Here is a 72,089-nt window from a genome sequence, read left to right on the forward strand (position 1 = left end):
ACATTCTCTGATTTCCGCCAGGTTTCACTTTAACCAAATCACCTTCCGCTATATTAGTTGAACTATTGTATTTACCTGACACATTTCGATCCACCCCCACCGCTTTCCCATGTAGCCAAGTGGGAATCAGTTTCGTACCCGCTGATCTCCCCCTCATGAGTTCAAAAGGTGTCTTAAACATGTTGTTATGTATTGTTGTCCGGTATGCCCACAGCATTTCTTTTATCTCTTTCTGCACTGAACGATTTGAGGCTAATGCAAGTTGCATGGTACCCTTAACCAGCCTATTCACCTTCTCGCACAGTCCGTTACCTTGTGGGTTGTAAAGTGATGTACGTAAATGCTTTAAACCCAAAAATGTAAAATAATCTTCCATCACTCCAGAAGTAAGCTGTGTGCCATTATCCGTTAAAATCATAGAAGGGATTCCTTCACGTCTAAAGATTTCATCAAGGACCTTAACAGTGGATTCTGCAGTGATGCTTTTTATGAAAGCAACCTCCACCCATCTAGAGGCCGAATCCACTAACACCAAAGCGAATTTCTCAGTATCCAACAAGTCATGAAATTGACCTATGAAGTCGATGCAAATTTCCTGCCATACACCTTCCTCAGATACAATCTGTCCCATAGAATTTTGACTTGTACGAACTTGTAACCTCTTCTCAGATTCTTTACAGGGCTGACATTGCTCAACCCAAGTCTTGACCTGTGCATCTATTCCCGGCCACCAGAAGTTAGCTTTAATGCGTTTACCAGTGAGGGTTTGGCCCAAATGGCCCTCATGCGCCAACGCAATAATACGGGGTCTAAGAGATGTAGGTGGTATATACTTTTCACCCCTTACTAAAATGAACTCGCCCTGCAATGAAATCTCATCCTGTAATTGTACGTAAGGCCTAAGACTAGGTGAGGCAGTACTTTGCCTGGATACACCTTCCCTACACATTTTAATTAAGCTTTCCATGACAAGATCTTTTTTCATTTCTTCCATCCACTCTTGCTTAGATATAGAACTAGGTAAATCGGGAAACAACCTTTACAACGCAACTTTTACAACGCACTACCATTACAACGAAATTTTTACAACGCAAAAACGTTTACAACGCATACCATTACAACGCATGTTTTTACAACGCAAGTACTTTTACAACGCATACCATTACAACGTAAGTATTGGTAAGTATATAATTATATTTAAAATGTTATATGTTTGGGTTTTTTTAAGGGGTATTTTTAGGGTTCAGGGTCAGTTTTCAGTTTTTGGGTAAAGGGGTATTTTTAGGGTTCAGGGTCAGTTTTCAGTTTTTGGATAAAGGGGTCTTTTTAGGGTTCAGGGTCAGTTTTCAGTTTTTGGGTAAAGGGGTATTTTTAGGGTTCAGGGACAGTTTGGGGTTTTTGGGGTACAGGGGTATTTTTAGGGTTCAGGGACAGTTTTGGGTTTTTGGGGTACAGGGGTATTTTTAGGGTTCAGGGTTATTTTGGGGTTTTTGGGGTACAGGGGTACAGGGAAAAAAAAAAAATTAATTAAATTAAATTAAATTAAATTATATTAATTACAATTAATTTAAAATAAAAAAAAATTATATACTTACCAATACTTACGTTGTAATGGTATGCGTTGTAAAGGTACTTGCGTTGTAAAAACATACGTTGTAATGGTATGCGTTGTAAAAGTTTTTGCGTTGTAAAAAATTCGTTGTAACGGTATGCGTTGTAAAAGTATGCGTTGTAACGTCATACATCCAGGTAAATCACTCTCCAATTCATCTAAGAATGCGACAACACTCTCAGTCACCATTTCCTTTGGCTCTACCTTTGTGTCTGGCAACCTTGATAAACAGTCTGCCACATTGTTGCACCATCCTGGTAAATACTCCACGTTGCATGTGAACTCCTGCACACTAACTGCAAGTCTCGCTAACCTTCCTGAGCAATTTCTAATTCCTCCCGGAGCTAAAACCTTTAATAGAGGCTTGTGGTCAGTTCTTAGTGTAAATGAAATTCCCCACAAATACAGCCTGAAGTAGCGTGTTGCCCATGCAGCTGCTAACGCCTCTCGCTCTATGACCGAGTAATTTCTCTCAGTCTCGGTCAGAGAACGCGACGCAAACGCAACAGTGTTTTGTTTTCCTGAACCTTTTTGTGTTAGAACCGCTCCAATTCCAATAGAGCTCGCATCTACAGTGAGAATGGTGTGCAATGACTGCATAAAACTAGACAGTATATTTGCATCCAAAATATTCTGTTTGATTAACTTGAATGCATTTCTTTGTTCAGTCCCCCAAATAAAACCTTTCCCTTTCCTCAAGATGTTCCTCAAAGGTTCTACTTTCTCCGCAAATTTTTTTACAAATTTTGCATAGTACTCTACCATGCCCATAAATGATCTCAACTTTTCTTTGTCATCAGGTTCAGACACATTACATATTGCACTAACAAGATCTTGTTTTGGCTGTATCCCACGCCCAGATACATGGTATCCCAAATAATGTACCTCCTCAACAGCAAATACACATTTCTCTCTTCGCAATGTTAAACCAGCCCTTGAAAGAGTGGTTAAAACTTTATCCAAAATCATATTATGATCATTTGAATTCAAGCCATAAATCAAGATGTCGTCTTGGAAGAAGACAACCCTTTCAATGTCCTTATGAACATCACTGATGATTCTCTGAAAAGCACTCGCTGCTGAACACAGTCCAAATGGGAGACTCTTGAATTGATAAGTTCCTTCCGGAGTGATGAGCGACGTGTACTCCTTGGAGTTTGGATGAAGTTTTATCTGGTGATATGCGCTTCGAAGGTCCAATTTAGAAAATATCTTTCCTCCACCCAAACTTAACACAATTTCGTTTATATTGGGAAGCGGAAAACTATCCATTATCACTGCCTTATTCAAACTTCGCATGTCCACACAGAAACGCAAAGACTTGTCCGGTTTCTGAGTGATCACTACTGGACTCAACCACTGTGTGGCCTCTACTGGTTCAATTATGTCATCTTCCAATAACTGTTTAATAATCTTCCTCACCTCATCTCTAGCAGATAAAGGTATCTTTCTCGCAGTATGTTTCACAGTTGCAACACTTTTCTTGGTCTTTATGATGTGTTTGGTAAGCCAAATCCTCTTGGATGCTATTGCATACATTTTCACCATCTACACACATCACCGGTGGATCAGCCCTCGGATCCACCCTAATATTTAGTTCGTACTGGTGTAACCACCCCAGTATCGCAGGACCATGTGGAGATACATAAACCTTCCCTTGTGTAATCCTCCCTTTGAACTTAATACAAGCTTCAAAGAAACCAAGTACACCAATGCTCACCCCTTGATAACCTCTCAGTGTAATGTCAGACGTGACTAATTTAGACTTTGTGCATGAACAATCATACAATTTTTTGGGAATAATTGTATATAGCGATCCGGTATCCACCATTAGGTTCAAAATACCCCCATTTACTTCAAAATCTGCCCTAGGCCGAGATAAGACAACTTCCTCCGTTATCTTTTGACTATCAGCACACGTAATCATCATTACCTCTGCTTCATCATCCGTGGCCTCACTTTCAACTATTGCAACCTTCTTAGACGTGGTAGTCCGACACATGCATGCAAAATGCCCTTTCCTCCCACATTTCAGACAATCCCTAGACAAGGCTGAACAATTCTTAGAGTCAGCTAGGTGAAAGGGGCTACCACATCTGTTGCAAGAACGTGTATTTTGTCTAAACTTGTTTGTTGCTCCACTTTTATTATAGGATGTTGTGGCTTTCCCCCCTTTATTCGCTTGTTTCCCTTGTATTAAACCAATACTTTCCGAAGAATAACCTTGCAAAGTTGCAATTTCTTGACCACTTGCATGCCCATGTTGTAATCTTTTTAATTTTTTCATGCATCTGTCACTTTCTTCTGCAACTTTAACAATGGTGATAGCCTCTGTTAAAGTGGGGTTCTTAGCAGCCCACAATTTTTCTTGTGTCTTTTTGCTAAGACACTGCACAATCAATTGATCGCGAATCATTTCATCTTGTATGTTTCCAAACTGGCATTTCACTGAAACTTCTCTTAACCTAGACACGAAGTCATCAATTGTTTCATTTTCTCTTTGAGGAGCAGTGTAAAATTTATGCCTGCGCATCACCACATTTTCTTGCTTAGCAAATCTAGTATACAACTTAAACAAGGCGTCTTTATATACATCATCAATATCTAGAGGTGGATTTGGTAAATATTTAAAGATTCTTTGTCCCTCCTTTCCTAAAGCACCCAGTAACAAGGCCTTCTTTCTAACAGCAGAGAACTTTGTGCCATCCAATGCTACAATATAATTTTCAAACGCTTCACACCAATCATCCCATTCCATGGATGGTTCACCTGGGACACTCAGAAAAGGAACAGGGGCTTGTATTGTATTGTTGACGTTCATTTTGGAACCTGAAAACAATAATTGACCCCTTATAGTAATATAAGCGCTTTGAATTATGTATATATTAGTAACAGTTTCAGAGGAGGATATTCAAACTAAGATATTTCAGTCTTCCAAAAGTGAGTGTATCACAGTTGTAGATTTGTAGTACACTTCATACACCAAATATTGAAGTGTGTGTGTCACTGTTATCACACTGTAGTTAAGTATGTGACACACTGCATATAGGAATTATTTAAAGTGTGTGTGTCACTGTAGTCAAAGCTTAATTCCAACGCCCTCGTAAACGCTCTTCTTCAAATAATGCCAGCAATGTTTTTTTTCGTGGTATGTCCTTTACCGCATTCCTTTAACGGTGGGCCCGCTCACAGTACATTTCCCTTTTAATGCATTTGTTTAACGGTGGCCCCGCTCACAGCACGTTTCCCCTTTAAAAATATTTCCCTTATAAATCTCCTCCGTTAGGGGTGCTGTTGTCCGCGTTGACGGGCTAATGATTCACAGTTAAATTAAGCTCCGTCACGCTTCGAGGACAGTCTGAAATCTCCCCGGTGAGTTTTAATTTACGAACATACCTCTCAGCAAGCCTTACTTCACTTTTGTCCCGTAAAACGATCTCTCTTCATGAGACCGCAGGCTGCTTATGCTGTCGTCGGGTTTTCTCTGTATTCCACGTTAATTGCTCCGCTTTCCGATGTGTTGCTCGTCTGTCTTCCTTCAAGCCGATGTCGCCATAAAATGTTGTAAAGGAAGCAGGCTGTACACAATGTTCATTTGGGCTTTGCTTTATTAAGAGTTAGCGTAGAGAAAACCCAACCAGCAAGACCGGGAATAAAAACGGGCATCTAACCGCCGTTAGCCCGAACGCTCAACCCGTGACAACACAGACAGGTCACGAGCTCAGCGCGAGACCCAGGCTAAGGCAGATAATAGCACAATGTGAATATAACAGTCTGCCATTAGTGCAGCTAGTATAGAGGGAACAAGCCTAGGGATCTGAGGGGCCCACTTCATACTGGTTATGACTGTCCTTTTATTACTCAACAGGGCAGAAAAGGCTACATTTCTTTCGTAGCATAAGGGACCATAGAACCCTTGCAATATTATTGGCACTGATTCCTTCTCAGGCTATGGACCAGATGTATGAACATTGGATTTACTAAAAGTAGTTGCAAAATGCACACTGACTTTTAACAAATCATGTGGCATTTTGCAAATTTACCTACGTACAAATAGGTTGGGTAACAAAATACTGAATCGTAGTGGATCGCAATCCTAGCCATCTAATAATATTAATGAGGTAGGTCGCAAACTGCGACCCACTACAATTCGCTGTCATCACAGCATTAGCGGCCTGCTGGGGTGGTAAGGCCACCATGTCTGTAATTGCTTTAAAATGAAGTGGAGGAGTTGGAAGGAGAATGGGGCTGAAGTAAGTTCCGGAGGTGACATGGAGACCTTGATGCCTGTGTGACTACAGGGGCATGTCCCCTTCCTTCCATGTTGACCACTACTTTACCAAAGTAGGGAATAAGGATAAAAAGTTACAATTAATCGGTGAGTAGGTCCTATATCTGTATGTTTTTGTGTTATATGTTGTTTGTCCCGTCGAGTCTAGATAGGTTGACAAACCACCTCAACCAACATACCTGGACACCTTTTGCAGTCCTGATGCAAGCCCTGGACCCAAAGGGCCTTGTGGAATAGGGCTGAAACATGTTGACTAAGTGGGTGTATGGCCATTGTATCGCCAAATCAATCCCCCACATTTGTTTTTTCTATACCTGAGCAACCAATATTAAAGAGATACCCGGGTTGTTCAAGCTATTTTTTATCTCTTTTTAGACCCTGGCTGAAAAAATATCCAAAGTGCTCCCTCGAATAGGGTAGAGTCCATCCATGATTTTAGGGACAAGAAAGAGACCCGATGATGAAGCACACCACTAATAGAGTGAAGGTCTAACAAACAAACCTTCGAATTTCCCGAAGTGGGGTTTACATCCTTTTTTACTCCTGGGCATGGGATACCCTTTTGAGTCACAGTTTAAAATAATTAATCTTCTTTTTTTTAAATGAAGGGAAACAGGACGCATTTTAAAAGATGAAAAGTTTTGTAAGACTAGGCAGCGGTCCTTGGTACATAGCTCACTCCTAAACAATATTTTTGACAACATTCATGATAATGGTTTACAACCACTGTAATGTATCTGGTAAAATGTTAATGTTTCGCAACTGGATTTCGGTCTGAAAACATTAACACATCCCATTGCAAATGACTATTTGCAAAGAATGACCTAAAATTCGGTATGTACTCAGGTACCCCAATTGCTAATCAATAGTATGTTGCTGATTTGCGAATTTAGATTGTGTACTTTCCAAAAGGTAATTTTGCTGTAGCAAAGGCTCCGATTATACAAATCAGAGTCTTTGCTACTACAAAGTCCCTTAGTACATCTGACCCTAAGATACTGCTAATGTCATTTTATCAGAAAAAATGTTCCCAAATGTGTTTTTCCAATCTAGGTCTCGGTGGTATGATGCAGCCAGGATATTTGTTGAATTCTGTAGCTGCCATAATGCAATGAATAATCCATGTTCGCAGATACATGGCCACAGACTATAACACAGTGCTGAGATTTTTCTTTGCGTACTTGGAGTGAAAATGCAGGTGTGTTAAAAAATGTTGACTAAAACTGTAAGCTGCTGTCACTCCACAACATTACAAGTAATATACATCACAAAAAAGGAACGTGCTAGATTTTATATAAAAATATAAAGAAATATTTATTATCAGCAATAGAGGAGCACATTTTGCAGTTTTCACCTTTAGAGAGAAAGAGATGGAAGAGTGGGATTATAATTGTCATAAGAAGGGCAGAAAACAGTCACGGGGAGAAAGACACAGGGAAGAAAGAGAGAGTGAGTTAGAAGGAAAAGTGAGGGAGAGAGAGCGGCCGTGAAAAAGATGGTGAGAGAAGACAGGAGAAACATAGGGAAGAGACAATGACACAGTGGAAGGGCAAAAGAATCAGCAGAAACTGCTAAACCTTGTCATTACTGCAATATGTGCTCCAACGGAGGCTGTACAGGGCTATAACTTATATACAACTGTACAAAGGATATTTACATAATTGTGTACAACAGATTCAATACAGACCAATATGCCAAAGAAAACAATAATGTACAACATTTGAAACCACCAGAGCGGCGGACAGTGGTGAAAATGAGACGGCTTGAATCACAGACATGGGAGCTGAGTAGGTCCATAGGCAGAGCACGTCCATCAGACCAAAGCTGTTGTGTTAACCTGGAATTTATGAGGGAAATCCACATTTTTGGTCAAATAAATGCATTTTTGAATCTTGTTAAAATAAATATTCTCACGAGATATGATTCATTAGAGTTCAGGGCAATGCACGACAAATAAAGCTTCAGCCCACTCTCCCATAAAAAGAATTCTGGGATTTGGTGCCCCTACAGTAGGTGTCAACTACTTAGGGGAATTCAGATCCCCTAACGTCAAAAGGCCGTTCCAAAAGTATCAACACCTCAAAAAAAACACTGCAAGACAATATAACAAGCCAGTCTCTGCTTGTTTCCCCAAACATTATTCTTTTGCAGTGCCTAGTTTAAGATGTATTCATTTGTTTGAATTTATGTTGAAAATCTTCTTTTGGATGCCATTATTAGGGCATTCATTAGTAATATTGTAATGGAATTGAATGCATGTTAAACAAAATCCCTTGCAGTCATCTTTACTCGATAGTTTCTGTTACCCAAGCCCACTGGGGATATTGGGTTGCCCAATAATTGTAAATGTAGTCTGCAGAGAGGCTGCAGTTATCGTATGACATCATGCCTATGCTCCCATGACAACCTGACCATTTGCAGTGGCAAATGACACTGGTAAGCCCGGTGGGACGGTGAGGCAGGGCGGGGGACCGCAGGAGGGGAAGTCGACAGACGATGGAATTCTGTATTATTTATTTATTTAAATATACTTATTCCGTCATCTGTCAACGATCTCCCCCACCCGGTCCCTGTCCCGCTCCCGCCTCACCGCCTTTACCTGTGTCGGCCGCCGCTGACCATTTGGGAGAGTAAACTCTCTTCAATACTGTGGACTAGGGAGCCCTGGTATATTTCTTGGCAGTGGAATGAAGCTCAGCTAGACAACTGGCCAAGTTGCCAAACCGTGTGGGTCATCAGACATCTCCCATTAAGGGATTGTAAGCAATGGCTCTGGAATGGCTCTGGACATGGGGGCGTTACGATCCTATTGGATTGGGGGCAGCTAGCAATTGTCTATGATTCTTACCAGGACCATCTCCCATGAAACCTGAATCACATCTGCCTCCAAATATTGAGCACTCCAATTGGACCAATGTTTATGCTTTAATCACCCAGCCACAAGTGCTGTAATGTTTTCCAAAACTCCAATAAAAACTTTGACTTTAGGTGTCTTTACAAAATAAATGGAGAAAAGTGGAATGTGATAGGTGATGAGAGGAATCAGGGAAATGGGACTGAGCAAAAGGGAAGATGGGACTAGCAATACCAGGACCGATTTATGTTGTCAATAGATGGTTACTTTTGGAAGGTGTACGGGAAAGAGAGAGAAGATGGAGCTCAGATGCCACATAGCAAAGATGAAATAAAACAATGGGGCAATTAGGAGGTTACGAGATATTAAGAAAAGTGAAGAGGGAAAATGGGGCTCAATCGAAAGAGTTGAGAGGAGTCTAGGATGAGACAGGGTGAAGAGGGAACAAGGGATGTGTGAAAGGTGTACATTGAACAGCGGGCAGGCTACTGTGAGAAGACTGATGGGAGGAATCATGTTAATGGGATGGTCGAGTGGGAAAAGAAGAGTGGGTTGAGACAGAATATCATACTGTGTGGCAGCCAGGGTGGAGAGGCTGTCACTATGTACAGAACAGGGAGGTTCAGTTAATGGAGATGGGCAGGAAATAGTGCTATGACTTTTGTATTTTGATGAAGTCATTGCTCATCCTCCGTTGATGAGTGGCCATGAAGATGTCATTCTCCCGGGGGCAATCGTGATGGCAGGAGCACGTCTTGATAAGCATCATCTTCCTCTTGAAGACCTCACCCTCTGGACACTTGAACTCAACATCAATGGTGGAGGTGGTGTGGGGCGTGCAGCAGCGTCCGTCAGCACAGCTTCCACAGAACTTGGGTCGGTAGAGTCTCACACTGGTGCAGCCTGTGAACTCGAAGCGGAAGCCTTTGGTGGGACGTGGGGTGCGGATGCACTTTTTGCCTTTCTGTTGAGGAATAGAAAAGAAGAAGAGAAAATGTAAATAATGTGGTCCTATTCACTCAAAGGCAAATGCTTGTTCCGTGGCAACTATCCTGTTCAATGCAGCTTGAGAAGCAACAGATAATGTTAAAATGAATGCAATTATCAATTCAATCTTAGAAACAATTCAGAAAATCTCAAGGGAGACTAGGGCCCCACTGGAAAATCTACTAGGAAGTATGTCACCCTTTACAAATTTACACATAGGCCTGTGGCCGCAGTGGACACTCTACTAGGCAGGCTGAATCCCCTAGAGGAAATGCATAAGGAAGTCCATGGCCTTACAGGACATATTCAGTTAAATCTATGACTACACCGGGAAACCTTTAAGGAAGTCTATGGTGCAACTTGGAAATCTACAAAGATGGTTGTGTCATCACTCAGGAATGTCCAATTGTATTCTACTCCAATGACAAATCAACAGAGGAGGCTATAGCCTCACTTAGAAATCTACGACCCCTCTGGGAAATCTACAAAGAAGGTTGTAACCCCACTTTGAAATGTAAAAGTAAGTCTGTGAACTCACAGAACACTCTACAAGGAATTTGGCAACTAAAAAGGGACATCTCCAAGGAAGTATGGGGCCCCATTCACCAAAGTACAAGGAGGTTGGAGGTCCCATTCTGAAATCTATGAAGAAGCCTAGGAAGCTGTTGAGAGCCTTTATAAAGAAGACTAGGGCACCACCGATGAGCTCCCTTAAGACGACTTAACGATGTCAAACAAAGCTAAATAAACGTAATATAATATTAATTTACATAATCCACGTATTTAGAGTTGAATTTTGGAGATGTTTGTAGACCCTTCCACCCAAAGAACATGTTAATTATTTTCTTTACTCTGTGCTGTTCTGAATGTAGCAACCTTTATCATACAAGTTTTATGGTGATCATAAATGGAAAGGCTAAAAAATGTGCTGATACAAAGAAATTGTTGCAAAAATGGAATCCACTTCCTACAGGGTTTACTAATGTGAATAGGAGCATATCATAAAAAGACAGCTCTGAGAACCTTTATAGTGATCACATTTACTTAGTTTTTAAAAGGTCAGATATCAAGATCTCACACGGACTCTCTGGGTGTTTATAACCATGTGATACTGTTTCCAAATCCAATCGCTCATTGACTTTATGCTTGTCTTTGACCTTGTACAGAGCTCCGCTGCCTCTTGGCTCTGTTCACACTATAGAAGTACCACATTCCTACATACATGCATATATGCACAAGAGAAGCTCTGTTGTGATTGAGAATAGGTGTTGATATCAACTGCCAAATAAGAAACTTAATGCTGATATCCAACATGTATTTATTTCTTAAATTGTACTTTATCTTGTACCTATGTGAAATTTGATAGTGGCCTGTTTTCAAAATATCATGGCAAATGTGCAAGACTCATTTAAAAAAAGAATAATAATATGACTATTTCTCACTCTAACCTGCAATCGAGTTGGTGATTGAAATGAAATTCTAAGCTGGGGCCTCTGTTTTAATACATTTAATTTGTGCACACACTGAAAGAGTGTTTTATATAAACATAGTTTGTGTGCTTCCATGTTTGTGTTTTAAGAACTGTGGTCAACAAAAAAAACAAAAGTACACAACATGTACATAACACACGCTACACAGGTAATGATCTCTTGTGGTCTTCTCAAACGTTTTGAGCCTCATTTTAAGAGGCTAGATGGATGAAAAATGTGTCTGGCATGCTGGGCTTCAGATTTGAGATCTAAAAGACTATCTTGTTGTTCATTTAGAAGCTTTAATTAGAGACCAGTGGCCATTGCAGAAGACGACAAAGAAGAGTGGCTTCTAGTGATGCTAAGATAAGGAACTTAAGAACGAAGCTAAGAGAAGACCTATGGTGAAGCATTCGAGGGAAGCTGCAGCCCCACAGGTTTACAGATGATATATGAAAAACATCCCAATAACTTAAGGGGTGTGGGGGAGGTGGCGAGAGAAAGTTCCAGCCAAAAAAACAGAAAGGAAACAAATAACAAGACAAAAACACCAATCAGAGACGGTGAAGTAAAGCCGAGATCAGGGGGAAAGAGTAGGATAAAGGGCACAAGTAAAAAGACAAATAAACAAGCATTTGCAATGCAACAGGTTTCACATTTATGTGAGTTTGAGCTATTGGCATTGTAAATGACAATGCCTTTTATTTATGTTTTCGTTTTTGAAACATAAGTTAATCACATTGTCATTTACAATGCCAATAGCTTAAACTCGTGTAAATGTATGACCTATTGCATTGCAAATGCTTGCTTGTCAATCTGCACCCTAGCCAAAGAAAGAACGCATTTCTACCCATTCATCAACCATAAGATAAAAACCCACTAATTCTTAGAGTCTTTCCTCAGCCTATAACCATCTTCCTGTGGCCACTCAATGTCAGTCCTGACCATGTGATGCTATTGAATAGGATGGATGGAGGGATGGATGGATGGACAGATGGATGGTTGGATAGATGGATGGATGGATGGATACAATAGATGGACGGACAGATGGACGGGTTATGAAGAGTGTATGTATGAATGATGCTACTGAACACGATGGATGGATGGATGGATGGATGGTCTATGAAGAGCATATGTATGAATGATGCTACTGAACACGATCGATGGACAGTGTATGAAGAGTGTATGTATGAATATTGCTACTGAACACGATGGATGGATGGATGGATGGACAGAGCAGATGATATAAGAGGGTAGAGATTTGTTGACAAAGTGGCAAATGCCGGAGAGAAAGAGAACAAAGGAGGGAAGCAGACAGCTGGTTGTAGAGACAGGTGATTCGAGAGTGTAGTACACTAAGGGGCAAATTAATGAATAGTCAGATGGGTGGATGTGGGGACAAGGAGGTGTGTATGTAACTAATCATCCTACATCAAGTGAAAGATGTGTAACTCAGAGGAGCCAGGGGTGTCTGGCAGCACCGCCCCAACCCCAAAGCAAGGTGCGTGGCGAGTGTGCCCAGAGCGTGTCCGCGTAGCACAAGGCGCCTGCAGTAAAACGGACCAGCGCAAACATGAAGCACATGCAGGGCAATAATGTCTGCCCCAACCCCCCTCCCCCACTCACAAGGAAAGAAAGCCCTTCAGCCTGCCTGTACACCGACAAACGACAGTAACATCCTGCTTTAGAAGACGCAAGGTACAAATACTAGCTTTGCCCCCGATTCACGCACTAATGAGGCAAAACATTAATTACTAGATCGATAGCAAACATGTTGGGGAAGTCATGTTTTTGAATGCCAAATCGAGTACGCGCGGGTATCAATTCGCGGAGCGTCAGATTGTGTGTGTTTGACGAATACCTCTCCAGTCCGTGCGCTGCCTTTGGGCTACATTTTTATTATTACTTTCCAGATGAGCACCACCGTGTACTGGCGATGTCCTCTGAAATGAATGCCTCTAATAATCACTGAATTCTCATGATGTACGATAACTTATTCATCGTAGCATATAGAATCTGCAGAAAAAAAAGACAGCTGAAAAAACAAAACAACATACGTATGGATCCAAGAACCTTGCATTTTCTGGCATTCAGTACTGTTGCATCAGAATAAAGAGTGCACATCTTTTAATTACGTCACAAGTTATATTTAATTGATACATCGCGCTTCGTCGCCTCCTGGGCTGTGCGTTTTGTGAGCTCTGCGTTCTGATGCTAAACAGCACAGTGACAATGTGTCTTGGCACGGACGCTCCCATAGCAGTGTCGATAAATCCTACAAGTTTTATTTATGCCGTATTCACCATGAGAATGGGGCTGCAATGGGGAGGCAAATCTTGGGGGGTTGTTTTCTCTGTTTCAGAAGCCAGCCCCCAAGATGTCCTAGAGCGTGCTGTGGACTGAAACTGCTTTAAGTGAACGCTTGGTCTATTTATACAGGAATTCGTCAAGTGCTTCACTGCATGAGATTGTATAATTTTTTAAAACCAGTCTGACCCCTTCCAGCCCTGGATCAGATCTGGAATGCAGGGTGGGAAGGGGAACAGACCACCCCATGAATTGGCAAGAGTGTAGGGAAAATAATGTTTTCGCATCGGGGCATAAAAGTGCTTTTTCACGAGAGGCTGGGGCTCTAGTCTCCTTTACACTATGTGGATTTATACACAGGCAGAACAGGAGTCCGTGCAATATGTCGCATGACATTACCTATTGCTATATTACCCCAGGAAATATGCAATTAGCACAGTATTCCAGGCATACTTAGGGGATTTTTTTTTTTTACCACTGGACTTGGTATCTCGAGTTGCAGAGAAAACATTTTCATTCCACTCGTCACATGTGAAAATCCCACTGAGAATCGAGTGCAAGCTGTCAATAGTTTATTACTAAAATGTTAAGATTCCTGTGTGAGCAGACAGAGGGAGGTTGAAATCCTGCTTCTGTCAGTTATACAGTAAGGCCGTGATATTTACTCTGTGCCTGCCCCGCCGTCTTTTAATCGACACCACCCTGATTCCGTATACCAGCTATCTGCCTTAGCGCCAGGGTCGGCTGCAGTGCTGGATGTGCCCGCTGCAAGCCTGGTAAAGTCCTTCCACACTCTCACTGCCCTTGGCACGGGCACCCGAGCGAACAGGAAGAGCCAGTCATGCAAACTCTCCAGGCATGCGGAAAAATGCTGATTGACAACGCCCCTGCCCGCCCCCACCCCCGGCATGGATGGCAATTAGCGCGCGACCTGTGCAGTCACAATACCAATTCAGACTAGGACTCTCGACCAGGTTTTAACAGTCACTGTGCCTTTCGGACTTCATGGCGCTACGCATCTTTCTTAAAAGTGTAGATGCCGTTCATGAACAAAACTCAATGTATGTTTTAACAAGCAGCACTGAAAGCGATAGTAAAAAATAAAACGGCCGCGAGTGGTGCGCGCGCGCGCCACCTCGAAGCATATGTATTTAATTATCGCGGCAGTGTAGCCACGATAATTGAAGACATATGGCCTTTGGTGCGTGTAACAGACACCAATAGGCCATAGGCGGAGCTTCGCGACCGCCTATGGCCTATTGCGTGTTCTGTTTAAAAACAACACACACGCAAAGGCCAATCAAAATGGACCTAGGAAATCACACGCATGAGCTGTGTGGAATTTCTAGGTCCATTTTGAAAACCCCTACAAAACGGCTGGCCTACGCGTGCACTGCTACGCAGTGCATCACGAGGGCTCGCCCTCAAAACAAACGAAGTATTGAATTAAAATATGTTTATAATTTATATTAAGGCAAAAGCAATTAAAACGTACAAAGCTGAAAGTAATTAGTAATTGTAAAACATACAAAGCTGAAAGTAATTAGTGTCCCGATATTATCAAATGGAACTGTCTTAGAGACAACTGAAGAGCATGAAGCAATGAGCGTCATTTACTACTAATTGGCTCGAAACGGTCTTGCTATCACAATAGGGCGCTCAAAGACTAAATTATGACAGTCTCTGTATTTACGGATGAAAGGGTTTACGTGTTTTCTCCTGCTTTCCCAAAGTCACCTTCCACTGACAACAATAATGCAACAACAACCTTCCATGTGAGCGTTTTAAAAGAAGACACCTCTAAAGTTCAAGGCATCCCCTGTTTCTGTGAAGCGCTCTGATATCTGCAAAGATCTTGTTCGCGCTATATAAAACTTTGAATACATAAATAAATAAGGTAGGATGCAGCCCGTCTGACAGTCTGTCGCCCTGACATATGATCGCGACTCTGAAATCAGGAGGCAATGTCACTTGCCACCGGTGACTGACTGCGTGGCCTCGAACACTTCGGCTCTCATTCGGGCTTTCTTGGTTCAGCTAAACATGGACGTAAATGTATTTCTGATTCTGGGATCAGATCTCAGAGACAATGAGCCTTGGAGCCGTGACTTTCCTCTGTGTACAGCCTGGAGGAAACTGTGTGGGGCATGTTCTCCATAATCTGACTTTTGCAAGTCGTTTATTGGGAAAAATCTGGTTTTATCATGTGGTTAAACTGCACCTGCGTGTTTACTTTTTTCCACCCTACTAAAATAGGAACAGAGAGGTAAAACCTCCCAGGATAATATACTATACAATGTAGCATTTTTTTCACCTGAGTGGTGTGGCTGCCTGCGCAAATCGCAGCACTCGGAATTGTGTCTTTTGTGCATTTTATAAAATGATAGAGGTTACCTATTTAACCCAATGCACTCTATTCTAGATATTGCTTGGACAATCTCCAGAGGTGAACTGCTTAATGTCTGTAAAACAAGACACGTTTCCAGAGGAGAGAGAACATGCAGGGCTTTAGGTCCTGCAGGTGCTCAGCACCGGCAGTTCTAAAAAGCACGTGCTGAGACGGGTCTCTATCGGGCTCTCCATTTTTTCCCTCACCATCAGGGTGAAAAAAAAGAATCTTAACTTTGCAGCAGTGCCGCCCTTCACTGTCTTTGATGTAACTTCAAAGAGACTAGTTATAGCTCTTTCACACTTTCATCATTTCAGAATGGGAGCATTTTCAATATGATATACAAGGAAGCCATAGTTGTTGCTTATTTATCTTATGCAACTAATACCCATTGACAAAGCCAATAGTCCTGGCTAGTTGTAGGTAAGATGTTACTTGTTGTATTATACATCTGGATGCAATGATAAGAAACAGCAAAATACCAGTGGGACGCACACTATGCTAAGCACAGATTTTTAGCTTACGTGTTTTTAAGCCATGCCCTTAATTACATAGGCCACGCCCCTTTGAGAGACCCCCAATTTTTTCATCCCACTAAAAGCCTTGAGAACATGCATTCTGCATTAGAGGATCAAAACTCTGCAATACTGAGCCGGATGGATGAAGGTGGAATTGCAAACCAGTCTGTGTTTTTAGCACACCAATTGGTTGTAATCCCACCTCCATTTTGCGTTGCACGCTGATGTACTAATCAGTTGTATTACAAAGTACTCATTCACTGGGAGCTACAAAACTCATCCTTCAATGATATCTATGTGGAAGGAGTCGTTTTGTGACTTTATGTTAATGGCTCTTGCCCTTCAGGGATGGAAGCTTTTGAAGTAGAGCATACCCTATACCTGATACCACATGCACGCATTTTATTAAAGCATCCAATGTTCCATAAAGAGACAAGGGATGCTTCAAACAATAGAGCCGGCCCTTAGTGAATGACATAGAGGGAGAGTATGTGGCGGTTCTTGGACCACTTTCTGCTCACCTGATGATAAATGTACACATTCTAAAGGTGGCAGCTTCCTCTTTGCAAATGAAATGACATCCTCTTTAGGGAGTTGGTACCATATCAATGATTTGCAATCTCTATTATGATTGCAAAGCATGGATACATCCCACGTTGGTTTGGTAGGAGGCTAAGAACGCCGATACCCTGACACGAGGACTCTCTGCTAGACAGCTATGATGCCAGATTCAGGACATATGGCTGATTGTGACCACTTTTAACTTACAATATTGACATTGGAGGATACGTGTATTTAACAGATGAGTGGACACGCATTAGGATTATATGAATATAAAGGAATCTGTCCAACGCAATTTTCAGAATTTTGATGCCTATTAATTTTTGCTATCTTGCCCTGATGAAGTCCATGGCTTACAGCCGCATGGACGAAACAGGTGTTGGCATGGTTTGTGGCTTGAGCTCATTTTGTTAAGAAGATGGATATCATGGAAAAGTATCATGCAAACGTGGACTACAAAACAAGAAGAATATACCCAGGATTGATATTTGGACTTCATTTGTTGCTTCTATTTGTGTGCTATTTGCTCGGCCTGCCAACTGTTTACTTGGTAGGAGGAGTGGCCTGTGCCACTTTCATGAGCCCTACTCTTACAGAAATACAATCATTCATAAAGGGAATTTTGCAAGTCGGGAAGTCAATTCTGACACGCTATGTGTTCTTCATATAATGGAAATTGCCCTTTTGTGGTTGCACAGACTGTGATTTAGCCAACTGTAGGCTTCAGAACTGCAAATGGGATCAGTACACAGGCCCAGATTTATCATAAACATGTCCCACTTTACTCCAATTCCATCTTCTGAAGACATTACTTATTCAGCAAGTCACGATCCACCACGTGCAGCAGATGAGTAACTAAGGGACGGATCAATACCTTGAGGCCATTAAGTTCACAAATGGGTTTGATGCTGCTCTTCTTTTTATTGTGAGCCCTACATAATACACCTAGAGCCTGCCATCCTCCGGCTTTGAATCATTTATTATCATGTGCATCAGCAATTTCTTTATTATAAGTGCAGTGGCAGCCGGTAATGTTCATGGGCGGTGCGGCTGGACACAGGCGTGTGCACACACACACATACTCACTCACCCACATTCATGTACACTCACTCACACCCACCCATCCATTCACAAACATGCACACATGCACCCGCCGTTCACAATCAAATAATCAAGCATGTACTCATTCATAGCACGCAAAAATACACATACCTTCATACATACACACATGCCCAGAACACTACAAAAACTTACTAGGCCACAGCGGTGAATCAGGAGGCAGGAGGGAAGCCTCAGTGGTTCTTGGAGACTTTGAGGAAGGGATTGTTGAAAGCTCCAGCTGCCTCCCCTCATTGGCTTATCTTGTCGTGAGTCAATCAATGTGCGCAGGACCTTTCCTCACTCGTCTTGCTGAACCCACCCCACTCTGTGACGAGGTGTCACTGATGAGCTGTCGGCCCTGGGCACTTCAGGGCTTAAAAATGAAGCGCCCAGATCAAAGTCTATAGGTAGAGGGTGCCTCGTGGTGGGGGGAGGACCTCACAAGGCTTACCTGGACTGAAAAGATCATACCTTCAGGGAAATCTTCAACCCAGCAAAGTTTGGCTCAGACAGCCAGGAGCCTGCATATTTAGCGCATTACAGCACCTGCCTGTCTCACCTGAACATGAATAGGGTCTGTCAGGCTTACCTTTGCTCAGAATAACAAGCACTCTTCAATTAACTGTGGAGAGGGCGGGGAACTCCTGGCCTTAACGACAGGCTGTGCCTGTGTAAGTGGCTGAAAAGCTTGCTAGCCATCCAACTATATTAGTTAGTCCTTCTATGGCCCACAAGAAACATTGGACAGGGTAAATATCAATAAAAGCGGTGTATTAGAAATTGGATTTCTCTAACAATCCACAATTTCCTTATGCTTATGCTAATATCAGCAGTGGAGCACACAGACCCATAGACATGCCCAGGACTTGGCCTAAGAAGGTTCTCTTTTTAACTTGCTGCCTCTTTTGACATTATTATATATGGTTGTTTTAATTCATTTTTGTCTCTACTGTTATACTCAGCTACCTGCCTATTGCACTTTACGGGGCTTGTTAGTCCCCGGGATTTACCTTTTGCCACACGCTCCTCCTGGTCAACGTTCTAGTCTCTGCACACCGTCCTGCCTCCACCCTACTTAACGGGGAGAGAACGGACGTGCAGCGAGCGCCTGAGAAGGTTCACTTTTTAACTTGCAGCCTCTTTTGACATTATTGCTGCTACATATTGTGTTTTAATTTGAAATTGCACTGAATGAATTGTTTTTAGGAATAAATATTTTTATTGAGCATGTCAACACAAAATAGGTACAGGACCGCTGAAGGAGGACGCTAGACCGCCCGACAAGTGACAAGTAAATCATTACAACTAGGGGGAGCACTGGACGGTGCAAAACAAGCAAGGGAGTGAATATACACAGCAAGCCGCCTACAACCCAGTTTGGGCCGGCCGCGTTTAAAACGAGACAATGCAAGTGCACTACCAGTCTTCACAGCCGGATCTAGCAAGCTGGTGGACTTAGGATGCGTAATTGTGTCACGCAGCCTGCCGTCTGCTCCACCGCCGACCTGCACGTCCCCCTCATCAAAGTGGTGGGGAGTCAGCCCGAAGCATGGCGCACCTCCGTCTTTTGACACACCTGATAGACAAAATACCCACCCCCAGCCCAACCATCCCAACCCAACTTGAAGCCCAACAAACCCACTCCCTCCTCCACCCAGACCCCCTACCCTCTCAACTCCCCACCCTCCACCCGGATCCCTCCCCGTGTGGTCCATGGTCACCCCCTCTCTCACTTCACAATAGCTCCCACCAACCTAACGGGTGGGTCCCTCCCCTGTCCTTCGCACATCAGTGTCAGTCAGTCTCAACAATCTAAGATACCTCGGGCATGTTACTTCTACAAATTCAGACGACAGAAGGGCTAGAAATGGCTTCCAGAGATCAGTGTATTTGGCCCCTTCTCCTGCTTTGTACAGGGAGAGCCTTTCCATGCCCAGGACCATCCATAAGCGATGGAGCCAACCTTGGCGCGTAGGAGGTTGCGCAGAGCGCCAGTGCGCGAGGATATTCTGTATTGCTGACCCCAGCGCAATGGCTATCAAGCGACCCCTCCGTGACTTTAATGGGTAAGTCAGTGCATTAGGCAACCCTAGAATGACATACCAGGGGAAGCGCGGGATTTCTGTGTCAAAGTGGGCGTCAACCTCATCCAGGACCTGTTGCCAGTAATCTTGTAGGAGCCTGCATTGCCAAAGTATGTGAGTTAATGTGCCTAATTGTCCGCAACCACTCCAGCATAATGGGTCCCTGCTACTATCCATTTCATATAGGCGCTCCGGAGTGTAGTACCAATAGGTCGTCACCTTCGTAAGGGTGTCTGTAAGCCCCATGTGATAGGCCGAGTGGCGCGCTCTATAGTATATTCCCTCCCATTCCTTATGCGTGAGAGTTCTCCCCAGCTCCCACTCCCAGCGCACCCTGCTCGCGCTGTAGGTGTATCTGTGCTTGTGCATTAGTGTTTTGTAGAGGTCCGAGATTAGCTGCTTGTCCGTCGTGCGGGAGATCAGCCAGCGTTCAAAGTCGGTCAGGCGCCTATCCGCTTCAGACCTAATCGTGGGATTAAGGGCCCAGTGTCTGACTTGAAAGTACCGGAGTCTCTCGGATTCAGGGAGACCATAGTCATGCCGGAACTGTGGGAAGGGTATCACTCCCTCAGGTCCATATACGTGGCAAAGAGCGCGACAGCCAGCTGGTTTCCAGCCTCCGAAGGCTGTCTTATCCATCCCTGGCTGGAAGTCGGGATTGTCGAGGATGGGAGTGAGCGGTGATGGTATGGTGGTAAGGCCGTGCGAAACCCCCACCCGGTCCCAGATCTCCAACGGAACTTGCGTGATGAACGACGCGTAGAGGTTGGGTGGTCTATGAGCCCGGTTCATGAAAGGGATATCCTGCAAGGTCCTCCCGGCAATTGCCTGATCTTGAAACAACCAATGCTTCCCAGATTCCCAGCGGACCCATTCCGCCAAATAGCGTAATTGCGTCGCTTGAAAGTATGTAGCTAGATTCGGGATCCCGATTCCTCCGTGTTCGGGAGCAACCATCGCTATCTGCGCTTTCAGGCGAGGCTTTCTCCCATTCCAAATAAATTGTGAGAGTTCTGACTGCATCAGTTTAATCCAGCCTTTGGGCGGATTGAGGGGTATAGTGCGAAAGATGTAGAGGATCTGGGGAAGAATCGTCATTTTGACCGCAACGTGGGTAGTGTTTCCACTGCCCCAATTCCTGTCTGATTTTCCGTCTCAATTGGGAGTAGTTAATATCGACTGTGGTCCGAAGAGAAGGGGCAAGTTGTATCCCGAGGTACGTGACCGCCTCCGTGGCCCACTGCAAGGGAAACGCGTCTTGCAATGTGGCGCGTGTGGCTGGTGCTAGGGACAGGTCCAGGGCCACCGACTTCGTCATGTTGACTTTGAAGCCCGACACTCGGCCAAACCTGACCAGATCGTCGAGGCAAGCCGGGAGAGAACTCCGGGGCTCGGCGAGGGACAACAAAACGTCGTCGGCATATAGACTTATGGTATGCACATCGCCCCCAAACTTGATCCCTTTGACCTCCGGGTCCGTGCGGATCAGCTGCGCCAACGGCTCCATGTAGAGAGCGAACAATAGGGGAGATAACGGGCATCCTTGTCTGGTGCCCCGTTCGATCTTGACTCGGGGCGAAGAGTAACCATTCACCTGGACCGACGCAGAAGGACATTTATAGCAGTTCATTACTCTGGTGCGAAACTTGGGTCCCATACCCGCCTTTATCAACACCTTCTCTAAATAGGGCCAGTGCACTCTATCGAATGCCTTCTCAGCGTCGATAGCCAGCATCATGTATTCGCCCTGCGTTCGGGAAGCTTTCTCCAGGAGATGGAGAGCTCTTTTGGTGTTGTCGGAGGTCTGTCGTTCTGGAATAAATCCAGACTGGTCCGGGTTAATTAGTCCTTCCATACATGGACCCAATCTGGCGGCGAGTATCCCCGTATAGAGTTTGAGATCAACGTTCAAGAGGGAGATGGGCCTATATGCTCCACACTCCGTATGATCCTTGCCAGGCTTAGGTATAACCGCAATGGAGGCCTCAAGGAGATCTCCAGAGATCGCTCCTTCCTCCGCAAACGAGGTGAAGAGTCGGGAGAGCAGCTGGGCCAGCTGAGCACTGAAGATTTTATAAAAGCTCGCTGGGAAGCCGTCAGGGCCAGGCGCTTTGCCCGTTTTGAGTCGGGAGATAGCTGAAATAACCTCCTCTGGGCGTATGTCTTTCTCCAGACAGTCGATTTGGTCTTGCGACAGGACCGGTAGCGGGACCGACGCTAAAATGTCTAGCTCCGCCTCCGGGTCTGTTGCGGCAGCCCCGTATAGCTCGGTGTAGTAATCACCAAAGGCCCCCACTATTGCCCGGTCCCCAGTGACCGGCAAACCATCTCTCCCCTTTAGTTCCTGGACCTCTCGTTTCTGGGTGATTGTACTTAACCTGTGCGCCAGGAGGCGTCCACATCTATCTCCCCCAGTGTAGTATGCGTGTTTGAGCCGTAGGGCCGCGTATTCTGCCCTGTCTAAATCTAATGCCGCCAGTTGCTGACGTGCCGCCTTCAATTGGCGCAATATTCTTGGGGCCGCAAGCCTCCTATGAATCTGTTCTAGTTCCCTAGTTTTCTGAGTGAGCTCGTCTCTCTTGGCTTGACGTTCTACGTTCTCCGCCGCCGTGATCGAAATGAACTCTCCCCTCAGGACCGCTTTCAGCGCCGCCCACTGAGTGGCCAGTGTGGTGTCGCCATTACCATTGTGGGACATGTAGTCTTTTATTGCCCCTTGGATTTTGGCAACTGCCTCCCCCTTATGTAGCAAGGATTCCTTTAGCCGCCACACCCTACTGGGGCGTGGTACCACCGGTCCGGAAAGGGTGATAGTGACCGGCGCGTGGTCGGAGAGAGAGGCCGTACCGATTTCAACACTGGAGATAAGTGACTGCGTAGATGTTGAGACAAGCAGATAATCTAGGCGCGCATATGTTTTGTGTGCAGCTGAATAGTAAGTGTAGTCCCTCTCCTCGGGGTGGAGCTCGCGCCAAGAATCTACCAACCCTAGCTCCCGCAGTCGGATCAAGCCTGCCGTTGACAGTGCCCCCACCTGACTAGTTCGCTGGCATGACCTATCTAGCAGATTATCAAAGACTAAATTCAGGTCTCCTCCCAACAAGAGATGGCGATCCATCGTGTCAGTGGCTTCCGCGAGGGCTTTATGCAAAAACTTTTCCTGACCCTCATTGGGCCCATAGATCGAGCCAATCGTGTAGTTCAGATCACCTATTGCAAACCTATAAACCAGCATTCTGCCTTTGATTTCAGCAATTCTACCCAAAACCTTGCCCCTGAACTTGCGCGCCACCAGAATTGCCACTCCTGTCCGTTTGTCAGGACAAGAGGAGAAGAACTGAAGGGGGAACTTACTGGACTTAAGCCGATGGCAGTCCTTAGTTAGTAAGTGTGTTTCCTGCAAGAGACAAATGTCTGCCTCTGACTGTTCTAGAAGCAGCAGGACAGCTTTGCGCTTTACTGGGTTGTTTAGGCCCCTCACGTTCAGAGTGAGCACCGCCACGTCATTCAGCCCCATTTATGGGAGTGATACCACCAAAGTGCCATGAAGTCGGGCCTGCGTCGTCCCTTCCGTGGATCCCTGAGCCACCCCTCAGAATCAGCAACCAACCCGACAGGGAAGTGAGCATTCCTATCTGAAAATGAACCTGACAATTGTCCACACTTGACAGTTCAGCATGGGAAAAAAGTGGGGAAATGTGTCCGGATCCATTGTGACCCCCTCCCCCCGCCGCGACCCGCTGTCTCCACTCCTCGTCCGCGTCTAGGGAATCTGCAGGGCGTCGAGTTTGATTTTCATCCATTGCCTGTTGCCGCCAATTCCGTCGCCGCTGTCTCCACCGCCGATCGCTGACCTTCCTCGATCACTTCTGGCGAGGGGCGTTTCGGCCTACGCCTCCTCCGTTGCTGCCGCCATTGACCTTCTGCCTCGGATCTAGGGGCCCCCTCGGCACGTGGGCCTTCATCCTCCTTTGGCTCGTCGATGCCCAAGAGACGGCACGCTTCCCTGAGCGACCTGAGCTGGTACAGTTTGTTGTCCCACTTGAACACCAGGCGGAAAGGATGGCCCCAGCTATACGAGATGTTGCGGCGTCTCAGCTCCGTGGTGACCGGTTTGAAGGACCTACGCTTTTCCAAGGTGAGGGCCGCCAGGTCCTGATACAAAGCCGGGGAGTGTTCGCCGAAGGAGATGGCCCCCATTTGTCGAGCTTTACTGAGAATCTCTTCTTTGGTGCGGAAGTCTTGAATGCAGACCAGTATGCCTGCCGGCAATGCCGTGGAAGCTCTTGGGGGGCCCGTGCGATGGGCCCTATCGATGCGCAGGGCAGAGTCCGCTGGCCTGCCTAGAATGTGATTGAATAGGCCCTGTGTGAAGTGGAAAAGGTCCGCCGTGTCAGGGGAGTGCTTCACTCCACGGATTCTGATGTTATGCCGTCGAGAGCGGTTCTCCAAATCCTCCACGTGGGATTGCAAGTCCACTTGTTGATCATGTATGCGTATGATCTCCTGTTGTAGCGCTTCAATCTCCACGTCCCGGCTATCGCCTTTAGTCTCCAATTCTGCCACTCTCTCACCTATGGCGTTAGTGTCCCGACAAAGCTCTCTGATCTCCGCTTTCAGCTCCGTTTTAAGGGCTTGAATGTCCTCTCGCAGGCCGCTGAAGAGGGACTCCAGAAAAGTTTTAGTAATTGCCTCATCCGTGATCGGTGTCCTAGGGGCAGGGGAGACGCCCGCCATTTTGCTGGTGCCCGCCTTCTGTCCGGGCGAGTTGAGATCTGCCCGCTTCCCCGCTGCCGCAGTAGTGAGGAGGTCTTTTATGGATCTGTCTTTACGCACCCTTGCCGTGGACATGACCCTGTGGCCCCGTGACGTGCACCGGACAGCCCCGTTCGCCCCAGCTGCTCTAATCCATGACGTCGCGTGGGGTTCCGAATCGCCCCCCTGGCGCGGCTCTGCCAGCTCGAGAAGCCCCTCCGTGGAGCTCACCGCTGTTTTCTCCCTCTCCCTGGGATCGCTGAGTGTGGCTTCAGGCACCCTAGCCGGTCGCCGCTCCGCTGTCCACTCCCTCGCCTCCAGCGCCTGGGCATAGCCTCGACCAAAGGGGCCTTAATCGCCTCCCAAGAGGCAAGGGTGGAGCGCCGCTGGGCCGCCGTGCAGGACCCTTACTCCGCCATTCCAGCTCGTTCTCTTTCAACAGCACCACAGGGCCAGCCCTTCTTCCACCCCCGCAGCAGGCCCGATGAGCAGAGTCAAAATGGCGGACCCCTAACTGTCGCGCGGGACTCAACCGGCCTCCTCCTGAATCCCGCGGGAGACCAGGTTTCTTCCCCGATCATGCAGCCACGGTGCTCGTGTCTCTGGGACCCAGATGCTGGGGCAGTGTCTCGTCGCCGTGCCTCCCAAAGCTACCGGGTGCTCTGCTGTGCAGCGCTCGGCGGGGAACCCTCCGCTCTTCACCTCTGTCCCCCGTCGGCTGGGCTCTGCTCTCGGGTGCCGGGCCAGCGGACCCCCGCTCACGTGGCCTCACTCCGATCCGCCCGGTCTTCCTTCCCAGTCTTCAGGGTCGGCGGCAGCAGGCCCGCAGTAGCCCCGGGGTAGCGTGCCCCGGGAGCCTCGCGCGGAACCGCGCGGGTCAGGCCCGCCACCAAGCTCCAAGCTCTGACCTCACTTAGCAGCGAGCCGTCCGCCGAGCACCAGAGTCGGATGCGCTCCGCCGCTCTCCTCGGACTCGCTCCGCCTCCGCCGGGCCCCCTTAGGCCTCACCACGCCGCACCAGTCTGGGTCAGTCACAGCGTGTCCCGGCTTCTGCTGCGGTCCGCCCGGGTCTCCACCAGCACCAGGTGCATCAGGGCAACACTCAGACCTGAAATGAGCCCAAGAGCGGACGAGGAGATGCTGTGATAGCGGCCGGCGGCGGGAGCTCCGAGAAGCACGTCCGTTCACACCGCCATCTTGGCCACGCCCCCGAATGAATTGTTTTAAAAAATATATATGGTTGTTTTAATTCATTTTTGTCTCTACTGAGTTGGTTATACACAGCTACCTGCCTATTGTACTTTACGGGGCTTGTTAGTCCCCGGGTGGCCATTTTCCTTTTGCCACACGCTCATCCCGGTCAGCTTTCTAGTCGCTGCATGTCGTCCTGCCTCCACCCTACTTAATTGCCTCAGAACGGACGTGATGCAGACGCTTGCAGAGGGCGTGCCAAAGGCAAGCCCGTCAGTGCCCGTCCGCGCCCGACCGGGCCCAGGGGCCACGACCCCTGGTCCAAACAGTAGGAAGATTATATGATATTCCTCAAAGCTGCCTCACGAGCACAGTGATATGCTGTTCCATGAATGTATTCTAGTCCATCCTGATGAAGGTGACATTTCTTGCCCAGGTTGTAACATTACTTTTCGAACAGAGTTATGTAAGGAACATAGCACCTCTACTAATAGTACCTTCACCAACTTACAGGAAAACCATCTTTTTAAAGGCAGCATCACACCTACCAAAGAATTCACCTTTTTAGCATTAACTGTCACTCACTCCCGAAACATAAAGCAGATATTTTCGAATTTTTTATTAGTGAACAGACAGACGCTATTTTTCCTACAGAACCATGGCTGCATATGAGCTCTAGGCCTGATATAGCTGCAGCTTTGCCACTTAACTACACCATAGTCAGGAAAGACAGGGATCTCAAGCTAGGTGGAGGCATTGCTATAATTTACAAAAAGTCTTACACATGTAAATTTGAAGGTTTGCCTTTTATGGGCTGCGAAGCTGCCTTATTTAGGTTTGCCTTAACTCGCCAATTTACCTTCTCAGACATACTGGTTTATCGTCCTCCTGGGCCATCTGGTCTATGGGCTTTAGCTTTTCCAGAGTAAGTTACCCCCTTCCTCCTCAATTTCGCCAATTTCTCCATTCTGGGGACCTCAACCTTCACTTGGAGGACCCGAGTGTGCTATTAGCACCACTTTCATTTCTGACTTGGCAGGAATGAATATTCTACTCTGCAACTCCGGTCCGACCTATATAGCGGGTCACCTATTGGACCCCATTTTCTCCAGCTTACCAAACATCATATGCTCCTCAGCCTTGCCATTGCGCTTTCAGACAATTTTGCGTCCGACTTCCGGTTCGAGACTTTGATGAGCCCGTCTATAGCTCTATCTGGCACCAAAAAGCTAATTAGAAACTGGAGAAAACTGGACATTGAAGCTTTTAATAAGCTCTTATCTACCAATGTTCCCACCTTTAAACAAATGTCTGTCACTGCCCTGGGTGCCATCCAGAACTGGATTCTGAAAGCCATTGATGCTTTTCTTCCACCCTCAATCAAGAGGGTGAACAATCACTGCCACCCCGGCTCCTTGGTTTACAGAGAGGTTAAAAACTAAGAAAACTAAATGCAAGATTTTGGAGTGACGCTGGAGAAAGGACTATGCATCTGACACCAAACTTGCCTATAAAACAGCCAAACAAGACTATCATTTGCTCTACAGGTCGGCCCGTGCTGAATATGTTTCTTCTATGATTGTCGTAGCACAGAACCGCTCCAAGATTTTGTTTAAGATGGTCAAGGAATTGTCTGGCTCAGAAACTCAACCCATTCCCCCTAGTCTGAATGCATTGCAATGTGAGGATCTGGCTAAATTCTTTCTTAATAAAGTAGAAAAAATATACTCTGTATTGAATGATGATAAGCCGGTTAACACCATCCAACAAGCATCTACACTACCACAAGAAGTCAGAACTAATGATGACAGAGATAGTAAGGCCTCAGTATCCGCTAATAAACTGGAATCCTGGTCGCCATTAGATATGAACTCCTCAAGTAGCACATAGGTAGCATTAAATTAGGCTCCCCCTGCGATCCTCTTCCTATCTCAGTGCTGCAGCAGCTTGAGCTGCCTTTACTTACGATAATCATGAAGCTCCTTAATGTCTGCTTACAGGAGGCAATTGTCCCCCCAGAATGGAAACATGCAATGGTCCTTCCATTGCTGAAGAAGGCCAATGCCAATGCTGACCCTGCCCAGCCCTCTAATTATCAGAAATGTCACTACTCCCAGCGTTCTCCAAAATTCTAGAAAAACACTTCAATGGGCAGCTATCCCATTTTGTTGAAACACAACATTTCCCACACTCTTCTCAATCTGGCTTGAGAGCCGGGTTCTCGACTGAAACCACCCTTCTGGGAGTCACAGAAAAGTTACGACACCACTTGGACGCTGGAGATACAGTTGCTCTTATATTACTGGACTTGAGTGCAGCTTTCGACACAGTGTCTCACACCGTGTTACTGAAGGCTCTACATTCTTTGGGTGTAGTTGGCCCACACTCAACTGGCTTACTTCTTTTCTCACTGACCGTACGTTCCAGGTTTTCTCCCCTACAGCCAGCTCCAAAACTCAGTCCTCTCCCTATGGGGTACCTCAGGGCTCGATCCTTAGTCCTCTGTTGTTTAATATTTACGTTAGACCTCTTGCAAAGATTGCTGAAGAGGCTGGGCTGTTCCTGTTTTCCTACCCAGACGACAACCAGATTATTTTCTCTCTCTCCGCTGAAAGAGAGTTTGAGTCATCTGTTCTCCGACTGGGGTTGCGTAATATCGCATCATGGATGCAAACCAATTTTCTTAAACTTAATGGTGAAAAAACAGAGGTTCTGATTTTGGGGGAAAACAAAGATCTCTGGGGCCCCCATCCCTGGCCTGCGGAAATAGGTGCTCTGCCTCAGCCCTCTCACCCAGTCCGCAATCTTGGCTTTATTATTGATGACCAATTATCAATGCATCTACAAGCCGTGAAGGTGGCCGTGACCTGTTTTACTATCTTGAAATGGCTTAGGAAAATTGTCTGGATGCTGCCTAGTTCTACCCAAAAAAACGAAATCCAGGCTCTTGTTACCTCTAGACTGGACTACGGCAACATTCTTTACCATGAAGCTAATAAGGATGTGATACGCAGGCTCCAGGTGATGCAGAACTCTGCTGCCAGACTGCTCTGTAAGATTCCCAGAGCGGCCTCCATTTCAGGCTCCCTGAGGGACTTTCATTGGCTCAGGGCTGAGAACTGGATCAAGTTTAAAGCTTTGATTTATATGTTTAAGATCAAATCCGGAATGGCCCCTCAGTATCTGCATGCCTTAGTACATCCTTACCGGCCATCACGCACTCTCTGATCCACTACTCAGGCGCAATTTTGGGTGCCAAGGATTAGACTATCTCTCATGGTGGGGTCGTTCTTTTGCCTGTTTAGGCCCTTCTTTTTGGAATTCTCTTCCCATGCTGCTCCGCAACAAGACTGCTTATAGGAATTTTCGTAAATATGTAAAAACGTGGTTGTTTGATCAATAATCTTAGCTTGCTTTGTTCCTCTCAGGCCGGTGCCGGGAAACCCTTTTTGGGTAGCTGTTGCGCCTAGCAAATCTAAAATAACATAATATAACATAACAGGACAGTGCTTCCTCAAAAAGGATCTTACCTTAAGTTGGTTCTCTAGAGCGGTGCCGCAGGGTCGCACCAGGCAGAGGCGGGTCTCCTTCTCCAAGCGGCAGTACCGGTTGGCGTTGGTGACGCGGGTCGAGATACCTATGCCACAGCTCTTGGAACACGTGCTCCACTCTATTGTCTGCACAATGCAGTTTCCTTGGAGGCCGCTCATCTTCGGCCTGTGTGCAGGCACTGGTCTGTAGACTGGAACATGACAAGAACAGAGGGAAAAGTAAATTAATGCCTCCTGGAACCTCCTGTTTTTTTGAAGATCCTCAAAAGGAACCCAGTCAACTAGGCATGCAACTAGAAGCTGTTTTAACCTTAGGGTGCAAAAAGAGTCAGCAAGAACCAACCCGCAGGGAAATAGGATGTGGTCTAATGGCTAGGGAGGTCGACCTCAAATCTGGGGAAACGACGTTCAGCATCCTGTGATTCTGGGCAAATCACTTAATCTCCCCGTGCCTAACAAAAATTAATGTATTATGTAATGCAACTGGTGCTCATGTAAAGCGCTTTGATATCTCATACCTTCGGGTCAAGTTTGCGCTAAAACTCAGAAAATAAAATAAAAAAAATCCCTGTAAAACCAGTAGGGGTGGAGAAGAAGCATTCCAGCCAGATGTGTATTTATTAACCCATCCACCCATTCTTATTGGTCTGCGACGTGACCTAAAACTCTCCTTGCTCCTTCACAAGCATTCTTGATGTTTTCAGGCTAATTTACCTTAGTATCAAATCCCACACATACTATTAAAGGATCATTGAACAAGCGTCAAGGAGCTGCATGCAAACTGCAAGCCACTTGCAATTACTCAGACGCATTCCATTGCATTGTTTTTTTGCCCACCATGGCACATCAGACAAGAATCAGCTATGTGAATATCATCTCAGATCCTGCTTTAATACGAACGGTGCAGGCTGAAATGCCAGGCCAGGTCACCTCAGTACCAAAACACAAGCAACCCCAGACTGGATTCGGGCGATTTGGCCACCGCCAGTAGGACACAGATTGGCTCCACTGGCACAGTGAGCACAGGTTCCATGGCTGGGCTTACCCGTCACAGGTAGGGCATCACAATGAATAATGCAAACGAGTGATGAATGTAATGCCTGAGTTATTCTCATCTTCTGGACTCTTTGAATTTAGTGCCTGCCAGTATGGGCAATTCCTACACTTAGTAACCCACATGTCTTATGCAATGTTCCCTGTACATTGATTTGCGTGCTTGTATGATTTATTGTCTCTGTATAATGTGCGTGTGTGTGCTGTAAAGTGCTCTGACACTCTAAATTGGGATGAGGAGCTCTATTAAGAATTAAATTAAAAATATAAATGAATACGTGCTGTTTAAATTATTTGTGTAGTTACTCGTGCAGCTACGTCTGACAATGTTGCAGTGCATACATATCGCTTACATATAGGTGTTTGACAAAAAAAGTTTTAAAAAACTGCCTCCAAATCATAGTTTCTCCTAAGAACTTGTGAAGGGATAATACGCTATGTGTCTCTGTTTCCCTCAATTGCATTAGCATCTAGGTGTTAGGCTCTACACAGCTACCAGCAAGGTTAAAATTCAATCAAAAGAGGGGCTGGTGGCCCTTGAAATCAGGTCTTTGTTTTATACCTAGCTGATAGTGAAAATAAAGAAAACTCACAATCTGCAGGTTCCTGCTCCAAAAGGAAAGCAGACTGTGGCAGGCGCTGCTAAATGTGTCTCATTGCTGGCAAGTTACACCAAGACAAATTCATTATATTTCTCTGGGGTCAGCCCTGATCGGGTTAAATAATAGCTGCCGGATTCGGGGCTGCTTATAACAGATTTGAGATTGGTTGAATTTTGCTAGTCTAATTCTGAAGTTGCCTAGTTCTCCAACAGTTGCCTTGCAATTCCATGGTATTTCCAAGCAGGCCTGTAGTACCACCAGCTGACAGGATTAGGCGGAAGGATGAGGTTGTGTATCTAGAACAAGTATTGGCAAAGCCAATAGGTCTCACCTTTCTGACCTATTGGCTTTGGAAATGTTTTTTAGCTGAGCAGTGCGGCAAACTATATATATTTTTTTAATCCTTTGACACAGTCATCCACACCATTTTGTAGGCCCCCACACCACGCATTTCTGTGCCTTCTGATGTGGGAAGGAACAACAAAGAGAGAAAAGGAGGACACAAGTAAAAGAGAAGACATGGAGGGCACAGGGAAGCAATTGTAAGAACCACACGGGTGAGTGCAGTGGGGATGGTGGGGGGCGTAAGTACATGGGAGAGAAGCACATGAGGGATGCTGCTCAAAAACACATGAATTCCATTGGAGTACTTAACACAAAAGGAAACAGTAGTGATTAAAAAGCAAGCATTGGAAGCAAAGATGGCAGCCAGTCAAAGAGATGCTAAGCAGGCAATGCTCCATGGGAGGGGCAAACACAAAATATTGACACGCTGGGACAAGAATAAGAAGAAGGCAAATGAGAGTGACAGGAGAGGCGACTAATGGTACGCAACTGGTAGACTCCAAGCTCCTCTATGTTCTTGGTAAGCCACAATATGTTTCGCAACAGACATCACATGTACTGTCTAGCAGGCCTGACCTACAAAACAGGCAATACATCAACAAACATGCCCCACAAAATGTCTGCTATTAGAGTCAATCATGAGGAAGTTCCACAGGGTTGCATTTGACCCCTCCCGCCCCCAGTCCCTCACCTGCCAGGCCTCTGTTGAAGGGATTCTGGGTGCCTTTAGGCTCACACGACCACTCTTCACAGCACTTGTCAGCGATTTTCACTCGACGGGGGGAAGGGCAATCAGGAGAGGGGAGGCGCAGGTCATCAATGCAGAGTGGGACGCACCCGACTGCGCCATCCAGACACGTGCACTGGTACTTGCAGCTGGGTTGGAAGGTCTCACCGCTTCGGTAGATCACACCACCCAGATCACAGGTGGCACCTTCATGGGCTGCAGAGAGGGCAGGACAGTGAGTCAGGTATACACGCACAGTCAAGAGAGACAACTGTAGCTTCTCTCCTTCCCACCCCACCCTAAAACCTATTGTTAGATGGCTGCGTTGTTTGCTGTGTACTACGAAAAGGAGTGGATGCAGTGTCAGTGGAGGAGATAGGCCTTTTGCCGCCTGTTGCGGCCTTGCGTTTGCTGCCCGTGGCGGCTGAAGGTAAGAGCGGGGAGGTGCTGGCGATTCCTGCCTTTGCCACACTGTGACGTCTGCAGGTAAAATGGGAGGTAGGAGGCCACCGCCCCGAAAACTTGTGCCGCCCGCGGCGGACCTCACCCCCATCCAAATTTGCTACGCCAATGTGCAATGTGTATCAGTACAGACACCTAGAAGCCAGTAGAGGCTGGTCTCAGTGAAATGTGGTGGGGCAGGGCAAGGGGCCTGTAACAAAACAGACAATAAAAATAAAACAATTTACCTGCCAGTCTTCTACTTGCCCCTCTCCTGCTCCTCTGGGCACAGGCAGAAGCTCCCAGACTCCCCTATGGCCAATCCAGATGCTACTCTCATACCCATGAGAGCAATGTCTGAATTAGGTGGAGCAAACTTGTTTTGGGCTCCTTCGGGGGCTAGGAACCTTTGCCAGCTGGTCTCTCCACCCAGAAACACAGCTGGGTTGGAGAGATGTCAATGCGCATGACAATTTGGCCGTCCTAAGACGGCCGAACAAACCGTCTTGCACACTGACAGAAGTGCCCCCCACTTCTCCCCTTTCTGCTGCAGTGCTGCGGCCCCGCCCCCCAAGACTCGGCTACAGGATGAAAAATAAAATGAGCATAATTTTATTTTGTGTTTGCCTCTGTGGGCAGGGGCGACGTTCCTCCACCATAGCTGAGAAGCCGCCAATGCTAGAAGCGTGATATTGGAATGACAACCAGGGCGCTGAGCCTAGGGGTGCAGCAAGTGCAGCAGGAAGCCCAGACCAGGTAGGTGTTGAGAAAGATAATGGAAAACAATGAGGCCATTACATCAGTTTTCTTTTCACAGCATTAGCTGTTTGTTCAAAACCAGTGCAAGGTGAAAGGTTGCTTACATAACCCCAGAGAACAACTACAAACAAACCATTGCACATCTTGTTTTTATGTATATCTATGTTTACATTTTGTGGCTTCAAATGGAAGGCATTGCTAACTTTTGTCACTCTTGTGATCAGGTCTTGGGAGGGTGAAGTAAGTAGGCATATAAAAGGCATGAATGTTAAAAATAGCTCCTTTTCAAAGTTTAAAAAATATTTGAAATGAGCCTCATTTGACAATTTTAATTGTGGAATGTGATGGGAGGCAGGTTTCAAAATAGTGTGCGCAAACATCCCAACACACATTTATTGGCTAAACCCAACTTGCTTTATAAATGGCCTCTTTTGAATAACTCATTTTGAAACAAAATTGAAAACCTTTATCCAGATAGTTAAGAATATTGCACCATAGTATGCCATTGAACTACTTTTTTGCAAAGATATTTTAGACTACCATCTCATCCACTTCCTTTTCTCCCACAAATACAAGCGTCCTTTTACTCATTTGCTGCACTCGCTCGTTCAGTAACACCAGGATTTTTTACAACCCTATCATTTTAGTGAGCTTTATCCCGTAGACAGCACCCATACTCACAAATTGCTCTAGGACCACTGGGAAAAAAATACCAGCTTTGAAAATTCTGCTCCTATTGTAGCATGACGCTGGCACAAAATATCAATTTTAAACATTCTGTACCCCTGGATGCCTAGAGTAGGCCCCAAAATACCTGAAGTTCACATATTTTTCATGAACAGCATAAGTGCTTCCCATGCTATTGAGACTCGGCATACCATAGACCAGTGATACTCAAAGTACGGCCTGGGAGCTACTTGCGGCCTTCTTGACCTTTTCATGCGACCCCCCTCTGGTGAACAGCAGCACAGGCTGCTGTTAAATGCTGAGCACTTATAGTCAGAAAAAAATGTTAAATAAATAAACAAGCATTATTTGCAAGTTAACTTGCGTTTTGAAGTAACTAAGTTGGTGTCCTACACCATTTAACTTTAGGAACACCTTTATTTCTGAAGACATCTTGCAACAAATTTGTAAAAATAAGATTATGTTTCTTCTAAATTCCAAAAAGTGTACTTCATTAACATGCAGAAGCCTTTTACCATACCACTGCACTGATTTTTTTTTTTAAGTGATTGTTTTGAAACATGAATTTAGAAACATTCATGCTTCCCCAACACTCCCTGACAACAATGCCAATAGTGAATCTAAGACGCAAGTCATCTGTCACGTGCACCCTGTCGGTGGACGAGGTTGCATATATATCTGGACGACATTATAATCAAATACAGGAGAAGGTTTTGTACAGCGAACATTCTGAACTCGAGTATTTCGAGGTCCTCTTCTATGCCATAATGAAGAAAAAGGAGGCATTGTGAAAAAAAGTGCCTTTGATCGCACAGTTTAGTCAAGGAGAAAGTGGGGATTGATCTCAGGTTTTCTGGTTTCACATTGTGCATTTCATCCAATAGATTTACATGCTCCGCTTCCTCAATGACCACCTTGCACCATCCCTGACCCACCTGGACCCCTACCGCCACCCTGCTGGCATCAGTGTATCCCTCAGTCACACCACAGACCATACTTTGTGGCCCCTTGGGAAATGTTTGCGAGTACCCATGCCATAGATGGAACTTACTCTATCACCCAGACACACTCAACTATGTCTTCTTTGCTCTCGCCAGTGTGCGCCGCCTTCTCACCATTGCCAGGCTTCTCCACCATGCAAGTGGTTCCTTCCTTGTCCCTCATCAAGTCCTTACTTGCCCTCTCACCTCTCCCTTTCTTGTTCACTCATCCGCACCTTCCTTCCCCCATACACCAGACTTTCTACCTGTGCCCCAGGCCCTCTCCCCTATGTCTTCCTTGCCTGCTCACCTAGACCACTTTAGTCTTAACTCGCCGTGCTGCATGCCACTGTTCACTCTCCTCTGTCCCTCACAGTCACAGACTCTCCACTCATGGGCGTCTGCAAGGGGGATGCGGGGGGCTAGGGGACCTCTTCCCCCACCCCCTTCCCCGATCCTAAATCTTTCACTTGCTCTTTTAAAAATAAAAATTAAGATCGCGTTGCCGGTTTTATATGAAAAAATTCTGCAGACGCTCATGTCTCCACTGCCTGTTCACCCATGTCCCTTTCAGTCGCAGGCTCTTGACTTGATGTGTCTCTCACGCTCACAGGCTCCTCACTACCTGTTCACCCTTCTCCCTTGCACTCACAGGCTCTTCACGACCTCTGTCCCTCGCAGCCTCAGGCTCCCCACTGCCTGCTCTCCTGAGTCCTATTGCTGCTTTTCTATCTTCGGTTCCCAGCTCAAGGAAGCCAAGCCTGCTCGCCGATGTCCCCCTCATGCTTACCAACACATTGGTGTCCCCCTAATCTTTCCTCCACTGTCCTAATCTACTATTATTACGGCACACTTGATTACGCCCCCGGGCCCGCCCTTCTCACTTGTGCCTTAAAAGTCTGCTCTGGACCGACTGACATCCAACACACTCACCACCAAGCGGGTCTGCTCACCAATAACATGTATTTGTAAGCACACTTTAACCACGTCGGGTATCTTGGCGCTAAATAACAGGGGCCTCATTTATGAGGCCGTGCGTCACTTTTACGCCGCCGGTGCGTCACTTTTTGTGACGCACCAGCAGCGTAAAAAATGTGCCTTGTTGCACCATATTTACAAAGTGACACATCTAGGTAGATGCGTCACTTTCTAAACCCCTGCCCTACATTATACCTGCGCCAGGTATAATGTATGCAGGGGGGCGTTCTGACGCAAGAAAAGGTCCTAGAAGTGAGGCAGTGAAATCTATAAGATTTCACTGCGCCACTTCTAGGACGAAAATGCGTCAATTTCTTACACCTGCCTCACAGCAGGGGTAAGACTGACGCAGGCCCTCAAGCCCCATGTGAAAGGACACATTGCTGGAGTTGAGTCACTTTTGGACACACCCCAGCAATGCGTCACTTTTGCGCCATACAGATACGTAAAAAATACTGACGTATCTGTAACTCCTTGCGCAATGATGCGTCATACTGTAAATATGATGCATCATTGGTGTCGCAAGGAGGGTGCAATGAAAAGTGACGCATCGCTGTTTTCACGCAGCGATGCGTCACTTTTCATAAATGAGGCCCCAGATGTTTATTGTTATCCAACTCAATGGTCCTCATTCTGTCGACCTCACAATGGGGCAACACTCGCTCACTGCACCTCACACGTCCGTCTCTCTGATCCTTCTCCCTTAATGCCCCAGGCCCACTCCCTTCTGTGCGCGCGCCTGCCCTCTTACCTACACAGATCCCGCTGGCACCGTCGGCATCCGAGGAGTCGCAGTACAGACCCTTGTGATGGTCGCACGGGGCCTGGCGGGAGCAGCGGTCTCCGAGCTGCCCCGCACACACTTTGCAGCAGCCGCACGCGTCCGGCAAAAGGCTGGTGCCCGCCGGGCAACGGAGAGGCCGGATTGGGCACTTGCATGGGTATGAGCACCCTTGGGCTTCCACCTGGAGGGGCAGAGAAAGATGAGACAAGATAAAAACGAGCACCGCGTGACCACGACCCCAACACTGAATCACTTATAAAGGCACCCCGAGAGCACCGCCATATTCAAAGGGAGTCCAGTACAGAACTGCAACATGCAGGGCCTGACTGGGAACCAAAACATGCCTTGGCAAAGTGCTCAGCGCCCCCCCCCCCCTCCCCCCACACCCCCGGAGGTTGAGGGTGCAGCCGAGCTGTTGCCACGGCCGGTTTCGGCCAATTTCGTTACAGCGGTCGATATTGCATGTGCTGCAAAAACGGCCCTGTGACAAAATCGGCCCCCAACCAGTGGCGGCCCACCGGGAAAATGATCGGTGCCTGCTACAGCCAGTCCGGCCCTGGCAACATGGCAGCCATCCTGAGAGGACGTTCTCAGGGCACTGCGCTTCCAGGCTGGTGTTTTAGGTGTGTGTAAATTCATAAGAAGAAACACCTAGTGATTCCTCTCAGTGTGTCTTCTTCTGGTTTTATATGTTTACTGATGTTTGATTTGTTCCAGGGGTGTCTTTTCCATGTGGGCGGAGGAGCGTCGCCCCACTGCTTTCTCGCAGTGCGAGAGGCAAAAACATTTTCATGTTTCTGCTTCTCGCACTGCGAGAAAGCAAAAAGCAGGCTTTGGTTGGGGGCGGGTGGGTTGGTGTATTTGCTGGAGGGCATGGGAGGAGTGGCTTGCTCACTGTTGTGACACAGACCGACGATGCAGGACGGCCCGGCAAAGGTAAGTTTTTCATTATCATTCCGCAAATCTTTTTTTGCCATCATTTTAAATCTAATAAACTTCATGGTTGTTAATTTCATTTCTTAGTTTTCTGATCTCGTGGTTGCTTTGTTGCCTAATACATGCACCTCTGACTGCCTTTTCTGTTGCCTGATTCGTGCATTTTCTCACTCTGCAGAGCTAGAGTCCTCTGTTATGGCTTTCGTTGTGTTTTCGCACTGAGGGGCCTATTTACAAGCTGGGTTCCATCGCTCTTACACCCCGCAACGTGGTGCAAGAGCAACGCAAACCTTGAGTCAGATGTATGTAGCCACGCAAGGCCACTTTGTGGTTCCATAAATCTGAAGTAAGGTAACACAGCACAAATAGCTGCATTGAAAGCGACCCATGGGCACTGTGTGGATGTTCCCACACAACTCCCATGGTTTTGATGCATCCCCAGATTTACCAGAACTGGCAAATGTGTGAATCTGCCAAAAAGATACACCTTCCCAGGAGAGGTGTAACAATATTTTTCCTAGTTACTTCCTCTTGATATGTGTGATGCATTCTGCAGCACACATAGAAAGCGGAATGTGCCACTCAGGATTGTTTTGTGCAGGAATGTGCCCCTTCCTGCATTTTATACTTGTTTTATGATCTTTTAACTGCTCTGTATTGTTTTTGTCTTTCATGGCCATAAAAGGCCGAATAAAGATGACATTGATTGAGCGCATATGAAAGACATTATGAGGCACAGTGTGCCTGTAGAAGCATGCATAGGAGAGGCAGGTTGGCCGTTACACTGAGTAATGTAGATAGATGCAAGCAATGTACAGAAAATTTGATTAGCACAGTCTACCTTGAGCCAATTGCACACACTGACACCTGAAAGAAAGCCATATATACTGCAATGTTAGTCTTTAAATGAAGTATGCGTGTTGTACATTCACTGCAATAACAGTGACATGTTTCATAAGCACATGAAGAAAGCATTTTTGTACATTTTTAGGAACACCTGACCTATGCAGACACCGCTAAACACGGATTTCCCCAGATTAGGACAACACTAGAAATGCTCCATCCGAATACACAAAACATAAAAAGCTGAAAATAGGACACTATAGTCGAGGGGGTGCCCTTTGGCTTCAAGGACAACTTTCAGCTGTGAGACCATGGATTTAACTCAGTGGTGTAGCTAGACCAGGGGTCTCCAACCTTTTCTGTAGTGAGAGCTAATTCTGCTCAAGGAAAGTCCTGCCGAGCTACTAGCCTATTTTATCACTGTAAAATGCTGATGATATGTATTAACATTACACTATGACCACCCTAAGAACGATTTATCAGTAGTCACCACCCACACATTCCAGATGAAGTTATCAGCAGAATGATAGGAAAATGTTTTTCAATATTAAATGCTTGTAATCAAGTACAATTCAAATCATCACATGCTGTGTGCCACAAAGGGTACTACCACAGCAGTAAGTCTCCCCAACTCAAATTGAATTACCATTCAGCTAACAACTTTAAATGAGTTTTAGAATTGTAATATTTTGTCTTCATTAGCATATTAGTTTTTAAAAATACACATTTTTTATATCAAAATCACTTTCCAATTTGAGCAATCAAACTCAATTTTCCAAAAGAAAAAACCTTTTCAGAAAAAGCATAATTTGTTTCTTTAAAAATCAATTCAGTTTTCATTCTTAGAGAATACACAGTCCCTAAACATCAGCTTTTCGTTTTCAGCTAGTACTGCCATGTAAAAATGCCTCTGATGAACAAATTCCGCTTCAAATACTCAGGAATTGGAATCATAGGCCATGCTTGCTCACCATAACACTATTAATGCATCTGTTTTGCTAATAATGCCCACCATTAAACAGGGGCTACCGCTGTGCCACACCTGGATGCACAACATATATCAGTGATGGACATTATTATGGGAGAATCGTTTGCCACTTTGTTAGGAATGGCTAAAAGCAAGCCAGTCATGCTCTAAATATGTCAGTGATGGCAGCAAGTATGTAATTACTAGACTTGTATGCCCAAAATAGTCAAGGATGAAAATATTATAGCAATGGCACAATTATACCACAAACTGACACAATTGCGTCAGAGATAATACTCTTATGATGGGGACCAGCATACATATTTGGCAGCCCTTGAAACTATGAGTAGCTTTACGGAACCAACACTATTTATTAATGTCGAACACCCACCCAAAAATGAATGTGATGCTTCTAATTTTCTCTGCCCTGGATGCATAATCTCTTCCCTCAGCTCTTTGGTTGATCATGATCCCAACCAACACATTTTCACTCTAGTTCTTGCAGTCACACACAGCCTGGTTACTGCTGCCACTATTTTTTGATGTCATACACGGTGTGAATGATAGAACAGGGCATATAACATGGCCAATCTCCTTCTTAGGTAGATTTAAAGTGGATAAGGATGGTTCATGTGACAGACCCATAGGCCAACACCGTAGCCTCCACATGCTGCAACACCCTCTGCATACTTCGCAAGACCTTTAAATGGATCCCCCTCGAATCCAGAAAGACCGTCACCCATGCACTCACTACAAGAATGCCCTCTATGCTGGAATCAACAAATCTCTGCTCCACAAACTCCAGACCGTCCAGAACGCTGCAGCCAGACTCGTCCACAGCATCCCACGACAAGACCACATCACATCACCCAGAACCAACAAGACCTTCAGTGGCTTCCCTTAAAAAAAAGGTGCCCTTCAAGCTGGTCACACACACTTACAAAGCCCTCCACAACACCGGTCCCCAATACCTCAATGAAAGAATCTCCTTCTACACCTCCAAGAGAAACCTCAGCTCTGCTGACCAGGCCTTGGCCTAAATCATCTGCATCCATAGAGCGAGAACAGGAGGAAGATCCTTCTCCTACATCGCAGCCAAGACCTGGAACAAACTCCCCCTCAGCATCAGACTTAGCCCCACACAGAAAGCATTCAGCAAGAGCCACAAGACCTGGCTTTTCGAATGACCGGAGCTGCCCAAATGCCCCCCCCCCCAGCACTTTGAGACCCTCATGGGTGAGTAGTGCTCTCTATAAATCCCTGATTGATTGATAGGCTAACAGAGTGTGCGTTTGAGTGTTATGAAGAGGACCTGCCATTGGTTTGGCTGTCTGTAACTCTTACGGGTAATGAAACGGGCAGTGCTGCCTTCTTTAATATACACAGAATCACTGAGATCAGATTGGTTTGGCTTCACCTCTGAGAGCTACTTTGAGGGTGCTGGTGAGCTACCAGTAGCTCCTGAGCTACTGGTTGGCGACGACTGAGCTAGACCTTGTGCCGCCCGTGGCGGTCCCTGCATTTTCTTCCCGAGGCTGCAGCGGGTAAGAGCGGTGGAGGAGAGGTGCTTGTGGGTGATTCCTGTGTTTGCTGCCCCGCGACGGCCGCAGGTAAGAGCGGGAGTGAGGCCGCCACCCCCAAAAACTTGTGCCACCCCAAGCAGAGACCGGCCCTCCTGCCCTTGCTACCCCCCACGATTCAACTACAACTTGTGATGGCAAAGCAAGGCTTCCTAGTCCAATTTATTTTTTATCGACTGCACATGAGGATGGATTTCTTTAGCTCTTATCGCACCACTACAGTAGGAAGGGATTGGCTCGCTAATTCAATACCAAATGGTAAAATTATGTCAAGTTGGGGAATACTCCTCAGGAAGTTGGAGAAGGAAATGCATGACTGAGTCGACACATCTCTGGTAGTGATGGACCAAGAAAGAAAAACATCTTTTCAAGTTGTCATGGTCTGAGAAGCTGTGCCAGCTCCAGTGCTTGATCTGCGGTAGTTGCAGTTTCTGGACACCATTGTTCATTTTGGGGATCTAGAACTTAGTTTTCATCACCTGAATTTGGGCACGTATTATAGGGAAAACAGCGTTAAAAGGAGGAATATGGAAGTGAAAGAAAAACACTAAAAAAGTGAGGAAGAAGGGGTGAATAAGAACCTACAACCGTGATATAGAGAGACAAGACCAGTAGGGTGAAAGAAAAAAGAATCATGAGATGGAACCAAGAATTGGCGGCCTTGGTGGTGGGTAGCTTTGCCATTTAGCAGCAAGGCAGCAGCTTGTAAAAAAATCTTTAGGCCTCTGCCATTATTTTTTGTGCAGGCAGGTTGCATGTTCTCAAGCACTGTTAGTTGTCAAAATCTAAGTGAAGATGCTGACTGTATCAAATGTCACCAAGAGGTCCAACAAATATTGAACCCTGTACCCCAGAACAAAGGACAAAGTCACCAAGCACCATCTGAGCAGCCATCTCATTGTTGCAGTCTGGAGAGTGATAACAGGGGCACGTGGAAGAATCTCATCAGGGCCAGAAAGCACTATATAAATGCAAACCCTTCCCTCTTCTATACCTCCATAATTCATTTTTCAATCCAAATACCAAAATCAAATGTCCAGAGCTCAAATTAATTTCATATCTCCCTATACTGATTCACCACTAATCCTCTTCGGGTTCCGCTGTAGCATGCTACTCACCGGAAAAAGCGCTTTGAGGCCTCGTCATGGGTAAATAAGCGCTATATAAATGCAATTACAATTACAATTGTGCGAGCACAGCAAGTGAATCCACAACAGAGCAAGCTCCAAGCTGATAGTTACAGGTAAAAAACGTCTGTGGGCAAAAAAGCAAACAGAAATTGCAGCTCTCTTATATAAAGAACTGTGGAGAAAGTAGGTGGCACACTGGAAGCAGTGCAGTGAGCAAAGCATTGATTGGCAACAGAATTAGTATCAGGGAAACATTTAAGGGTGGAGCAAGGAAGAGTGAGGGACAAAGGGGTACAAGTGACAGAGAGGGAAGGACTGGCAACAGAGCCCTGAGCTGGGAATAGATCAAGGATGGAGCAAAGTGTTTTGAAAATAATAAAGAAAAGATGTTAGACACAAAGGGCCTGATTCCGAATTTGGCAGTGTGGGGGCAGACAGCCGAGCTGGAGGCCCGCTCCTGAACCCCCAAACCCATGGTCAGACACTGATTACGAGTGTTTCTCATGTCTGGTGGGTTTTTGGGGCGTTCCCACAACAGTGCCTCTGAAAATGGGTACCGCAATGGGAACACCAAAAACAGTTCCTTGCCTTGCAGCAGCTGAGGTGCATGTACACAGGGTGGCACATGTTGTGCCCCCACTCCCCCCCCACATGCACTCCAGGGCCCTGAGGCAACAGGGGTCCTTGTGGGGTCCTTGTAGGGCCCTCTTTGTTTCCTCTTGGCCATGTTTTTCATGGAGGAAGAACTGCCATGAAAACCATGGGAGAGAGGAAACTCGTAATATGCTTGGCATATTACTGCCTCAAGACTGCCGCATCGCCCCCAGGAAATGGCGGTTCCCTGGTGGCGGTGGTGCTCCGACCGCCATAGTTGTATTAAGGCAGTCAAAGCACTTATGCGGCAGAGGCTGGACCACCACCGCCGCGCCCTCTGCCAGTCTAGTGTTCCTCGGACCGCCAGACTCGTAATTAGACCCTAAATTGTGAAAATGCCAATTTTGAATCTGTGCACTGTAACCTAAGAGGGGATAAAGCCCAGATTGCCTTTATTTGCCACCCAAGCCAGAAGAAAGTTTAATGTGCTGTGTGAATATGTGGACAATTTTAGATGCTGCCCATGCCTGGAGAAACTTTACACTGCTATGTATGGTTAGAAAAGTGCAGGTTCAAAGAGTGGCCTTGTGGGAAGTGTTGGACTTGAGGCTCATGGGGGTGTTCTGGACCTGCCACGCTGAACTTGTTGCAGTGCTTCAGCAAGAGGGGAAACAGAGATGAAGGAGAAACAGAGTTGCTGCACCTATTTACTAGAGTGAAGAATGACATTGGTGAATTTGAGAATGACCTATGTGAACTTGGGGCATCTGTTCAATGGGACAAATCTGGCCTTGTGGTGCCTTTGAAGGGTTCTCCTCACTTATTAATCTGAAATCTGAGAAAAGGACCTTTGTTGTTTGTAAGGCTGTCTACTTTACCCAGGGCTTCAAGTGGGGCATTCAGAGGCTCGGACTCGGCAGTAAATAAAAACTGACTTTGAAACGGTTCCCCATTAGGTTCTATATGAATCTCCTGAACTTTACTGGTAAAACAGTGATTCATTTTTCAGCAATGGCTGTAAAAAGCCAAGTGAGCGATGCAGTCCCTGTTTGCATTTCAAGTTGTACTTCAGCTTATATTCCCTGAGGGCACTGGCTTTTTTCCAGATGCTGTGTTTTAGAAGGTTTTTGTATGTAATACATGACTTGCATCACCTAGCGGTATCTGCGTGAGGTCAGCTTGTGGGTGCTTGTTTACGAAGGGGCAATATTGAGAACTCTGAAGTTGAGGCAGAAGGAAATGAGAGTTTCTCACAGTGCCTGTCAATGGATCACATAGATGTGCAGACTACATGCACATCCAATCATTGGCCTCTCTGTAGAGTGCACAGAGCGACAGCCGATTATGTGATAATTGTGGGAAATTTGAGATATACAGATGGAAGACTTCAGAAAGATGTGTCGAGAAAAGAGGCGCAAGGGGTGTGAAGGAGAGAAAGGGAGTGTCCAAGACATTTTGAAGGCCGTATCCCCTTCCACAGACCTCAGTAATACATGGATTTCAAGTTGGTCTGGCTCTGCTCTGTCCTGAAGGTGGCAGTCTTCGCTCAGTAATTGATCAACGACCACAGAAAGAAACATTTTGTGCTGCACCTGAAGAGGCTACAACTACACCCTCGGAAGCAGCCTATCAGGCAAAGTACACAATTAGCATAATTATAACCAAGGAATTGCTCCCACATGCACACTGTGCGATCTTGTGCAAACGCCTTAATGTTTTAACTCACACAACTCAAATGAAAAGAAACACGACTTCACAACATCTGGCCAGTGGCCACAGGATGAAACCACTATGGGACGGGATGAGGCCGCCCTGGGCGCTCACCTGCATGACGGGGGAGTGGGGAGGAGGGGTGTTTAGCAAAAACTTACGATTTAAAAGCACCTACTGCAGAGTTCCACGTGCACCCAGATTTCAGGCAGCAATAAACATGTCAAGATAACTGATAAAGTTGCACAGAGGGTTAATATGCTTGCTGCAAACGACAGATCTGTATTTCATGCGGACAGCTGAGTGAATTAGTAAAGCAGCCTTTACCAGTGCTTTAAAACAAATGAAATGTAAGGAGAGACTAGGGTCACTTTTGTGTGGTTAATGGTGAGGGAATCCGAGGAGGTGGTCATTGGGCCTAATCATGGCTAGAGCGACCGACCTCGAAGCTGGGGAGCCGGGTTTGAGTCTCAGTAGGGACACTCAACATCCTGTGATTCTGGGCCAATCACTTAGGGGCTTATTTACAAGGCCCTTGCGCCACTTTTGCGTCATTTTTAACATGGGAAAGGTGAAGCAAAATTGGTGCAAGGGCCATGTAAATCTGCCCCTTAATCTCCCCAGTGCCTAACAAAATGAATGTGTCTCTCTGTAAGGCAATTGGTGCTAATGTAAAGCGCTCTGATACCTTCGGGTGGAGCTCGCGCTATATAAATCTCCCCCAACAAAAAATACGAAGGGGGTACCAAAAAAGATTGCCGCACCTGGCACCACCTGCGCTAAAGCCTGCCCTGACCACCGAAGGCCTGTGAGGCAGGACTCAGAAGCTTTTTGCTATTTTTGTGTAGCCCTGACAAAGATCTCATGAAAATACGTTTTGTGTAACTGTGGCTTATTTTCCCATCTGATAAAAGGCACCACAAGTCACAACCTTTCCCGCATGGAACAGAACTAGGCCAACGACCTTTCGGAAAGAAATACACATGCAGAATGCAGAAACATCACATGCCCGCCAGGAGGCAGTGGAACTGGTAATGGGGGCCTGACAGAGAATGCTTGAATGATACAGACCCCCCAGGATATAGCGGCATGGATTAGCAAATTTAGCGGCACAAAAATTGATATTTAGCGGCACAAATATGGAAATTAGCTGCAATTTTGCAGCATTTTATTTGGCAGTTTTTCCTACAAGAAACACAGATGTCTTAGTGGGCACTTTTGTAAAAATCGCGGTATTTTTACAAAAGAGCCAATTTTGCGGCAAATCGCAAAATCCTGGAGGGTCTGATGTCATGCCAGGTGAGCGTTGTGGGGGAGGGAAATCCTTTAAAGAGTCATTTTTTTCTGGATTTCCCTTCTCTTCTTGAAACGCAAGAGCAGCAACATTGTGGTGTCACCAGGGCTTTAAGCGGAAGCTTTTTCAATATTATATGTAACAAGCCATAGTTGCAAATTATTTATCTTATGCAACTAATAACCATTGACAAAGCCAATAGTCCTGACTTGTTGAAGGTATGATGTTACTTGTTGTATCACATATCTGGATGCAATGACAGAAACAGCAAAATACAAGTTGGGCGGCACACTATGCTAAGCACAGATTTTTAGCGTAAGTGTATTAAAGCCACGCCCTTAATTACATCGGCCACGCCCCTTTGAGAGACCCCCGTATTTTCATCCAACTTACAGCCCTGCTAATACTCATATTATATCACAGCACAACAAGGTTTTTTTTCCTCACAGAAGGATGTTTCCCACATGGAGAAAAAAGTTAAAAAGTCCAATTAATCTGAAGGCATCTTCACAAGCACGATTTTTCACTACATATATATAGATAGAATTGCTTTGGCATGGGTGTAATTGGGAATACACTACACTTTTCCACCAGTTCTCTTGGAAAAGTCAGTGAATTAAAAAAAAAAATCTTTACCCGCAGATTAAATCTAGGGGGACCCAGATGTATTATTTAAAGAAAAAGAAACAACCATGTTCATGAAAAGGGTCCAAAGTCACAGGCAGCACGGATGCAGCAATGGACATCTGGATTTCGTTGGCACTTTTGTCAAAATCGCCGCATTTTTGCTAAAGTGCCGATTTTGCGGCAAGCCGCGAAAACGCGAAATCCTGGAGGGTCAGCATGGGTCCTCAACGCCAAGCTCTCATCTGCCCGATTTAGAGGTGGGCAGACTGCTAAATTTATAGCGACATAGTATGTATTTCATCTGCGTACACCTGTATCCAATGTACTGGGGATTAGGGGCCATTGGAGATAAACTACCCAACCGTCCACCCTATTTAGAGTTAGCTTTTTTTTTTTTTTTTTTAAAGAAATGATTCCCCAAACCAATGAAAAAAGTCCAATGGTGTGGCCGGTCATTTGCTTTTTATCTTTCAAAAACACACTACCACTTTGGGAGTTTCTTTTTTAAACATAAACTTTGGAAAATTTGACAGAGCTGCCATGTTTGATGGAGCAGCAATGGTGGTTCCTGCCAATGTATAGTGAGTGTTGATAGGATTGGCGAACATCTCTAAATTTGGAAAGCATAGCAGAGGCAGGCTGGTGGATGTAAAGATCTCTTAATATAAACTGTACTCAGTGGTGTAGGAAGAGAGGTGCAGTGGGTGCGGTCCACCCCAATGTCATCACCGAGGAGAGTGACAAAATAGCAAAAAATATGTGTTTTAAACACATATTTTTGCCATTTTGTCAAGCCGGGGGTGACAAGAAATGTTCTGCACCGGGTACCACCTGACCTTGCTACGCCACTGACTCTACTGGTGAAAGCTCGCGGTCAGTGCACACACAAGCTCTGGAATACACTCCCAAAGAGACTAAGGACAATCAGTAGCAATTGAGAATTCAGACAAGCAGCAAAAACACACAGATTTTCACAAAAGTAGGATCCTTGGACTACAAGCCTGACTGGGTAGCACCCCAGCTCTCTTCCCTCTCCCCTCCAGGAGTATGATGCGCCCACCCACCACCGCGCCAAGGCTGGAGCACGCTCTCCGGGTCCCACCCACGACACCAAAATATAACACTTAGCGATAACACTACAATCAGCACCCTGCAGCCAACCGCGTACTACAGATGGAGAAACGACGTTTCCACCAAATGGAGAGCGCTTTGAGGCCCCAGCAAGAGGTGGGAAGTGCTATTGAGATGCTACAATACATTGCTACTGCCACAGCTGCTACTTCCACTATCACTATTCCTACTCCTACCACTGCTCCCATCCCTAGTTACTGCTAATACTATCAGGTGTGCTATTACGACTGTTATCTACACCCATGACTGTTGCTACTGCTCCTACTTCTACTGCTATTGCTACTACTATTACTGTTGCTTCTACTACCACCAGGGCCCCTACTGTTACTTCTGCTACTACTATTGCCACTTATGCTACCTTTACTGCTGCTATAATTACTACTGCTGCTACTATTCCTGTTTCTAGTACTACAATTGCTGCTATTACTATGTTACTTCTACTAATGTTACTACTACTGTCACTGCTGCGACTTGTGTTACTGCTGCTGGAAGTACTACTGATAGTACAAATACTACTGTCCCCTGGTCGTGCTACTACAAACTGCAACTTACAAAATTACTATTACATTTACTGTTGGTACAGCTATTACCACTAATATAACATTCGTTTGTACTACTTTTACCTTCATGAGTACTACTACAGGCGCCACTACTATTGCTCTGCGTAGTAATACTGTCATTAAAAATGCTACCATTGTTGCGACTCCTACAGCATCTTCCATTCCTGCCGTCAGCGCCGCTACCACTCCTGTCAGTATTACCCATGCAGCTTTCTACTGCTGATAACAGGCGCATGAACCCACTGAGCTATCTCAGCAGATACATACCACCTCCTGATAGGGTGGGGTGCCGTGTGGCGGATGCGCTGCGGCGCAGTAGCTTCAGTGTGTGATCCTGGGCAGCTCATGCTGCGCCCCAGCGCCCAGTAAGGCACCCGACAAAATGGTTCCCCTCCCGAGGTACTCACCCGGCCGGACACCAGAGGCAGCAAAAGGACGAGCCCCCACATCTCGCGGGGCCCGGGGCGCATGTTGGGGTCGTGGGGGTAGTAGAGTGCGGGTTTTACCGGCTCGGGGGGCGCACAGCCTCATTTAAACGGCCTCGCAGCTGGGGGAGTGACCCTGACACACGAGCGCCCACCCCCACGGACGCAGCATGGCACATTCCGGGGCAGGTTCCCAGATTCCTGCGGGGCCGCGGCCAAGGGGCGGGGGCGCGCAGCGGTCCAAATTTAGAAGGAGAATCCCGGCGGTGCATTATTTTTATTTCCATTTTTCTCTCGTTGTGGTTTCTTCATCCTCTTTCTCGCCCTCTTTATCCTCCACCCCCCACCCATGATCCCCTCCTTCCCCCGCCCTCGTTATTTCCTTTCTCTTTTCCAATACACTCTGCTTGTCCAACAGCATCATACTGCTCTCCTCATGTCAATAACCCGCAGAAGTTTCAGTCACAAATCTGCCGCCAACACTAAGTGACAGTGGGGGAGAGGTGGTGAGTACAGCGCCAAGATACCCCCAATTCGGTGGTGAGCGCTTTATAAATGATTTATTTTATTTATGAATTTATTTATTTATTTTATGCGTTTTTATATAGCGCGGACTTTACCCGAAGGTGTCAGAGCGCTTCAAAATAGGAACAGAACTGATAACATGAGGAGAAAATTACAAGTGAACAAATTACAAAAGCAAACGTTAAGTTACATGAGGCAATAGTGACAAATTGTGAGCAAACAAAATACAAGAGGTAGCAAACGGTGCATTACAGGAGGAAAAAGTGACGTGTGCAGGTTACAAACGCGAACAAAATACAAGAAGAGGTATGGTACTGCAATATATGGCAGACACTCAAACACAAGAACAAACGTTACGTAGGCAATGGTGGCACTTGTGCAAGTATTTAAAGCAATCAAAATGTAAGAGGTAGCAAACAGTGTGTTACAAGAGAAAAGTGACGTGTGCATGTTACAAAAGAGTACCAAACACAGGTAGAAGGATAATACTGCAATAACTGGCACTGGGAAGGCACTTCCATAGTCATGGAGAAAAGGATTCTCTATAATGGAAGGTCTTACTTCAGATAATAGAGAGGGTGTGAATTAAATTTGGAAGTATCTTTAAAGGAGGAGAACTTTGAGGTCAGTTTTGAAGGCCTGGGAGTAGGTGGTGGTCCGGAGCTGAGGCGGAAGTGAGTTCCAGATTCTCACCGCGTTGCCTGAAAAGGATTGGGCCATCGATCTTTCCTACTTGAAAGTGGGAGGTTCAAGCAGTGCATTTTCCGCATTACGAGATGGTCTAGAGCCTCCAGAGAGTTTCAGTTTATTCGCCAGGTAGCGAGGAGAGGAGGAGTGCAAAGCTTTGTGGGTGATACAGGCAGTCTTGTAGATAGATCTTGGCTCGATGGAAAGCCAGTGGAGAGTTGATAACATGGGTGTGATGTGGTCGCTTCTTTTGGCCCCATAAATGAAGCGAGCTGTTGAATGGAGAACAGATTTAAGGGGGGACAGGTGGGATTTGGGGAGGCCAGTGAGAAGAGAATTGCAGTAGTTCAGTCTTGAGAGGACCAGCGATTGGACCAGGGTTTTAAGGTCTTGCTCCGGCAAGAAGCGACGAATTCCCCAAAGAAGGCGCAATTGGTATCGAGCAGACTTTGCAATGGAGTTGATGTGGAAGATAAGATTGAGTTTTTTGTCGAGTAGGACACCAAGGGATTTTGCGCTGTCGGCAATGATGGGTTTATTGTGAAGTAGATTCATCTGATCCATCCATGATTGAACCGGGGGAGGAGAAAGTGAGGAAGAGAGGAGGAGGAATTCAGTTTGGAAGGATTCAGCATCAGATGATGCGTTGACATCCAGTTTTGAATGGAGTCCAGAGTAGAGCTTAGGACGGAGAGATCGTGAGTGGAGGCAACCTTGAGGTAGATTTGAGTGTCGTCTGCGTAGAAATGATAGTGGACCCCGGATTTACTTAGGAGATTTCTCAGTGGTTCTAAATAGAGATGGAACAATGTGGGTGCAGGTATAGAGCCTCGAGGAACACCTTGACCTACCGCCAAAGGAGATGAAAGACTGTTCGCTATTTTGATCATTTGGGATCTATCAGAGAGGAAGGAAGCAAACCGTTTAAGCACAGTGCCCTCCATGCCCATTCTCTGTTGAAGAGTGTTGAGGAGAGTGTTGTGATTGACAGTGTCAAAGGCTGCAGAAAGGTCAAGGAGAATAAGAAGACAGGACCCCCCGAATCGAGTATCCGCAGCGCGTCATCAATCACTTGCAGCAGGGCTGTTTCAGTGCTGCACTTTTGGATGAAGTCAGACTGAAAATTGTCAAGAAGATCATTGTCCTTGATATGACTAGAGAGTTGTTTCGTGACACATCTTTCTGTGATCTTCGCAACAAAAGGGTAGGTTAGTAATGGGGCGGAAGTTGTTGAGGTCATTCGCATCAGCAGTGGGTTTTTTAGGCAGAGGGGTGACCTGCCCAGTTTTGAAGGGGACAGGAAGGGAGCCTTGACAGAGGGAGAGGTTGGCTGAGTCAAGGAGGGTTCTGAAGTGCGACGCTTTCTCAAGGAAGATGTGCTTGTGGTACTTGGATCTTGCTGAACGAAGCGTGGCCAAATTATCGGTGGAGGGCGCTTGCCTCCATTGTTTCTCCAGGAGTCTTAGGTGCTTCCTTTCTCCATAACGGGATTTGTTGAACCAAGGTGCTGAGGGAATGGGCCTTTTCTTTTTGCTTTGGAGAGGAGCGACGTTATTGATTTCGACTGCAAGGACTGTGAGGCATTGGGAGGTGATATTGTCAACATCTAGGTTCGGGTCTAGCCTTGGAAGTGACAGTAAAGCTGATTCACAGAGGGAACTGACGTCAATATTTTTAATGTCACGGAACCAGGAGGTAGCCCTCTTAGGTTGGCCAAGAGTTATAGAGTGTGATAGGTGAAGAGAGAAAATTGGATGAGGTGGTGGTCAGACCAGTCTACATGAATAGGGGTAGCAATAGAAAGCATGCCTGCTTTAGAAATAACAAGGTCCAGGATTGAGCCCTTGGAGTGTTTTGATTATATGCAGTGTTGGATAAGATCATTTGCAGAGAGGAAGGTGGCCAGCAAATTCGCAGAAGAGTCTTGCGGTACTCCCCAGTGGAGATTGAAGTCACCCACGAAGGTCTGATTGTCACTTTGCGAGTATTGGTCGCTAATGAAGTCAGTGAGTTCCTCCATAAACGCAGGGCCGCTGCCAGGCGGGCGGTAAATGGCATGGAATCTGAGGGGTGAGCGGTGGTGTAATTGAAGCTCAAGAGATAGGCATTCAAAAGTGCGGAAGGAGCTGATAGGAAAAGCCTTATGTTGAAGGGAGTTTCTAAAGATGACTACAACACCTCCCCCAACTTTGTCAATTCTGTCATTCCTAAAAATAGAATAGACTGTGGGTAATAGGAGATCAAACATACGAGTGAGAGGTATCGTTGAACCAGTTCTCTGTTAGGAAGAGCATGTTAATATTGTGAAGGGTGATGGTATCGGAGATTTCAAGTTTGTGTTTTATTGCAGATCTGCAGTTGTGGAGCAGACAGCGCAGCTCTGTCGAGACTGTTTTGGTGATGGGGGCACTCGGGCTATGAAGGGTGATAGGGATATTGTACTTATACGGGGGTGCTCAGGAGGGTTTAGGTGGATGCTTGGTTCTGACAGAGGAGATGGTCAGAATAGTGTAGATAGTTGGGTTGCTCGAAGATGCAAGTTGAAGAAGGGTGACGTTCAAAGGCTTGTGTGAGTTAACGATGTTTGCAGATGACTGGTTATGCTTGGCTATACTGGGGTGAGGGGGCGAGGTGCATCTCGTGGGAAGGTGAGAGTTTTCCGAAGGAGTTGAGGTATATGGAAAAGTGGAGATCCTGGAGCTTAAAAGTGAAATGGTGGCTACAAGCTGGGAGATGGAGGTGATAAGAGAGCCTATCTTATTCTCCAGAGAGAGTAGGGCAGAGCACGGAAGGTTGGGTGGCTCTATGGAAACAAGGGGGGGTGAAATTGGTGGTGAAGAGCGGGGAGAGATTGGGGGACAGGAGGAGAGTTGGGGTATAGGGTTCATAGGTGGGGAAAAGTGGAGGTTGAGAGCGGGAGTTGGTGTATCAGAGGTGAAGGGAGGGTTGTCTTTGTTGGAGTTGCAAGAAGGAATGGAATTAAGGACATATTTAGGGGGAGATGGGTGTGGATCAAGGCAGTGGGGTAGAAGGAGAGGGGAGGACTGTGTGGAATCATAGGGATGTAGGAGGTTAGGGCGGAAAAGAGGGGAGGTGGTTGGAGAGGTCCTGTCAGCTAGGAGACGTGGCTGTGAGGGAACGGGCATCGGGCAGAGTGAGGGGGGTTGGGAGAAAGGGAGGTTGAAGAAAGGAAATGGTTCTGCTGGGCCAGAGGGAGGGAAATGGAAAGGGTTACCAAGGGGGGGGGGAGAGGGGGTAGCATAGCATTGCTGGAGGAGAGGGGGGAAGGCGAGAGATGCAATGGGTTTGTGGAGAAATCGGGGTAAATAGCGAGGGGAGGAGGGGGTAGAGAAGAGGGGAGAGGGAGGAATAAGGGGAGCGTGAGGAAAGTTAACTGGGGGAGAAGGTTGGAGGAGAGGTAGACTAAAAAGGGGTGTGTCAGGTAGGAATAGGTGGGAGGAGATGAGATTGGAGTACCGGGATGGTGCAGATTGGACGAGGAGCGTATTAGCTAGAGGTAAGGCTGAAGTGGTGAAGGGGGGGCATACTGTGGGGGGAGGAATGGGAGAGGAGGGCACAGGAGAGGGGTAGGGAAGATGGCCGACCTGTGCTTCTCTTGGGTGCAGCCTATTGGAGTGTAGGGGGGTCAGGGGAGGAGAAAGGGAGTAATAGGTGGAGCTAGATGAAGAGTCAGGGGATGACCTGGTCGCAGAGGAGGGGAGTAGGGAGGGGAAGAGGTGGTCAAAGAGAGAGAAACAGGTGTCTTTGCCTTGGATCATGACTGTACCGTTGTTATAGATTGAGATAGTGAGGGAGCCGTTGAAACACGCAGAGGGGGACATTTTTTGTTGTTTCCCATGAGGGATATAGGAGGAGGAGGTGACGTTAAGGGAATTATATAAGCTGGTGGACCAAGAGGGGGTATTGTGAGTGAAGAAAATTAAATCGTTTTGAGCCTCCCAAAACAACCATTGTAAAACTGATCAACAAAAAGGGAGTCAGGGAAACGTTCAATAGTGTTATGCTGAAGATGAGTTTCGTCTGCTCCAACCGCCTCCCCTTCCTTCGCCCAATTGGTGGAGAGTGAAGGATGGGTGGATTGGGTGATGGGTGGATGAGTGAATGCAAATATGTTTTTTTGTTTAAATCTGTTTTATTGATTTTATATAGCAGTATATAAAGAAGCAATCATTTGTAACACTTTTCTCATACAGTTAAGGTTCCCGAAACAGTGCTAATATATCTGGTGTACATCTCTGTGGTATAACATCAGACATTATCTACGCCTTTCGCAACGTGAAAGCCTAGTAAGCTGTGACAGTTGTTTCTTTTGAGGAAAGGAAGCATATACATTTCCAGACTTACAGTTATTTTTAGGCACTATGCAAAGCTACGGCAACGTATGATGGGTTAGAAATTAAACAAATGCAGTGCTTTGGAAGAGTCTTTCCAGTTCTAACACATTGGGCCTGTGAACAGATGAATCAAAAATGAAAATTATCAATAAGATGAATCAAAAATGAACAAGAACAATAAAAATAATGACCTGCCCACAATATCTTAATTTTCCCACTGTCGCGCATATTTGCGTAGCGCATCCTTGTTAGTGTGTTACTCGACGTCTTCTATGTATAGTGCCCATTGTTATTCACATTCTTAAGTGGTCTATGTACACACACGGAATATCATGGTGCACCAGTTAGCGCTGTGTATAGCTCACTGCTTCGAATTCACCCATGTCTCGGTCAGGCGGGTCCTCAGGGTCTCCCTCCTGCATATGCTGCAGTTTGTTTAAGAGGGTGTCCCAACTAGCTACTATGGGATCACGACATAATCCTAACGTTTCTTCATGTTTGATAGAGATGCTTTCTGCCTTGGCCCATGCTAACAACGAGTGTCGCCACGCCCGTGCATGTGGTGGGTCTGCTGCCTTCCACCATCTAGCCAGGAGCCTTTTAGCTAGTATCATCCCCGGGTCTAGGAACCTAGATGCTACTTTGGTGGCAGGCGTCCTCCTGAATTGATGTAAAAGGTATACGGACCATTCAATCAATCAATCAATCAGTCAATCAATCAGTCAATCAATTATATCATTTGTAAAGCGCACTACTCACTACTCTCGGGCCCTGGGGTGGGGAATGCTGCTACTGCTCGAAAAGCCAGGTCTTGAGGAGTTTTCTGAAGGTCAGCAGGTCTTAGGTCTGCCGTAGGTGGATGGGGAGGGTGTTCCAGGTCTTGGCGGCGAGGTGTGAGAACAATCTACCGCCGGAGGTCGCTCTTCGGAGGCGGGGGACTGTGGCGAGGGTGAGGTCGATCGAGCGGAGCAGGCGGGTGGGGGTGTAGAAGCGGAGTCGTCTGTTGAGGTACGTTGGTCCGGTGTTGTGGAGTGCCTTGTGGTCATGGGTGAGGAGCTTGAAGGCGATCCACTTGTTGACCGGGAGCCAGTGCAGGTCTCTCAGGTGGGGTGTGTTGTGGCTGCAGCGAGGGATGTCGAGGATCAGGCGTGCAGAGGCGTTCTGGATGCGTTGGAGCCGTCTCAGGAGTTTGGCCGAGGCTCCTGCGTAGAGGGCATTTCCATAGTCCAACCTGCTGCTGACGAGGGCCTGGGTGACCGTTCTTCTCGTTTCATAGGGATCCACTTGTAGATCCTGCGGAGAATGCGGAGGGTGTTGAAGCAGGAGGAGGAGAAAGAGTTGACCTGTTTAGTCATGGAGAGGGTGGAATCGAGGATGACCCCTAGGTTGCTTGTGTGGTCCGTGGCTGTTGGAGCGGTTCCCAGTGCGGTCGGCCACCAGGAGTCAACCCAGGCCGAAGGGGTGGACCTCTGTCTTGTCCGAGTTCAGCTTCAGTCGGCTGTTACTCATCCATTCAGCGATGGCCTTAATTTCTGTGTGAAGGTTAGTTTTGGCGGTGTGGGGGTCCTTGGTGAGGGAGAGGATCAGCTGGGTGTCATTGGCGTAGGAGATGATGTGGATGTCGTGCCGACAGGCGACGTGGGCGAGCGGTGCCATGTAGATGTAAAACAGAGTTGGGCTGAGGGATGAGCCCTGGGGTACGCCGCAGATGATCTCGGTGGCTTCGGAGCGGAATGGGGGAAGGCAGACGCTCTGTGTTCTGCCGGAGAAGAAGGAGGTGGTCCAGTCCAGGGCCTTCTCTTTAATCCCGGCGTGGTGGAGGCGGGTTCGTAGTGTGTGGTGGCAGACCGCGTCGAAGGCGGCTGACAGGTCCAGGAGGATGAGGGCCGCCGTTTCTCCGTTGTCCAGCAGGGACTTGATGTCATCGGTGGCGTCGATGAGGGCAGTCTCGGTGCTTTGGTTGCTGTGGAACCCGGACTGGGAACGGTCAGGTTGTTGTTTTGCTCGAGGTAGCGGGCCATTGTTCGTTGACGGTCTTTTCAATGACCTTTGCTGGGAACGGGAGCAGGGAGATGGTCCGTAAGTTCTTGAGGTCCTTGGGGTTGGCCTTGGGTTTCTTGAGTAAGGCGTTGTTATCGGCGTGCTTCCAGCTCTCCAGGAAGGTTGCTGTCTCAAAGCAGGTGTTGATGACTTTCCGGAGATGGGGTGCGATGGATGGGCTGGCTTTGTTGAAGGTGTGGTGTGGGCATGGGTCTGACGGAGATCCGGAGTGGACGGTGTTCATGATCTTGATGGTGAAGTTGGTCCAGGAGAGCAGGCGGTTGGTGCAGATGGTGGTCGTGGGGGCGGAGGTCTCAGTGGTTGTGGGGGCGGTTGTGGCATTGAAGCTGTCGTGGATGTCTGCGATCTTGCGGTGGAAGAAGGTGGTTAGCGAGTCGCACAGGTCTTGCGAGGGTGGGACGTCATTGGTGTCGGAGCTGGGGTTGGAGAGTTCCTTCACGATGTTGAAGAGCTCTTTGTTGTTGTGCGCGTTGTTGTCTAGGCGGTTTTTGAAGGAGGCCCTTTTGGCGGATCTGATGAGGTGATGCTGTCTGCGGGTGGCTTTCTTGTGGGCTGCGTGGCTGTCCGGTGTTCGTTCACGGAGCCAGATCTTGTCCAATTTTCGACAGGTTTGCTAGGAGGCCCGGAGATCTTCAGTGAACCAGCTGGCTTTCTTGTAGGTGTGACTGTTGGAGGATTTCCTGAGCAGGGCGATGGTGTTGGCACCTGCGTTGATCCACTGTCTGAGGTTGCGGGCTGCGGTGTCGGGGTCGGTGTGGTCGGCGGGTGGGCTCTGGGGGATGGTGGTGGTTAGCTGGTCTTTGGTGACTTTGCTCCAGCAGCGGCGAGGCATCTGTTTGGTGCGGTGGTGCATGGTGGGTTTCTTGAAGGTGAAGTGGATGCAGTGCTGGTCGGTCCAGTGGAGTTTGGTGGTGTGGTTGAAGGAGACTTGGGGGCTTGCCGAGAAGATGGGGTCAAGCGTGTGACCGGCGGAGTGGGTGGGTGTTGTGACGAGTTGTCTGAGTCTGAGGTTGGCCTCGGATGTCGATCAGGGTGGTGGAGTTGGTGTCGTTTTTCTCAACATGGAAGTTCAGGTCCCCGAGGAGGATGTAGTTGGGTTGGGTGTGGATCTGGAAGTGCAGGTGTTCAGCGGTGCTGAGTGTGTCTTCAGTATCGGTCGAGACTCTGAGAGTGTTCCTGTGGATGATGGTGATTCCTCCTCCTGCTCCGTTGGTGCGGTCTCTGTGGGTGATTCAAAAGGTAGCTCTTGACCTGTGCATGTGTGTAATATTCTAGTGATCGTGTTCCAGTACACTCCTATCCGGGGGCAGCTCCATAACATGTGGACTAGTTCAACTCCTGGTGAAGCACATCTCGGGCATGCCGCGTCTCTGTGGTTAACATATCGATTGATCATGGCATGTGTGAGGTAGGCCCTGTGAATGACGTACAGTTGAATTTGCCTAAATCTCATATTCAGGGGTATTCGTCTCTGGCTCTTAAGTATCTGAGTCCACTCTTTATCTGCTAGTTGTCGCCCCAGGTCTAGCTCCCATTTGCGGGGAAGAGGGTCAAGATTTATCACTGCATGCATATTGAGAGAGGCGGCATACCATCGTATAAGGTGCCTGCCATGCCCCATGACATGAAGATAATGCATGGTAAGGTGGGAGTGCGGCTCAGCAGTCACGTCTCCCCATCTAGCCGCCACAGTAGTCAGCAGCGAGTGGTGTGTAAGGATTTGGCCCGGAGGTAGCCCATCATCGTCCACCAGGGTCGTATATGATATGAGTGTTCTGTTGCGGTATAGATCCCCTAGAGTCTGAATGTCCCTCTTTAACCATTCCGCAATCAACTGTGTTGTGAGTACTGTGAGCCTGCTCTGAGACCAAATTGTTGTTAAGGCTCTGCCCAGGTTTCCATCGAAGAGATCTTTTAGCTGGCGATAGATTTGGATACCCAGGTAGTGGAAGGTGCCTTCCCTCCACTATACCTCTCTGCCATTAATAGTAAAATGTGGTTCTCGGTGTGAAAGCAAATATGTTTGTACAGTTCAATCTGCAAAGCCAATATGTAATGTTGGAAATGCCCGAGCGGCTTTTTTTGATACAGCGAGGTGGAAAGATAGAAGGGACTCCGGAAGCCCTTCATACAATGCACCGATACCAGAGGTGCAACTAGAGCTACATTTCGGGGGAGGGGGGGCTACTAAAAATATCAGGGGGGGGCTGATTCTTCCTGCAATATGCAGAGTGGAGATTCAGGGGCTCTAAGAAGGGGTGAAAACACAACACAGCCTCGATAGCAAGAAAACGGTCTTTTAAATACCTGTGAAGTACTCGGGTGTGACTGTGTGTATGCCCGGGAAGCTGTCTCAGCCGGGCTGACACACACGACGGGGGGCGGGGCTGAAGCCCTTTGAGCCCAATGGGCGTTGCGTGCCTGTCCAATACAGTGAAATGAGTCAGGCATAGCTGGGACGGTTATGTCATTTATGCACTGGTCAGTTTTACTGTCTTTCTCGTTTTTAGGTCTCGCCTAGCGTTGCAGCGCGCATGTGCTCCTCGCTCTGCGAGGCCTCTTGTAATAAAGACAATTTCAGAAGTGGCGTCTAGGCTCCGCCCCTTTTCCCCATTGGCTTTCGTCATCGTTCATGCTAAACCCTGGCTTTCCATTGTCAGTGAGGCTTTTTAGTCCCTCCTAGTTGCCGCCTGTTGGACCCGGTCCTTTGGGCAGGTTCACCCCGAGACTTTTTGCTTTTTCCTAGCCTGTTTCTGGAACCTGGGTTGGTGATTTTAGGCCTCTGCGCACTTTTTCACTGGGGCACAGTGTAAAGTGCGTGTGCTCTCTGTGTATGTGTGGTGAGTGACCTGCCCTCCCATAGGAATGAATGGGGAATATGTATGCCCATGGTAGTTCCTAATGTGTGGGGAGTGCAGGGTCGAGTTTGATATGTATGGACTCGTGAGAATGAATGCTGCGTAATGGTGTATGCAGCATGGTTGTGTCTAGTCTAGAAGCACCCAGGGCCGTTTCTAGGTGTTGTGACGCCCTAGGCGAGAATTGAAAAATGCCGCCCCTCCCTTTTTCTTCTATCACTCTCTCCCCCATCATCCAGGCTAGAAGAATAAATGCATTAGATAGTCTGCCATTTATTGCAGTATTATCCTTCTACCTGTGTTTGGGACTCGTTTGTAACATGCACACGTCACTTTTCTCTTGTAACACACTGTTTTCTACCTCTTACATTTTGTTTGCTTTGAATACTTGCACAAGTGCCACCAGTGCCTACGTAATGTTTGTTCTTGTGCTTGAGTGTCCTCCATTTATTGCAGTATTATACCTCTATGTTTACTTTGTACGCTTTTCTAACCTGCACACATGTCACTTTTTCCTCCTGTAATGCACCGTTTGCTACCTCTTGTATTATGTTGGCTCACGATTGTCACTTTTGCCTCATTTAATGTAACATTTGCTTTTGTAATTTGTTCACTTGTAATGTTCTCATGTATCAGTTCTGTTCCTATCGTGAAGCGCTCTGACACCTTCGGGTAAAGTCCGCGCTATATAAAAACGCATAAATAAGGTAAGGGGTCCTCTGCTCTTTCTTCTGCACACTCTCTTCGTGCTTCCTTGACCCCCTCTCCCATGTCCTACTACTCCTCCAGGCTCCAGCCTCGCTCACATGCAGGGAGATAGATTCTATCAGCCATCATCACTTCATCTCAGTCACAGGCCGGAGGCCTGGACATGGGGCCGCCACCACCGCCATCTTCTGATTTCAAATCAGTCTCAGGTCTTTTTAGCCTGCCTGGCCTGCTGCAACAAACAGACCCGCCCCGCCCGCGCCACCATCCAAACCAAACCTCACTCAGACACCCGGCGTCAGTGCTACCTAACCCCTGCTCATGCTCACTCAGTGTTTTGCGCCAGCCATGCCCACTCCGGCCGTGACCGTGAGGAGTGGACGGGCTCGGACAGGCTCAGAGATAACAGAAACCGATAATGATTCACCCGCCCGCCGCCGCCTCATTTACAACATTAGCAAGCAGGCCTGAGTGATGATGAACAACGTCATTATTACATGATGATTCATTTGCAATTGAATTTGCATGCAATGCATCCGATCCGAAATATGTATTTAAATTTATTTTCGCAGCCAGCGGCCTTCTGACTGACTCACCGGTGCGTGCACTGCTCAGTCACGACGTTACGTATGTCCCCACGACCAGGCCTGCCCACGACCACTGTGCTGTTTGGAGGGCCGGCGGGAGACGGAGTCGGGACCGGACAACAAGACTGTGTGTGGGCGGCACTGGCAGCAGCAGGGTGGCAGCTGCAGTATACTATACTAATTATGGTAAATTGAATTCTTGGCCATCACAGGAGGAGCAGCGCGCCAGCCGACACACACAGTCCGACCATCCCCCGCGCGCGCCAAGACAGATGGTGGCACTGGTGCGCCGTGCGCGTCACCGTCACTGGGCTGCCCTCCCTGGCTGAAGCACTGCTCATAGATTGGCTAAAAATGTTCCCCAGGGCCGTCATTGGTAGCGCTATCCAGTGCCACAAGATTGACGGCCCTGGGGACCCACACTTACACTAGTGTGTCCGGGCCCGCACCCCACTCTACACACACACGCTACGGTGCGCGCCGCCCCCGCCCCCGGCCGCCACTATGCTAGGGTGTGCCTCTCGGCTCTAAACTGTCTGCGCAACATCATGATGTCACAAGGCAGCAATTGCAAACAGCAGGTGCGCTTGCACAGTGCACTCGGACTCCACTGCATGATTGATTTCCTGTTTCCTTCCAGACTAGTGCCACACACAAAAAAATGCCGCCCTCACCATTTTGCCGCCCTAGGCGGCCGCCTAGTCCTGCCTAATGGCAGAAACGGCCCTGGAAGCGCCACTTTTAGAAGTTGGCATATTTGTGTAGTGAGTCTGCTGGCACGTGATTGGCTGGTGAGCCTGGCCCAGGAGTGCCTGGGCCTGCTTGTGGATTTACTGTCTGGTTTGAGTAGGACAGGGTCTGCAGGGCCCCAGGAGGGGGGTCGGAGTCAGCCCGTAGATGAAAGGGCACATCTGCTGTCCGGGAAGCGGGAGGAGATAGCGTCTGATGGTGCCGGGCTGTGTCTGCCTGACCACCATGCTGGCTCCCCCTCCTGATGGCCCACTGTCACCTCTGACCTGAGGCTGACAGGAGAGGGAAACCAGAAACACCCAGGGCTCAGGGCCCGCTTACACAAAGACTTCAAAGACTTTTTTGTGTATAAGAAGGGGCTGTGTCCCCTTCCAAAATGTTCTTGTTTCTGACTTGAATCTGCCAGGGGCGTGCTGCTGCTTGGGCTCAGGGGAATCCCTGAGTCCTGCCCAGCCCCTGGACTCCTGATGGACTTTCCTGGATTCCTGGACTTCTGGGGGACCCCTCAGCCTTGCTTGGGCTGATGGGGGGACTTGGCTTTGCCCCCCTGGGAAGCTCTGGGACCGTTGCAGCATGGAGAAGCTGCATTTTTCTGTGGAGAGCGCTGGAGCTGTATTTCTAGCGCCTGGAGGCGCTGTGCTTCCCCCTGAGTGCCTGGGAGCGCTCTGCCTGATTTCTAGCGCTTAGGGGCGCTTCATTTCCCCCAAGCGCTTGAGAGCGCTTTATCTGGACTTTCTAGCGCTTAGGAGCGCTTTATGCTCGCTGATAGCGCTGGACGCGCTTAGGTTTCTGTCCCGTATTAATTTAATTATTTACGAGTGCCCACCTCGATTTATTGATTAATTATTTAAGGCCGGTGCCCACCCGGCATTGCCCCGCGTTCTCACCGCTGCGGCCCGGGGGCCCGAAAGTGACCAGAAGCCGGAGAAAACAACCACGAAGGGGCCGCGACCTGATTGGCCGAGCCCCGAGGAGAGCCGTGCTCTGATTGGTCCTTTGAAGGGGGCCTGGTCCAGGAGCCGCGCTGTGGTTGGCGGACTCCTGGAAGCTGCGTGACGTAGTGTGGAGGCTCGGCGGTGGAGCCGCGACAGGATTGGCTGGCGGGACCGGGGAGCCGAGGAAGAAGGCGCCGGAGAGATGGCGGCCAGTGCCGCCGGTGCGGGGCTCCCATTGCTGAGGGAGAGCCCCGCAGGCACCAGCCGGCAGTAAGGAGAGGGCGGAGGGGGGCGCGGGGCACATTGTCGGTGCCCGGCCCCGCCGCCAAGTGAAGCTGCCCGCCGGAGAAGAGCTGCCGCGTCAAGGGGGTGAAGCGGAAGGATGGGCGATGGCGGGGCTCCGGTGTGCTGAGGGAGCCCCGAATAACGAGGGCCGCCGATCACCAGCAAACCGGTGAGTGTGCAGACGAAAGGGAGGGGCGCCGGGACACATTGTCGGTGTCCGCCCCTCCCCCCAGTAGCGCGAGCGCGCGTATCGTCAGTATGAAGCCCCGAGGGCTTTAAGGGCGGCCCCGGTTGGCAGCGGGTCGCCCCAACGGGACGCAGAGCCTGTGTGGCTCCAACGTGAGGGGGCATTGCCTGCAGAGCCTGTGTGGCTCCCGCATCGTGGGGCATTTTGTTCTGAGTCCCCCGAGAGGGACTCCCCGCCCGCAGTTGTGTGTTTTGAGCCCAGAGAGGCTCGGGGGCCCGGTTCTTGATGTCGAGCCCCCGAGGGAGGGCTCCAACGACCCCTTAATTGTGTTAAGAGCCTGCTAGGTTCAGGGGGGGTATTTTGTTGAGGAGCCAGAGGGCTCCAGAGAGAGGACTTGATGCCGAGCCTGTGTGGCTCCCCCCGCTGTGGCGCAATTCGCCAGAGGGGCTACTGAAGGCCCTGCCACAGTTTGTCAGGATTCTCCAGCTGCCCAGCAATTAGTGGGCAGCTGCACCGTTTAGGCGCAAGATGGAGAGTGAGTCCCTGAGAGGGATAGAGATGGCACAGAGGTGCCCGGCCAGTCACAGCTGCGCAGCACTTAGTGCCAGCTGCAGCGTTTAGGCCCTTGTGAGTGTTCCCAGGTGCCCAGCAAGTAGTGGGCACCTGCATCGTTTAGGCCCCTGACATTGAGACTCAGGGCGTTCTAGCCCCAACAAGGTCAGTTGGCCTAGGGACTGCCACGGGTGGTGGCTTATGTGAGGTTTTGCGCAATTGTATGGTTATTGCACCTCTGAATGTATTTCCTTGCATCATGTGTTATTCCTGCACCTCTGAATGTTTTTAGACATCATGTGACTTTTGCGCTACTGTATTATTCTGGTACCTCTGAATGTATTTTTATTGCATCATGTGCTTTATTCTTAACACCGCTGAATTTGTAGGTTTATACATTATGTGTGTTTCCTTTACTACTCCTCTGAATGTATATTTATGCATCATGGGTAATGTGTTCTTTCCTAGACCCCTCAACGCTGTGTGATACTTAGGTGGTTTTCCTTTACTACTCCTCTGAATGTGTTTCATACATCATGGGTAATGTGTTCTGTCTTAGACCCCTAAATGCTGTGTGATACTTAGGTGGTTGTTCTTTTTAGTACAGGTGGTCCTAGTGAGGTCCTAGTCCCCTGCGTGACATTCTTCTAAGGTGATTTGTACAAGACAGAAGTTATTTTCATAATAACCTTGTGTGGAGTTCCTTTTGTGGTGTGCCTAGTATGTTGTTGCTGTTGTGCGCTGGCGCAAATGCTTAACACATTGCCTCCGAGTTTAGCCTAGACTGCTCGTGCCAAGCTACCTAGAGGGTGAGCAGGGGTTATCTTGGCGTGTGACTTCCTTGCCCTGACTAGAATGGTGGTTTCTGCCTGGCTTTGGCGTCAGCCTTAGCCTACCAGAAATAGCCAGTTCTAACACCGCCCTGTCTCCTTTTGGCCCCGCCCACCTGGACTGGATCTTTTACGTGCAGCGTTACACAGTGTCTTTATTCGGGTAAGCACTATTTTTTGAATATTCGTGTATGGTTGTTTAAAATTGCGGTACCTTGCAGGGAGTGGGGAGCAAAGGCGCCATTTGTGTAGGTAATTTTAACTAGTTTCAATTCTGCTGGAGTGCATGTCAAACGAGGAAACGTTGCAAGTAATTCTTAAGTTGTGCAGGTTTCCTGGCCGTGTCATAAACAACAAAGTCGTTAACAAAGTAGTTAAAAAATATTCTGGGACAATGGCGGCGCTTGAATTTGCAGCGCACACCCACAGCACTCGTGGGACAACTGCAGGCGCTACTTGCATGCCGAGCGAAGCGCTTAATATTATCCAACACCCTCATCCCCCAGCACTCGTGCGACAATGGAGACCGGTTTCACTCCTGGATGTCGGACTTCACTGTCAAGGGCAAGAACTTCCACAATGGAAAATGTGCATGTAGCGCGCCATAAAATGAATTCTGTATTGGTTGTTACCTTAAAACTATTTATGGTTATTTCACCTATCGGCGCTTATTTTTATTGACATTGGGTGGGTGAAAGGCTAATTGGGCTACTTGGGTTCGGCCGTTGCGGAGACTTGCTCCGTATCCAGGTGCCCGGGGGCGGAAGCCAGGCAGGAGCCAAGCCTAAATTTGGGCGGGGCTTACTGAGGCAGGAGCCCGTGCTCCAGAGCAGCATGTGGATCGGCTGCTAGGAGATGCGGGTGTCACGTTTGGGGTTTCTCCACCAAGCATGTCGCCACAGTGCAGAACGAGGAGGAGAGCTAGAAGGGCAAGAACTCCCACAACAGAGATGCCTTCAGCGGTAAGTGCGCAGTCCCCTTCCCTGTCCATTACTTTTGCATTGAGCACACAGTATTCAAATATGCATGAATACTTTTGCTTAGTCATAAAAGCTTTTAAAGAGAGCTTTGTGATGCTTTTTTCCCTCTGGCATTCCTTCTCTTTCTGTTTAGCTCCTTTTTGTCACACTCACATGCTTGTCTACCTCTTACCTACCCTCCCCGAGTAGAGTACCTGAGCTCACTGCCCCAGTCCTCTTCTACCCTCGCTGCATGACTAACCACTTATAAGGTCCCAAAGGTGAGACCTATTGGCTATGCCAATGCTTGTTCTTCCTCCCACCACAGCATGGGAAATGAGTAAGCCAACTTCGGCCGTTGGTTCTCGTCACTGTGAGTGACAGCATGTTGTAGTGCTTTTGTGCTATATCTACCGGAAATGTAGTCCACTTCAGTACCAGGGCCAGCAAGCCAGTATGTGCATTTATTTCAGCGTTCATGTATTTTTCTAAATATTTTTAGGTCTCGTCTGGCGACGCATCGTGAAAGCGCTGTCACCAGCAAAATCTACTGTCGCTGACTTGCCTCTCAAGGGAGACAGGAGATGGGCACGAGCAGGCCGGACTGGAAATGTGAACACGCGTGTTCACCACGTACAGTCATACAATGTGCCCATCTCCTGTCCCCTTCCGTCCTCGGTTCAACTCCACTCACTGAGGGACTCTACGCTGCTCCGCTGCTCTGTGGCTGCCTTTCATGTCTCTCGCTGGACTTCCCTCTGGGGGGTGGGCTCCTTCATGCCGGTTGTAATACGCGGGGCTCCCTCACCTCACAGGAGCCCCGGACACTTCTTTTAATGCGCTCCATGCCCCGCCCATGTCACAGGCAAGGTTGCCAGCATGCATGCTCAGCTCGGGATGGCGTACTTTCGCTTTCTGTCCCTATGGCGGGCTTTCGCTTTTCCTGTTCTGGATGCTGAGCTTGAACTTGTTTTATCCGGAGCCATGCAGCCGACCGGCTGGTCATCCGGAGAACTCTTGGGGGACGAAACAGAGCCCGCTCATTTTAAGAATGAAAATAAAGAGTGCGTAAAAGAGGCGCGGCGCACTGGACCTTCCGCGGGGGGTCATCTGGCTGTGCATAACAGGAGAGAAGGGGCGCAGGACTTTTTGACGTACTCCGGAGTGTGATTCCCGGCGCACTGACCACGCTCCACACTGAGGCGCGCCGTATGGTCTGTGCACATTGCACTTGCCTCTTCCTGCTCTGTACTGTGGGGTCTGTGCACATTGCACTGGCCTCTTCCTAAGCTGAGGAGTGGTCTGTGTATACTGAACTGGCCTCATCCGCTCAGTAGGAGCACTGTGCACGCATGTGTTACGGTGGTGGTGTCCGGCATCGTATAGTGGAGCCTTCTATGTGCTGTGTGCCTCCGCTTCGCTGCCCACAGCTTATGGTGCCTTATGACTGTGCATCACACAGGATACAAACTTGACTCCCCCGCCTCCTCTGTGCACAGCCTTGGATGCGCCACGAGCTTTGACGTCTCGCCGCCCATTGATCACATACAATCTCCTGTGTGCACGGTCTGGCAGTGCTGTACACACGGTTCAACTGGCTGCGCGGTGTACGGCAGTGAGCGACCGGTCTCTCTCGGACTGGACTGTCGCGCTCATTGCACACAGCTTGGACTCTGGCCGCTGGTTCCGCTTTCCGCACTGCATCCAGTGAGCCTTGGTATCTCACTGCACAGAGTACTCAGTTTTCACTCAGCTGTGGACCCAGGTTGCTGGCTGCAGAGTTTGGTGGTGTAGCGCGTGCCCTGGACTCTCTCGGACTGCGCAGTGCACATGGTCTGCGGTCACCGCGCATACTCTGCTGTGAGCGCTGGGCGCTGGCTGCAGAGTCTGGGTGGCGCTGCGTGTGCTGGGGTCACTTATTGACTGGAAAGTTTACTCAGCGCGGTCTGTGGCTTAACATGCTGCAGAGTTTAACGGGGGTGTGCTGTGGTCTCTCTCGGACCCCGTGGGAAAACACAGACTCAGATTCTTATTCTACGGGAGCTTTATTGCCTGCTTCCATTGCCTTCCCTGTCCCTATTCTAACTGTCGTGGTTCCTGTCGCTGGCTCCTCCCGTTCCTGCTCCTCCCTCTTAACTCCACCCCAACCACTAGACCACATCATACAATCCGACATCTCCCCCCTTCTTAACAAACTGAACTTAATTTCCACAGTGTTCGCAATTCTTCAATCCACCACACAGGTCGGCGGACAGCTTGTTCTTCAAGCATCAGTAGTGTTGAATCCGTGGTGGTCCTGACATTGATCAATCTTTCCGGTGTCTTAACCAGGACATCCTTGACTACGGGAGTGCACTTTCGAAAATGCAACCCATTGTGTGTGGGCTGTTTATTATCCGGTTCCGCAGTTATCATGGTTCTTTCATGTTGTGTGACTGCTACTGGCTCAGCTCGGCAGTGGCAGTCTGCTTTCCTTGGTGACTCTTGTTCTGTTGACGGTTGGTCTCCTTCGGGAGTGGACAATGTTCCGGTCTTCTTCCGAGCTCCCACCTGTAAGGTTATTTCTCTTTGTCTTGTCAGGTTGGGAGCAGCACTGTTCTTCTGTTCACCATCAGGCATGCCAGACATTAATGTACTATCTGAAATGGGTGTCCTGTCTTGATTCTTGGACTCGTTTGCTGCCTCTGTTTGTCTCTCCCACTCGTGTTTGAGACCGGCGAAGCCCCTGACCATCCGGTCATGTACCTGTTTCTCTCTCATTCGGTGACAGTCGATCTCTGTCACCACTTTTGGTCCTCCTCCCGGGGTGACAGGATAATCCTTTTCCACTTGATAGATACTGTCCCATCTCTTTGTTTTCCTTCCGTCAGTTCTTTTAGTCAGCCTCGCTGACCCCATCAGGGGTGACGGCATATTACTCATGTCTTGAAATGGCGATGACTGATGTGACATGTTGTCCTTTGGTTCTGTCGTGCGCTCGGGTGATTGATGCCATGGACGTGGTCGGGACCATGATTTTGTTGACCTGAATGATCGGACCGACATATTTTCCGACTCGGAGGAGTCGTTCGTGGATTCCTTTTGAGAACGTTCCTTTGAGGGCATCGTGACTGATAAGTTTATTGAGTCGGTGGTTTGGGATGACATGCTCCTGGAGTCGGAGCTATCTACGGAGCATTCCTTTGGATACGTCTCTTTATGTGTCTTTTGTGTTGTTGCGATGGAGAGATTGTTTGCTAACCACACATTTACTTCTTTAGTTTGATCTCGGAGCATTTGGTCTTTACCCTTTTCACGGGACATCACTTGTCCCTTCTCCGTTTTCTCATTGACACAACTGTCTTGAGTGTACGTGCCCCTCCCTTTTCGGTGTCTGAGTGACTTACCACTCCTCATGTGGTTGGTTTCTTCTTCTCGTTCGCTAGGCGTGCTGACGTCCGTGCCATTGGGGTGATATGTCTCGCTGATTGATGCTTCCTCGGACTCATCTCTAGACTTTGGTGCATAGCGGGAGGATGCCCTGGGATGTTCGTGTGCCGATTTTCGGCGTTGATGGGACTGGTAAGCATGGGCGGATTTTGCGGATCCACGATTCGCGGATTTAGCGGATCCACGGATCGTGGATCCGCAAAATCCGCCTTTTTAGCGGATTTGCGGATTTGCGGATTGGGGGCGGGGCTTCCTCGAGTGTGTGGGCGGGGCCAAACGGACGGGGCTTCCACGCGAGCGCACATGCCTCTTGTGTGTCTAAAAGGTCAGAGACCGATCAGAGCAGCATCGATGGGATATTTGGGAAGAAGGCACATCTGCCCAGCCTCCCAACGCTCACGATTTTTTTTGGGCTGATGAATGAGTCACTACATTTGCGCTTCAACTAGTTCCAGCGACCAAGTGTGTGTTACTATGCAATCGCGCCGAAGTGCGCAGGGGTCCCTTTAGTGAAATGTCCATCATAGTGGGTAAATGGCGGGAAGACGGTGCACACCTCGAGTGTGTGGGCGGGGCCAAACGGACGGGGCGTCCATGCGAGCATGCCTCTTGTGTGTATAAAAGGGCAGAGACCGATCAGCAGATTAATTTTTGGGCTGATCAATGAGTCACTGAATTAAAGCTTCAACTAGGGCACATGCTTTATTGATATCTGCAAGTGTTTCCTGTTGAGGTTTATTTTTTTGTGCCAGGACCGTCGTGCCCGAATGAACCCTGCCCTTCATATTTACTCAAGAAGACACCACCGTTGAAATAATTTACGATGGCGCCGGCAAGCTGCCAGCGCCATCCTGCAATAGTTACTTAATTAGCTTCAACAGGAAGCTCCAACTGTTAAAATAAAGCAGGCGCTCGAGCCCCTGCTGTATCTTATCTATTAGAGCTTCCTGTCGAAGCTAATTAAGTAACCATTTGAGGATGGCGCTGGCAGCTTGCCGGCGCCATCGTAAATTATGCAGGCTTGAACTTTTGACCGCAAAATCCGCTCCGATCGCGGATTGCGGATTCTCGGTAAATCCGCGAGAGTTCGCGGATCGCGGATTTACCGAAAATCCGCAAAATCCGCGATCGGAGCGGATTTTGCGCTCATGCTTAGGGACTGGTCCTGTCTTCTGTAGTTTGTCTTGCTCGCCCTCCTGTTGAGCAATCTGCCATCTTGTCCATGGGTGTGATCTGACCCGCTTGACACTTCATCTGCTTCATACCCATTTTCATCATCGGTTGACTGACTCCTTGAGGTTGAGTAACTCCGTGAGGTTGTATCAGTATAGTCATCTGTTGACTGACTCCTTGAGGTTGAATAACTCTGCGAGGTTGTGCCAGTGTCGCTTACACAATCCTGATTCATCCTGGTCTGTTGTGGTGGTGACTTGGGGTGTTCCATGACGCTGTGTCTCTTGTTTCGTCTTGGCTCTGATCCACCCGCCTTCTTTTCAGTTTTGTTTGTTTCCTGTGCCTTGCCCCCAGACATGAGGGATGTCTCTCTCCGGACATCCATGTGTTTTGCATTCGAGTGCATGTCCTTCGACAAGTCTTTTGCTTTCATCCGCACTCCAACCTCGGCCCCTCTGATGATTCTCTTTAGCGACCACTGTTCCTGAAGAATCTTGCGCTTTGTGTCTGCGCTTGAGCAGCCTTCAATTATCCGGAGCCGAACTGCTTCTTCATCTGTAAATGTATTGAAATAGCAGTGGGGTGCCAGACTTAGCAACCGGGTGATGAATTTCGGCAATGGTTCTCCTGGTTCCTGCCGTGCTGTATTGAAAGCGATGCGAGCATGATCCACTTCCACCGGTGCATGGAAATGGGCACGTAACTTCACTTGGAGTCTTTCATAGCTCTCTGTGTCCCTTTTGGGAAATGTTCTGATTAAGCGTCGGCCCTCATGACCGACCAGTTGAAGGAGTAGCATCAGACATTTCCTGTCTCTTCGCTCACCAATTGCCTCAAGAAAATCGTCTAGTGATTCCAGCCACCGGTTCCATTCTGGCCCCAGGTTCTGGTTGCTAGTCTGTGTCACCGGGGGTGGCACTCTAATGCTGGGGCTCGAAGTATGAGTTTCTTCTCTCACCGACATGATGGTGGACTGCGCTGGCTTGACAATATCGCAGGACCGTTCTCTTCCTCTTCTTCTTGTCTTCTTTTGCTGACCCTCCTGGTCTCTAGTCTCTGATTGGTTATCTTCTTTGGAATCGGGTAGGTTGATCATTTATCGTTGCGTGGCGCCGGAGGTATGCTTCGGTATTCGCCTTTGCTCGTGTTTGCTTACGTGCAGGATCCGTGTTTGCTTGTGTCAGTTTCGTTCAAGATTTGCGTGATCCTGAGCTTGTTAGCGTCGAGGCTTGCAGTTGCTTGGGCTTGTTTATATGCGAAACGTGTTTGTTGTCAGTGTTCTTGCGTTTCGTTCCAAGCTAATGCAGATTATCCAGTCACTCAGTTGATGAGAGACGACTTCTTTTGTACTTGTCTGCTCCCGCTTCTGGATCATTTGTTTTCTTAACTTCTCCCACTTCTGCAACTATTTGTCTTCCCGTGGTGCTGAGGTTTACTTTGGTACGTCTTTGCTCGTGCTTATTGGTGTCCACGTGTTGCTTCCATCTATCTCTTGCATGTGTCTATGCTTGCTTCTTACCTTTGCCAGTGTTAGTTTATCTCTTTGGGGCAGTCTGGCCTGTCTTCCTTGTGTGCGTGTCCTCAATCAGGCACTTTCCATTTGCCGCTGCTTGTTGTTTAGATCTCTTCTTGTTTTCTTTGCACTTGCCAGTGCTTATTGATCTCTCTTGGGGCTCGTGTGTCGTAACTGCGAATCTCCTCGCACGACGCCCAGGGACTGGACACTCCTCGTTGGGGTCCGGGGAGAGCCGACAGCTCATGCATTTCCTTGTGCTTGTTTATGTGTTTTGCCTCTTGCCTCAGCCTGTGCTTGTTTGCCTTTACACTTGCCAAAGGTTGTTTGCTGTCTTTAGTGCATTTCCCAGTGCTTCATTGAGGTTTCAGGCTCTCTGCCTGACTCCAAAATGGCCGCCGATGATCCCTCGCAGGGGATTGGCCAATGATGCCTGACTTCAAGATGGCCGCCGGGAATCTCGTTTTCAACGAGATTTTGGTCGTTTCTGCTCGTTCCTTCGACCGGAGCCACACATTCACTCGGGGCTGCAGTTTTCCACTCACCGCTCGCCGTTTTCAGCCGCGATCCACCGCCAGAGTCACTGCTGCAGGTGAGATTTCTTTCCTTCGTCTCTTGCCGCCGGAGTGGGCTCCCGGTCGGCTTTTGGTTGTCTCTTGTCCACTCCTCACACGTGGGGTGATCCTCGCTGCTACTGCCGCCGGGTGGGCTCCGGTGGGCACGCTCGAGCCTCCAGGTACGGGGCGAGCTCCGCTCTGTTCGCCGCCGAGGTGGGCACTCGGTGGGCGTTTTCACTTGCGCTTCTGCCGCCGAGGTGGGCACTCGGTAGGCGCTTTTAGCTCCACACTCCAGCCCCACACGCAGGGCTGGCT

General features: G+C 47.9%; 1 protein-coding gene across 1 annotated transcript; it reads right to left on the reverse strand.

Moving 5' to 3' along the window:
• Positions 1-7,221: 7,221 nt before the first annotated feature.
• Positions 7,222-48,921, reverse strand: LOC144823749 (CCN family member 2-like). Its single transcript, XM_078682551.1, has 5 exons — positions 48,806-48,921; positions 36,994-37,207; positions 32,362-32,613; positions 29,650-29,861; positions 7,222-9,721 (listed from the first exon to the last, which is right to left on the reverse strand). The coding sequence occupies exons 1-5, from the start codon at positions 48,866-48,868 to the stop codon at positions 9,410-9,412; spliced, it is 1,053 nt and encodes a 350-aa protein (XP_078538677.1). The 5' UTR covers positions 48,869-48,921; the 3' UTR covers positions 7,222-9,409.
• Positions 48,922-72,089: the final 23,168 nt, after the last annotated feature.

Source organism: Lissotriton helveticus, chromosome 3_1, assembly GCF_964261635.1.
Source record: "Lissotriton helveticus chromosome 3_1, aLisHel1.1, whole genome shotgun sequence".
NCBI classification, from domain to species: Eukaryota; Metazoa; Chordata; class Amphibia; order Caudata; family Salamandridae; genus Lissotriton; species Lissotriton helveticus.

What these genes read in the sequence shown, in the direction of transcription:
- LOC144823749 (XM_078682551.1), bottom strand. Translation starts at nt 48,868, where the DNA reads ATGCGCCCCGGGCCCCGCGAGATGTGGGGGCTCGTCCTTTTGCTGCCT. An exon ending in TGCCTCTGGTGTCCGGCCGG is followed by an intron (nt 37,208 to 48,805) that starts GTGAGTACCTCG and finishes CTGCCCCTCCAG; the next exon opens with GTGGAAGCCCAAGGGTGCTC. An exon ending in CTCTAGAGAACCAACTTAAG is followed by an intron (nt 9,722 to 29,649) that starts GTAAGATCCTTT and finishes ATTCCTCAACAG; the next exon opens with AAAGGCAAAAAGTGCATCCG.